General features: G+C 54.2%; 1 protein-coding gene and 1 pseudogene across 1 annotated transcript; one reads left to right on the top strand and one right to left on the bottom strand.

Annotated features, from left to right (window-relative positions):
* Nucleotides 1-5,980: 5,980 nt before the first annotated feature.
* LOC119105915 (putative aarF domain-containing protein kinase 5) lies at nt 5,981-26,637 on the bottom strand (annotated as a pseudogene).
* Nucleotides 26,638-51,620: 24,983 nt separating this feature from the next.
* On the top strand, nt 51,621-65,000 carry LOC119105266 (cysteine-rich secretory protein 2-like). Its single transcript, XM_037228729.1, has 5 exons — nt 51,621-51,742; nt 59,913-60,049; nt 63,454-63,599; nt 63,969-64,163; nt 64,706-65,000. The coding sequence occupies exons 1-5, from the start codon at nt 51,643-51,645 to the stop codon at nt 64,938-64,940; spliced, it is 813 nt and encodes a 270-aa protein (XP_037084624.1). The 5' UTR covers nt 51,621-51,642; the 3' UTR covers nt 64,941-65,000.
* The last annotated feature ends 801 nt before the right edge of the window (nt 65,001-65,801 follow it).

Below are 65,801 nucleotides of genomic sequence, written 5' to 3'. Positions count from 1 at the left end.
TGCACACTCTCCGCTCGAGGTTGGCTGCGAGCGTGAGCGTGTTGTATGTTATGTGTATGCACACTCTCCGCTCGAGGAAGGCTGCGAGCGTGAGCGTGTGCGTGTGTATGCACACTCTCCGCTCGAGGAAGGCTGCGAGCGTGAGGTGTGTGTATGTGTAGCACACTCTCCGCTCGAGGAGGCTAGCGAGCGTGAGCGTGTGTGTGTGTATGCACACCTCCGCTTCATCCGTGCGGCATCAACACCGCACTACGTAGTTCCGTCGCAATAACCGCGGTGCCACCAGCCCCGCCCCCTAGCATTCCGCACAACCGCACCCTGAGAAATCAACCATCGCGTCATCGCACCCGTCACGTCACGGTGTGGTGCGTCACGCCCACGCCGGCGCCGCAGATGAAGCCTACCCGCGCACCTATCTGCACGCGTCGGCGATGAAGCTGGGTCTGCGCTACCACCTGCGGAAGATGTGCGCCGAGCCGCACTGCGTCGACTGGTGGTGTACCTGAACTCGCCGGCGGCCAACGACGGGTCGGCGCTGCTCTGGGACGCTGACGGCGACGGCATCGTGAGTCGACCCGCGCGTCGGTGACGCTCTGACAGCGAGTCTGACACTGAGGCTGAGTCTGACGCCGACACTGGCTATGGTGCTGATACTGGCTCTGGTTTGACACTGACGCTGACTGATGTTGGCACTGACATGGCTACTGGCACTAACTAAGTAAAAGACACACCGGCGTATTACAAAGAAACGCCAGTGACGCTTACACAGACACGAATGTGAACACCGACAACCATCACAATAACACAAACACAGGTAAAGTGAGACGGACATGTCAGTGGATTACAACAGACACACTCGTAGACGGCTGTTCAGTGTAGCAAAGCGAGTTGTATTACACAAAAACGTGTGTGAGCAACGGATGTCTCGAATTCTAAGCCCCTGATATTTCAGTGCAGAGACGGGACGCGGTCCTGTGCAGATGTAATAGTACTGCCCCACCTCTACCGCTTCCGTGGTCGCCACCCAGCTCAGCCCCCCCCCCCCCCCACAGGCGTCGCACCACGAGCGGTACCGTGTCTCGGAGCTGCTCTCGGACCTGGAGTCGTGCGCCGCGCGCCAGGTGCTCCTGCTCGTCGACCAGAGCTTCTCTGGCCGCGTGGTGCGCGCATAGCCAACTCGCCCACCACGCCAACGTGCAGGTGGCGAGCGCCGGCAGCGCCGACGAGTACAGCTGGGGCGGCGAGTTCACGCGCGTGTGGAGCGCCACCAACCACTCGCGCGCCTGCACCTCACATATCAGCAAGGTGTGTGGCGCTGCTGGACGGGTGGAGGCTGCGCTTCGTGGGCTCTGTGACTTGGGGAGGAGGACGAGAACCTTTGGTTCCGGTGGGAGAGCCTGGCTGATTTGAATTGAATGAGTCAGGTGAATGCTTGGATGGCTGTGTGCTACGTTTGCTCTCGAGCGCACCTTATGACGTGTTTCTCTTGTGACCTGTAAATATGACTCGCTCCAAGCTCAAAGTCTAGTTACTGCTGATGCATTCTTCTATGCAGTTGCCTCTTATAGTTGATTTTAAATCTGCCATTGTTGCGTGTTTGCTGCTCGTTATGCGACAAGCACACCAGTCTAACGGCGCCGGGGGCTGCACCTGGCTTCTTCGGCCGCGACGTGTTGTTCCGCGCGGACGCCGCGTCAGCCCAGCCTCGTCTGACCACGGCGCCCCCGCTCGGCAGTCGCTGCGGTCAGCCGTATTCCGCTCGCACCCGGAGAGCGCCTCCGGCCCGGAGGTGCCGCCGGCGCTGACGCTGTTCGGCGCGCCCTGCGACATCACGCCGGCGCTGACGGCCGCCGAGCTCAACAAGAGCTACCGCGGCTGCCAGAACCTGCCCATTACCGTGTGGTTCCGCGGGCGCGTCGGCCGGCCGGCGGCCGCCTCGCTCGAGCAGCTGGTTCAGGAGGGGCCACCAGGCGGCGCCGTCGCCGACGACGGCCGCGTGGCGGCGCTAGCGTCGCGGCCGCCCGTCCGCTGGCGACACGCCGGCACTCAGATGTTTATTATCCGTGGTGTTCAGGTACCAGAGATCGTGTTGTCGGTGTTGTGGCGTGAGAGGAGGGATGGGTGGCTGTTCCGTGCTGGATGACCTCGCGACGCGGGGTGCCCGGTACGGATCGTGTGATGCCGTGTGAAGGACGGTAGTACTGAAGCTGGAGGTACTCACCGTACGGCTACACGTGTCGTGTATTGTGTATTTAACTCGCTCTGCTGAGCATGTATGCCGTTGGAGCCGGTTCGTCAATGTGTAGCAACGACACTTGCGGTGGATATCGCTAGTTCGTTAGTCCAGCGCGTTACGTGCCCTTGTTCGAGTCTAGCAGATTCGGGCAGACGGCACATCACCACCATTGCGCTGACCGTGACGTCATTCGGATCACGCGCGCCCGATCAGTCATCGGATAACTTCCTAATCACTCTTAGCGTATTGACCTCATTATCATCCATAAGGAATGTGGGAGCACTCACATTGTAACACCGTCCTAACGTTACATGTCGGCTCGCAGCGCATCGCGATCAGACGGATGTTTCCGTTGTCGTGCGCTGCTGGCTTACTTCTGGTGAGGTTCTGGCCAAGGGGCGGCAACCAATTTGAGGGGGGACGAGGGTGGGATGGGGGGAGGGGGTTAGTAGTTAGTGTCATAGTCACGGTTTGGAGCGGAGGGAATAGTGGTGGCCAGCGTTCGGCACGGACTCGCTTGTTCGTGTTATGGTCCCATACATTATAGCCAAAACTCGTGTCGTATCTGAGAATGTTATCTCCAGCGCACGTAGGATGGGCGGCCTCAGTCACTCACGGATGACGCGGCCGGAGGTGCGGTCACTCACGGATGACGCGGCCGGAGGTGTGGTCACCACGGATTCACTCACGGATAACGCGGTCGGAGGTGCGGTCACTCAAGGATGACGTGGCGGAGGAGCGGTCACTCACGGATGACGTGGCCGAGGTGTGGTCACTCACGGATGCCGCGGCCGGAGGTGCGGTCACTCACGGATGACGCGACCGGAGGTGCGGTCACTCACGGATAACGCGGCCGGAGGTGTGGTCACTCACGGATTCACTCACGGATAACGCGGTCGGAGGTGCGGTCACTCAAGGACAACGTGGCCGGAGGAGCGGTCATTCACGGATGACGCGGCCGGAGGTGTGGTCACTCACGGATGCCGCAGCCGGAGGTGTGGTCACTCACGGGCACTCACGGATCGAAGCCGGCCGTAGGTGCGGTCACTCAACGGATGACGAGGGCGGAGGTGCCGGTTCATTCACGGATGCCGTCGGCCGGAGGTGCGGTCACCCATACGGATTGTGACGCGGGCGGGGGTGCGGGTCACTCCACGGACTGGCCCTGCAGCGTCGTAGGTGCGGTCACTCAAGGATGGACGCGGCCGTAGGTGCGGCCACTCACGGATGCCGCGGCCGGAGGTGCGGTCACTCACGGATGAGGTGGGCGGAGGTGCGGTCACTCACGGATGACGCGGGCGGAGGCGGGGCGAACAGAATCCTTTCGGCGAATACAGCGGAGGCACGTTACAGCACATTGGTAGTTGTCTGCCAACTCATGTCTTAATGTCCCTGGCAGGTCGTTAGACGTACGGCCCAAATAATTATCATAACGTACGTTCCAGCATGGGCCTAAGAAAATCTGCTGGGAGACCCACGACCCAACTCTTTATTCATTGGTGTGGTCAACAGAGTTAATGCACCATAAATGCGTGTCCAAGTGTCTGAGATGGCCAGCGCACACTCATGGGGACAAGTTACGTGAGCGATTAAAGCCCACGCATAACTCCGTGACCTCAATACAATGATGCAGCTGAAGACGACGAAAACCGCGAATCAAAAGCTGGTGTATGTATTGTAAGCAAGTGAAGCGCACGGACAGCACCTATTAACTTTCCCTCAGGGATAAGGGAAAACAAATTTAGATACCTAAGCAAATCTGGAGCTTTCCATTCCATCCTCCCACCTAAAAATCTTGAAAAGTTCACGAATTTCTTCCGCTTTTTTCAAAATCGCACATCAGATACATATGGGACCTCTACTCTTTCTAATCGGAAACTTCTCTTGGTCCGGCGAAGACCTCCAATTTTCCATAATTTTATGCACCTGATGGCGCTTCCTCTGAATCATCTAAGGCCTTCTGTCGATAAACTGAGTCTGATGTCGACCTTGTATGGCCTTCCGTGGGGCACCCACTGTTTTCCACGCGCTTTGCATGCCGCCCTCGTGAATTGATGAAAATGTTGTCTTGATCACGTGGGTTTCCTATGTGCAGGACGGGTCCACTGAAATTTAAGGGGGGAAAACGGTATGCTTCGCACTCTTTAGCCAGTGGCGAGCATTGCTATCCTGGCCGCGTGGCAAGTTTTGATGACTTGGAATTCATTGAAGTGCGATGAATTTACAAAATTCCAAGTCTCGCTACGTAGTTTTTCATTCCGTCCTTTTCCTCTCGATTGCCCGATCTCTTTCTGTTGCGCTGAATGTCATCGAATGTGACAAAATTGCAATATGTGTTATGGGTAGGACGGTTACGATACCGGATTATCAACAACAAAGAAACTATCATCTTGCAACGACACAAGCCAGAGCTTAAGCGTCAGCAACGCGCCGATATATGCTTAGCCAGGGCCAAGCGTCACGCAGAAGGCATCACCGCAACTACGCTGATCAGCAGCTGTCGTTTAGCACTCGTATTCCAAAAAGTGGGTCAGTGGAACGCAACGAATTCACAAAACGTCTATTTCGGAGTGCAGAGAACGCCTTTGAACATTTCAAAGGGCAGAAAATATAATGAGGTATACAAATTGATTCCCAAAAAGTAATACCAAAAACGTATCTTCAGCGGTGACATACAGGTTGGCCATCTGCCAACCTTAAAAGGCAGTGCAGGTTTAAAAACCTCGCACGCACACGTTTCTCGGAGCGCTCACAACAAGAAAATTAACAATACTGTTGGGCGACGATCAGCGAGGCACCACGATTCCCGATTGCAAAACTGGCCGACAGCACGCACCCCGCGTCTGGCCTGCCGCCAGACGCAGCCGACCACCGGAGCACCCGTACGTCCGCATCTAACCTCAGAGCAGCCCGTGATTGAGCGGCAAAAATCTGCCTACCTACCTTGGCCCAGCCGCCACGCGAAGGCAGTGGTACAGAGCTGCCAACACGCCAGGCGAGTACCAAACATGGCCGGCAGACCTACTGGCCCGGCAGAGCTCCGCATCCGACAAACCGTGGGTTAAGTACACGCTTGCCCGGAGCGTCACAAGCACCTCGGGCGTCCAGCCTTCCCCACGAAGGGCAGGAGCACCTCGGGCGTCAGTCGTCACCACGAAGGTCAAGAGCAGCTCGGGCGTCAGTCGTCATCACGAAGGTCAAGAGCAGCTCGGGCGTCAGTCGTCATCACGAAGGTCAAGAGCAGCTCGGGCGTCAGTCGTCATCACGAAGGACAGGAGCACCTCGGGCGTCAGTCGTCACCACGAAGGCCAGGAGCACCTCGGGCGTCAGTCGTCATCACGAAGGCCAGGAGCACCTCGGGCGTCAGTCGTCATCACGAAGGTCAAGAGCACCTCGGGCGTCAGTCGTCATTACGAAGGTCAAGAGCAGCTCGGGCGTCAGTCGTCATCACGAAGGCCAGGAGCACCTCGGGCGTCAGTCGTCACCACGAAGGCCAGGAGCACCTCGGGCGTCAGTCGTCATCACGAAGGCCAGGAGCACCTCGGGCGTCAGTCGTCACCACGAAGGCCAGGAGCACCTCGGACGCTAATGGTCATCTATCCCCAAGTACAGGTACAACGCATCCTATTGCCTTCTACACGCGGCATGAGCGGCGGGCCGGCTGATGACGGCGCACCGAAGCCGGCGTCGGCCATCCGCCATCTGTTGCCCTCTCCAGACAAGACAGGCGGCCGGTTTGTCGCAGGGCGTGAGTGGCGAACATCTACCGGAGCTTCACGTGGTTCTGTCCGTCTCGCCGAGCAGCCGTCACGTGACGCAGGGAGGGGCGGCGGCGGCGCGCTGCCGCCGTGGACGGGGACGGGGACGCGGATGGCCGACGGCTACAGCTGGTCCACCATGCGACTCATCTCCGGCGGGGCCTTGCCCAGCAGCGCCAGCAGGCGGAAGGTGTGACGGAACGGCCCATAGCTTCACTGAGTCCACGCTGTGACAGACGAGACGACGGTCAGTGTACCTGTGTAACAGGGCTGACGTGCAGGGAACCGCCGCTCCACACTGTGCACGGCATCTACTTTATCGTCATATTGACGATTAGACTGGGAAGAAATACCGCAATGTGATAAATGACTAAAATAAGTTTTTTTCCAAATCCGCGTCGAGCATTCCGTGAACGGCATACTCGCGATGCCCGTACAGAAACGAAGACCGCCAGGTGCGGGGGGGGGGGGAGGGGCGCCTACGGGAGGTGCTGCTGGGGCCGGCCGGCCGGCCGCGCCACTCACAACAGTCGCCAGTCGAAGACGAGTCGCTGCCAGTAGCCAGCCAGCTGGGAGCGCAGGCCACCGCCCTCCACGCGGAAGGCGCCCTGCGTGGCGCTGCGAGCCATCAGCCGGTACCGGTCCACCTGGCTGCCATGCTCGGCCGTGATGGCGCGGATCAGGTTCATGTTCCTGCCGGCGCCGGGAGGGCAGGGGTCACGCGGCGGCGACAGCCGGCCGCTGCCCGCACGGCACGCTATGGCCACGGGCTGCCCCACAGCGCGCGCGGATCGGTTCGGTTACGTTCATAGTCCACAGTCCAGGATTTTCCATACCCTCAAGTTAAAAGTTGCCAGGACCTGGAAGCGTAGGACCCGCAGGCGCGCTACAGGCGACAGGCATATACAGGTGTGTATGGGTGCAAAAGCCGAGTACTGCTCGCGTAGTAATGCACCTCTCTGCAAAGCAAACTGAAGCCATTTCGGGACGGTTGTTTTACAGAGCTTAAGCTGTCACGGCAAAGCGCCTAAGTACAGTGTAGTTGTTACTTCATGCAGCGCTATCTACCCACCCCCGGCTAGAGGCCCTCTCTCTATTACCGGCTCCCACCCACTGACTAGGAAACACCGGTCACCTCCCAGGTGCAGTTCTGTCGTGTCCTCTTTGCCCCCCCCCCCCCCCTGTTAACTATGCCCGCTGAAGCGACTCCAACTACCGGCCTCGCTGGACGGACGCGGGGTAACCCTGTCCACTGGATGAGTGTGCAGAAACATGTGTCAGGACGGTCATGAGTGGGACCGGTGAGAGGACAGCGCTCAAGGACCTGTGGAAAGGAGGAAGGCATGGATTTGAGGGGGCCGTCAGTGCAAAGGCCATTCCACAACAGCCAGACTGAATGCTTGCATTAACTGACGCAAGGAGCAGAAGATCCGGGCAGTTACAAGCAGCGGCTGCTTAATGTGCAGAGTCGATCACTCGTGATAAGTGTGGTTGACGCGGTGGAGGCTCTCCGCCCACAGCGCGGGATGCAGGGGTGCGCGGCTACGACGCGCGGCTCTGGGTCTCTCCAGCCACCGGGCATAACTCCGGTCTCAGCAGCCAGCGTGTGTGGGGCGAGGGGTGGGGTGGGGTTGGGGTGGAGGGGGGAGGGGGAGCGCAGCACAAAGCAGCAGCGTCAGGGACGGTGAGCCAGCGGAGGCGGGCCGGGGGACACGCCGCGACAGCCCCTCCTCGAAGCAGCAAACCACTAAGGTAGAATCTCGACAAGCGAGCATGCACCATGCGCGTGACAGCAATAGCGACAATATGCAGGACACGGCTTCTACGGCTACTCGAATGCCAGGGCAAGTCTAAGTGAAAAGTAGCAGTACACGGGGCTACGTTGTTTGAAGTGTCATCAATGGACGTGGATGACCGTAGAATCTGGGTCCTGGCTCTCAGCGCACACAAGACCAAGCCAATCCCGCACCCACACGCCCATCCATGCAAACATGCTACCGGCATACTAGGACTGGACACATGCGGTTTGCTTAGCCGGGTTTCAGAGGTCAGTGTGGCAAGCAAGCGTAATGAAAAGGCGCTGAGTGCGAGGAAATAGCGATACTTTGCTTTCATTGGCGCTGAGTGCGAGGAGAAACTGAGTCGGACTAGTCCAGTTCACAGAATTACCATACAATTTCCACGTCAGTGGGATATAAGCATTGCAGAGCATGAGGTCAAAGCATAAAGGTGTTGCCAGAACTATAGCCGTAAGTGGGTGTCGTGGGCGAGAGCACAGATGACACAGGGCGTCATTGGAGGACCGTAGGCGGCTTCGGCCAAGCAGCCGGCGCGTGCGCGACGGCGGGCAGACGGACAGGCGGCGCCAGGCGGCAGGCGGACAGGCGGCGACAGGCGGCAGACAACGGCGCCGGGCGGCGAACAGCTGGCAGACAGCTGACGGCACACAGACAGGCGGCGCCAGCGGCGGACAGGCGACGCCAGACGGCAGATGGCTGGCGGACAGCTGGCGACGGACGGCTGGCAGGCAGCTGTCGGCAGTCCGACGGCGACCGGCCGGCAGGTTGTCCGACGGACGGAAGGCAGACGGCGGCGGACGGACAGCCGGCGGACGCCGGCGGACGCCAGCGGACGGACAGGTGGCGCCGGGCCGTCACGCGGCTCCAAACGAGCAGACGGCTTCAGAACAACAGACGGGCGGAAAGCTAGCTCCAGACGGACGGCAAGCGTCAAGCGGACAGACGGCGGAGGGCTAGCTCCACGTGGATAGGGGGCTCCAGCTGGACGGACGGCGGCACACGGGCGGGAAGCGGACCGCTATTATCAGACCGGCAGACCGCGCCGGGCGGGAGCGGAGAGCTCAGACGACAGGCCAATTTTCGAGAGCTTACGGGCACCGAGTGCTTGATTAAAAGGCACTAGTCCAGCCGGATAGCTGTCGGGTTCGGCCAGCTGAGCACAGCCCCGGCATGCTGTACCAAATGGAGGTGGGTCACGAGAGGCTCCAGCGGCGCCCATGCCAGACGGCGAGCCCGCGTGCGCCGGCCTGATTTTCTGCACAGCCGGCGCCAGCTGCGCAGGGGTGAGCCGCAGCCGACAGCCTGCTCTCACCGGCTGGCTGGAGCGCATCGTGCTGTTGTTAGCAGGGGCATTCGTGGAAGCAACGAAGCGATCGCCGACAAGCCAACGGATTCAGCCGATGGGAGGTGACGTCGGGTGACGAGCATGACACCACTCACTCTCGTCTCTCCTAGCTATCGTGCATCAGAATGTGCAGTGTAAGCCGAAGAAGCACAGTCCATCGAGAGAAGAGAAGCCGGTGGCCGCCCGGCTCCCTGGCCCGTACATAGTACAGTGACCCGTCGCAGAGCCCCGTACGCTGCACTGGGTCGCCAATCCGTCTCCGTGGCCTGTACACTGCCGGGCGCCGCCCAGCGCCCGCCGCCTGACGTGCGGCGCTCTAGCCGCCGTCCTGTACACCACACGCGGTCAGTGGTCCGCCGGAGCATCCGCATTCACCAGCGTTCACCGGAGGCCTAGCGAGACCCCGACCCGGCACCGCCTCCGCCGGTAACGCCGCTGTTGCCGCCGCCGGTGACGCCGCCCGGCGGCGGCCGGCGGCAGCGGCCGGCTCCGGCCGCCGCGCGCGCCACCCACCTGATGACCAGCAGGACGGAGCGCGGCAGGCGGCGCAGCGCGGCCGAGATCTGATCGAACCGCTCGGCCGCCTGGCGCCGCATGTACTCGAGATCGCCGGCGGCGGCGTGGCGCAGCGCGTGCAGCGCCGCGCCCGCCGCCCGCCGCGGCAGCGGCCGCTGCAGCAGCATTTCACACAGCAGACAGTAGTCTGCAAGAGACGGACCGCAGCGTCACCGATTCTCGCGCACGACTCTCACGCGGCGGACCGCAGTCTCTCGGCGAGACTGCAGTCCGCGGGACAGACCGCGGCCTGTGCGACAGACTGCAGACTGCAGCGTGCGAGGACGGCCGCCGGCTCCACTGACCGCATGATCAGCGCCAGCGAGGGCGGCAGCGCGCGGACCGTGTCCCAGACGCGGAAGTGCAGGTCGGTGACCCACGCCGTCAGCTCGGGGGTGAGCGGGCTGGGCGGCAGGCGCGGGCCGCGTGCGTCCCAGAACAGCGCGAAGAAGTCGCCGCTGGCCGTCGCGCCCGGCGGCGCCGGCACCAGCCGCTGGGTCAGTGCGATCGCCAGCAGGCGGTAGTCTGGGGGCAGGCGCGGGCGCTGCCGGGTCAAAGGTAGGGAGGGAGAGTGGGCCCGCCCCACCGGGCGCGCGCTGCGCAGGCGCGGGACGCCTATGCTCCGTCTGTGGTGTGCCGGGCCTACCTGTAACCTGGTACCGAGTCAGGGGCTTCCCCATGGGCAATATGTCCCAGGTCTGTCCACGAACGGACGCCTTGCACGGGACTTTCCTCCCTGTGAACAATTACCTACCCCCCCCCCCCCCCCCGGAGACTAGGTATGTGCCCAGCGTACCTCAACAACCAAAAATATCTCATTGGGGATGTTGTTGAAGGCTTCGCGCATGCGTTCGCGGGCGTTCTCCCAGCGCTTCTGCATGGCGGCCCGGTCTTCTTTGGACATGGTCTTCCAGGCGTTGCGGTCAAAAGCCTTCGGGCCGCGCTTGCCGAGGAACTCATTCTCCTGTTTGGAGCCGGCCGGCGGCGCGACGTACTTCTGCGCCACGAACATGCAGAGAAGCGGTACTCGTCTGCAGACAGGGGCACACTCACCGGTCCAGCTGCCGCCCCGGCGGTGCGGGCGGCCGGTCTGGACTCCGCCCGGCCTGGTCCAGTCCGAGCCGCCCCGTCACGGCGTCACGTCACGGTCACGGCCCAGCAGGCGTCTCACTCGCACGGGATGTCACGTGATCGCCCCTGATCACCATCCAACGGACACCACGTGACTAATGATCGTGGTGGATCGTGATTAGCGACCTCACACGGTCGGTGTGACCACGCTCAGGCTGATGTTATGATATCAAAGTGACGTAATCGGCATGATCTTCTTGCACGATCCGTCCGCTCATATTCGATATAACCACCGGTCGTGAATGATCTCAGACACAACGGAACCCAGTCTCTACCCTGCGGCAGACGCCATCACATGCATACTGCTGTTTGGAGGTGAGGTCTCCGTCTGCTCCTGTCCCCTGTTTGGAGGTGAGGTCTCCGTCTGCCCCTGTCCCCTGTTTGGAGGTGAGGTCTCTCTGCTTGCCCCTGTCCCCTGTTTGGAGGTGGGGTCTCCGTCTGTTCCTGTCCCTTGTTTGGAGGTGAGGTCTCCGTCTGCCTTGTACCCAGTTTGGAGGTGAGGTCTCCGTCTGCCCCTATCCTCTGTTTGGAGGTGAGGTCTCCGTCTGCCCCTGTACCCAGTTTGGAGGTGAGGTCTCCGTCTGACACTGTCCCTTGTTTGGAGGTGAGGTCTCCGTCAGCTCCTGTCCTCTGTTTGGCGGTGAGGTCTCCGTCTGCCCCTGTCCTCTGTTTGGAGATGAGGTCTCCGTCTACCACTGGCCCCCGTTTGGAGGTGAGCTCTCCGTCTGTTCCTGTCCCCTGTTTGGAGGTGAGGTCTCCGTCTACCCCTGTGCCCTGTTTGGAGGTGAGATCTCCGTCTGTTCCTGTCCCTTGTTCGGAGGTGAGGTCTCCGTCTGCCCCTGTACCCTGTTTGGAGGTGAGATCTCCGTCTGTTCCTGTCCCTTGTTCGGAGGTGAGGTCTCCGTCTGCCCCTGTACCCTGTTTGGAGGTGAGATCTCCGTCTGTTCCTGTCCCTTGTTCGGAGGTGAGGTCTCCGTCTGCCCCTGTACCCTGTTTGGAGGTGAGATCTCCGTCTGCCCCTGTAGCCAGTTTGGAGGTGAGGTCTCCGTCTGCCCCTGTACCCAGTTTGGAGGTGAGATCTCCGTCTGCCCCTGTACCCAGTTTGGAGGTGAGGTCTCCGTCTGCCCCTGTACCCAGTTTGGAGGTGAGATCTCCGTCTGCCCCTGTACCCTGTTTGGAGGTGAGGTCTCCGTCTACCCCTGTACCCTGTTTGGAGGTGAGGTCTCCGTCTGCTCCTGTCCCCTGTTTGGAGGTGAGGTCTCCGTCTGCCCCTGTACCCAGTTTGGAGGTGAGATCTCCGTCTACCCCTGTCCTCTCGATGCAGACGCACGCCCGTCCAGTTTCTTACTCCGAAAACGACAGGAGTGGCATGCCATAAGCAGCAAAATGTCTTGAGATGACCTATGTCCGGCGCAGGCATCTTCCTCCTTGTAATCCCGCCGACCTCCCATGATTGACGCACCATAAACCGAGCGGTCATAACAAAGTGACCACCGCCCAGTCATTGCAGACTACAGTGCACATACTGAGTCCCTCATTCAGCCCCTCCTCACCGAGCTGCACGCGTTTGGTGTCCCCAGTTGCCCAGATCTTACGCGGAGCCTGCTAGCCCAAGGACACGCGACATCGCTCCTCTCCGTACCATACTCAGACAGAGCCCAGTCTACTGCGGTCCAGGCCACCGGCTCCGGCAACATGGCCAGGGCAGCGACCCTTCACTCCAACGACGGAGTCTCTCTCACATACAGCGGCTTCTAGCTACAGAAGGCCCTCCACCCTCACGCAGTCGACAGGCTACCCGCGGTCAGACATAGGTCTAAATGACCGTCATTACAACACGACAGTGAATCCCTAGTTTGCGAACAATGAGTTAATATGCTGTCATTCCAGGTGGAAAAGTGGCTAAGCATACATAACACTCATTATCTGCGAGAAAAGCCAATGGCATGACTGCATTCAGCACCCGAATACTTTAATGAGAGATACAACATGATCGCTGACATGCTTACGATCATTTAAAACGCAAACCATCACATCCACGCGTAAAAAACCGGCAAATATACGCCAAAAGAATGCAAAGCAAATTTGGAATATGATGTCCTTATACAAAGTTAACCCCCACCTCACCGTGAACGGGCGTCGCCGTTTCGGTTAGTTTAGAGACACTGCTTCGCGGCTGCGTCCCACTGACGTCACAGCGGGAGTCTCCTTCTGCAACGCCAAAGTCTCGTGTTGGTACCGCGAGCCGCGCGGCCGGCCGCTCACCTGACACGCCCAGCTGTTTAGCGAAGCGCGCCATGTTCGGGTGGTCGTTGAGCACGATGGCCTTCCACAGGTTGGCGAGCGATGTGCGCACGTTGTCGGAGAGCCGCTGGTAGAGGCCGTGGTCCAGCAGCACCAGTTCCGCCCGGCCGTCCCGGTCGCGCCGCACCAGAACTGGAGGCGGCGGAGGCGGGGTCAAACACCGGTCGGTCGGCCGTCGGCGGTCGGAGCCGTCCCGGTCGCACCGCGACAGGACTGGACGCGGCGGAGGCGGGGTCAAACATCGGTCGGTCGGCCGTCGGCGGTCGGATGCACGGCATGTGTCACATAACTGAGGGTACCAACCAAAACAGACGCAATAGACAATGCAACAGAAGGCATACATCACGCAGTGAAACATGTTGAGTCGCACAGTTGGACGTGACCTGTATGTGGCGCACCGGGATTATTTGCGCAGAGCGCAGAAGCCCTTCGCCCCGCGGCGCATGTCATCAGTCACATGGCGAGCATCATCAGTCAAAAGGTTGGAGGAGATGGTCGGCCATATGACATACCACAAGGTTGGAGGAGACGGTCGGCCACATGACACCACACGATTGGAGGAGACGGTCGGCCATATGGCATACCACAAGGTTGGAGGAGACGGTCGGCCACCATGACACGCCACAAGGTTGGAGGAGACGGTGGCTACATGACACACCACACGGTTGGAGGAGACGGTCGGCCACCATTGGCATACAACACGGTTGGAGGAGACGGTGCGGCCACATGGCATACAACACGGTTGGAGGAGGGAAGCGGTCGGCCACATGGCATACCACAAGGTTGGAGGAGACGGTCGGCCACATGACATGCCACAAGGTTGGAGGAGACGGTCGGCCACATGACGCACCACACGGTTTTTTTTTGGGGAAGGAGACGGTCGGCCACATGGCATAAAACACGGTTGGAGGAGACCGGTCAGCCACATGGCATACAACACGGTTGGAGGAGACGGTCGGCCACATGACACACCACAAGTCGGGAGGAGACGGTCGGCCACATGGCATACCACCAGTCACACATCCGACAGTGAGAGCAACACACTGCGAGAGCGACGACCGGCGTGTTTCAGCGTGACATGGCTCGTTCCGCCACAGCGCACCACCGTCGCATCAATACGACTGTCCCACATCAGACCCACCCACTGGAACGAAGCATCCAGCCAAACAGTCCAAGCCCGCGAGCGTGACTGCGCACGCTGACGAGTGAGGGGCACACGACACCAGCGCCGCGCGCCCGCCCGAGAGCGCGCGCGAGCGCGGGCCCCCACTCACTGTTGCCCGGGTGGGGGTCGGCGTGCACGAAGCCCGAGTGGAAGATCTGCTCGGCGAACGAGCGAATCAGCTTCGTGTCGACGTCGGCGATGTCCAGGCCCAGCGCCTCGATGCCCTCGCGGTCACTGATTTTGACGCCGTCGATGTACTCGGCCGTCAGCACCCTCTGGCGGACGCACAGCGGAGAGTCAACAACAGCGGAGAGTCAACGGTCAGTGGGCGAAACACAGCGGACAGCCGCTGATGAGTGCAGAAGGAGAGTCAAGAGGAGTCACCGGGAGGAAACAGGGTGCTCAGCTTGACACCCGCTGATGAGCGCAAAGTGACGAGTCGAGTAAAAATTCAAGAGCGTCAAGAGCAGTCTTAAGGGGGGGGGGGGGGGAAACAAAACGGACGGCCGACATTAGCTGCATTAGCATTAGCATTAGCAAAAGTAGACTGTCAGAGTCGCTGGTGGAAAAGAGCGGCCAGCCAATATCCGTTGATGAGCACAGAGGACAGAGTCAAGGAATCACGGGGGAGGGGGAGAGCGGCCAGCCACGCCAGGTGATGAGCACAGAGGGAAGGGCCCAGTCAAGACCCACCGCCGAAGGCCGAATGGCCAGCCAGCACCTGCTGCCGGACAGAGAGCTGGGAGTTCGAGTCCCCTCCAACCATGTAAGTGTCCGCTGTCCGACGGAGACTGCACAGGCGTTTGGCGCCCGCAACGCTGCGTGATCCGCCCTCCGAAACAGACTGCACAGGCGTCTGGCGCCCGCACCGCTGCGTGATCCGCCCGACAGAACAGCCCGTTCGCGACCGCACCATAAATCATGGCAACATTGTAGCAGTGATGTGACAGCGTCGCGTGCCCCATGCCCAGTGCCAATCAAAACATCGCTATCAAACTGGCGTCCTGTCAACAGCATGCATGCCAGTCGGTAAAGGCTAAAAACCTGCGCGCACGCGAGGACGCAGCCTTAAAAAAGGCGACTGCCGGTAACATTCATAGCACAATGCATGTCAACATTATGAATGAAGGTTCGCGCCACTGCAGCATGCAAAGAACATAGCTTCAATTATCCTGCCTCAGACGCCCCCCCCCCCCCCCGCAGAGCAGCGGAGCCGCGAACCGCACCCCTCGCGCCCCTGCCGCCGGGGACTGACCAGCGACGTCTTCTCCCAGTGGACCGTGGGCACGTGCACGAAGCTGAAGTGGGCCAGGTCCTTGGCGCAGCGCTCAGCGTTCCTCGCTTCGTTCACGAAATCCAGCTCTTCGGCGAGCGTCTTCTTCAGGTCCTTCATCACCCATTTGAGCGTGAACTTGGGGTGCATCCAGGAGATGAGCTCCAGCAGCAGCTCGATGGTGCTGATGTCGCCGTGGAAGCGGTCCTGCAGGTCGATGTTACTGCACCTTCACCGCCACCTGCCGGCGGGACGGGGCGGAGCCTGTCGTGACCGGATCGGTCACCTCCTGAGCCAACATTCGCTGATTGCGTCACACGCCTACACCATGGTCACCCAGTGCTTGCTGGCCTTATGCCAGCTCTACAGACGCGTGACAGCGCAGCGAACGCCACGGACCACTGCCGGCGGCATTGGGTTAGCATGCCGTTCAATGCAGTACGTTGTGCAAAAGGCCATTGCGCAGGGATAGGCATCGTGGAAGCGAGGGAGAGGACAGGGAGGTCAGTCAGGCAGTCATCTCCGGAAAAAAAACATTGAGGCTTGATGTGCGTGCGCGCGTACGTGCGTGGCAAGAGATGAGGAAAAAGACTGCTAAAGGACACGGAGGATTAACAAGCAAGATGTGATCAAATACGCAAACCATGAAACCTCGTGGACGACTGTCGACTATCCAACCGTCACACAACAATACCTTCGTGTGACACTGTCGACTATCCCAACCGTCACACAACAGTACCTGCGTGTGGACACTGTCGACTGTCCCAACCGTCACACAACGTACCTGCGTGTGTCACTGTCGACTGTCCCAACCGCCATACAACAGTACCTGCGTGTGACACTGTCGACTATCCCAACCGTCACACAACACAGTACCTGCGTGCGAAACTGTCGACTATCCAACCATCAACACAACAGTACCTGCGTGTGACACTGTCGACTGTCCCAACCGTCACACAACGGGTACCTGCGTGTGTCACTGCCGACTGTCCCAACCGCCATACAACAGTACCTGCGTGTGACACTGTCGACTATCCCAACCGTCACACAAACGGTACCTACGGGAGACACTGTCGACTGTCCCAACCGTCACACAACAGTACCTACGTGTGACACTGTCGACTGTCCCAACCGCCATACAACAGTACCTGCGTGTGACACTGTCGACTATCCCAACCGTCACACAATGGTACCTGCGTTGTGTCACTGTCGACTGTCCCAACCGCCATACAACAGTACCTGCGTGTGACACTGTCGACTATCCCAACCGTCACACAACAGTACCTGCGTGTGACACTGTCGACTGACTGTCCCAACCGTCACACAACGGTACCTGCGTGTGTCACTGTCGACTATCCCAACCGTCACACAACAGTACCTGCGTGTGACACTGTCGACTGTCCCAACCGTCACACAACAGTACCTGCGTGTGGTCACTGTCGACTGCCCCAACCGTCCACAACAGTACCCGTGTGACACTGTCGACTGTCCCAACCGTCATACAACAGCTGTCAGAGGGCGCGGGAGGCGACAGCACGACCCCACCTCCCAGATGATCGCCTCAGGGCAGAGATTGGACGAGGGTAACGTGCCGACAGTGCGGACGATATCGTGTTCGCCACGTGCAGCGAATACCGTGTGTTGTCCGCTGCCCATACTGGACGCCACCCTCTCACAAACCGGTAAGCATGTCACACGTGCCGTCGTTTGTCCGCCATCGTTCACCAGGTCTTCCAAACTGCGGCAAGTTCTCGTCCGGCTGTTGGCTGGACGAGCATCATGCAGCATCTGTGGCTGTTCGCCGGCGGCCGCCGCCCACTCTCACCTGCTCGCCACTGTGAGTCTTGGCCTTGAACACCTGCGCCAGGCTGGCGGCCGCCACGGGCTCCGGGTCGAACTCAGCGAACAGGTCCAGGTGCGAGCGGCCGAAGTCCTCCATGAACAGCTGGCCCACCTCATCGGCCCGTCGGTTCAGGCACTTGTCCTGCAGCACCTGCAGCACGGCCAGGACACGGGCTCTTGGCTGACTCCCTGGGACCACGCCGTCCCGCAGACCTTGGTCAGCACGCGGACACGCGGATGGCGCGTACAACGCCCCCTGGCGCCGCTACGCACGTCCACCTTTGCACGGAAGGCGCGCGGCTGGATAATCGGAAAAGGTTCCATTACAAAGTGTACTGCTTGAGCACAAAACACATGGCAGTGTTTCAAGTAGACTACAAGCCGCTCGCTATCCACCTACTTCCCTTCGCATGAATATGACATGGTCGGCGGACGGTGGCAGCTGGTCCGGGCCCGCTCCACGGAGCCCCGCCACCCACCTTAAGCGTGTTGAGGTACTCCTTGGGCAGGATGTGGTTCATGGACACCAGACCTTGGCCAAGCTTGACGTAGAGGCCGCCGTTCTTGAGGCAGCCGACGAGAATGCGCTGGGCCGACCGCTGGTGGCAGCCCGACATGGCTTTCTCGTACTCCTCGCACGTGTCGTCCATGCCGCGAGTCGACCACCAGTAGTCGAGCGAGATGGTGGCGCCCGTCACCACCGACCTGCCGTCACGTGTGACGTCACCATCTGACGTTACGATCATCGCGTGTGACGTTACGATCTTCACGTGTGACGTTATGATCACCGCGTTAGACGTTATGATCATCGCGTGAGACGCAGCGATCATCACGTGTGGCGTTATGATCATCGCGTGAGACGCCACGATCATCACGTGCTGACGCCACGATCATCACGTGCAACGCCACGAACGACGGGCGAGTACGCGGTGGCAGCACCAGGAAAGCACGTGACGCGATCGCGAGGGGCGTCATATGCACTGTAAATGGAGCATGAGGTCACGAGATTAATCACCCGCTACTGACGTAACGGCTTCTGATACAACCATGGCCGGGGAATATTGCCTTGCACCAAGAGCCAAGCGCGGGGGTCTGCGCACTCCCACAGGTTTAACCCGAGGCGGAAGGCGGCTCCGTGTCTGCGAGACAGCACGGCGTACTCACGAGGTGACTCACATGGCGGAATCACATGCACGCACAACACCCGCACTGCCGTCTTTTCGCCTCGATGCTGTGAAACACTGAATAAAAAACCGGCCCGCAGCTTCGAAAACGAACAGCCGTGGGGCCAGTTTCCATAACCATTCATCCCCGCCCGTATTTTTGGTAAACGCCGTGTACTGCGTAGGGAAAGAGCCAGGCGAACTCGCGTCGGCAGCCGATCCTTACCGAACGAAGCGCCCGATGCCCTCGTACGTGACTCTGAACTGGCGGCGCCCGATGTCGTCCAGGGTGGCGTAGTAGACGCCCGGTACTACCACGCCACCTACCGCCGCTCCAGCCAAGCTGTACTTGAGGAGTCTGCCGACAGAGCGCCGCGCCGGGGCGCCGGCCGCCGTGCTCATCTGTCGACATGACAGCGGCAAACTTGCCAGCTGAGCCCACCGACGGAGCGCCATGGCCGTTCTGCCACGCTGGTAACAGATTCTAGCAGGCAGTGTTCTGAAATGACACAGGCGTCGTCTTATAGGCAAACGCATTTTAGACAGGCTTTATCGCTCTCCTCCCCTCCCCTCCCTATCCAGCACCAGAGCAAATGGTGTCGAGTCACTCACGTTCCAACAGGCCAGTAACGCACCGCAAGCAAAACCCCCGGCATTAAGGTCGTATTTCCCACCCAGCTAGCGTTACAAGCGATGCAGGCGGAAGCCTCCGGTGACGGCCTGCACGCTCCCAGCTCTGCAGACGAGCGAGCTGCAAAGCCCAGCCAGCAGTTTCGCCGGCCGGGTGTAAGACAGACGGCCCATCGGGCGGCACTCCGGGAGGTGCGTGCCCAGCTCCGTGGCCGGCTCAGCCAACCGCCGCGGACGTGATGGCGTTGGTGGGGCTGACGCGGCGGGCAGTGAAGCCGGCGCTCGTCTTGAAAGGGTGACTCTCACTCGGGTAATACTTGCAAATGTCAAACAAACCACGAAGTTGGAATGGGTCTGTTCCAATCAGCATTCGTATGCGGGCACGTGCGCGATAACTTTCGCCAACACACCCGTACATATAACACACAAAATAAACTGGCGACAGTGATACATGGCGCAGATGTGCGTCACGTGGCCCACGTATCACCGACCGGCCACCACGACGTGCGTCAAACGGCCCTCTGTGCGAGCGACTCACAGCCGTGTTCCCACGCGCTTCACGCTGCTCACGTGCCGCACCTCGTCACTTCGCTTCGCCCTCGGCGGGTCCGTCAGCCCGGCCGCCCTCTCGCCGGGCTCCACAGCACCGTCCTGCCGTACCCTCGCACTCGGCGGCGGCAGCCGACTGGCGCCGCCGGCGGGCGTGCCCGCTGCCAGCGGCGGCGGCGTCATGCTGTGCGAGCTGGCAGCCCCGCGCCGCCGGGCGTCATTCAAGGTCACGGCAGGCCGCCACCGGCGCAAGGACAGTCTATGGTAGGGGGGACGCAGATGCCCCCCCCCCCCCTCTAAAAAAAATCGCCAACGATTGGCTTTGATATTCCGGAAGCCTAGCGCGCAATAGATGAATTCACCATATAGCGTAGCATGGGCAGTGACGAGATAAAAATTCGTTGCACTACTACCTAGCCTCTTACTTCACCTAACGCTAGCACGTCTCGTCGACCTACCGCTTCGTACGCACTACATACCCTGCCCCATCCCCTGCCTGCAGCGGTTGCACTGCCGCTGCTCCAGCCCCATCCGCAGCCGCCGGCGCCACTCCACAGTACTCCCCGGCCCTCGAGCCACGGCGCGGGGACGGGGAGGGGAGGGGCGGGGCGGCGGCGTACCCGTCGCACCTGCACGCTCACCATGACCGGCCGGTGTGGGTCCGGTGGTATCGGCCCCGCGCCAGGCCTATCTCGCCGCTGATAAAGGCTGACCGGTGGTCACGCGGCGCGGCGGCGACTGGATTGTGATGAGGCAGCGGACGGTCTCTCCTCATGAATGTGAGTCAATCTGCCAGCTTGCAAGTGATCCTGGACGAGTCTGGCTGCTTGAAGGAGTGTCCCACATTTGAAGCACATTTCATAAATATCATCTCGTGAAGCCTCAGGACCAACGTCTAAGTAAAATTACTGGGTAGTGTGGCTGCAGCACCGTCAAGACATGATATGCATACCAACTTCAATTATGATCGAGTCCAAATTACGCTGCCAACGCTTTGTAGCAGCACTATGCTTTTTCTCTGCAGTTGTCGAAGTCGCCGTCGCCATGACAACCGCCGGGTGCAACTTAAAGAACGCTTGTGATTGGCCCAGCAGGCGGCAAGGGTCTGTCACCGAGAAGTGCATTGCTTTAAGTTTAAACCAGCGCGCCACAACAGACCATGTGGTACTCCCTCTCCCAAAACCAAGTGCGCCTAAAAAAAACTAAAAAAAGAGTAACTGAGGTAAACGCCATAAGGGAGAGAGAAAACCCAGAGCATAGCGTTTCGTTAAATTCGCCGGAAAAATATCCATGCCCGCGCATCTTTTTGCCTAAACAGTGTGGTTAAAGTCCTCGTAGCATTTACTACATAACATTTTTAACAAATTAGCGTGTTGCAGACATAACAGAAGACATACATCGGAAAAAGCACGGCAAACGAAATGTATTACTTTCATTGTGGTGGGTAGGGCGTACAATAAGATTTATCCAGCAGGAGCGGCTACTTCAAATCGAAACTCTGAGCTATTCAGCCGTGACCGCTGGCCGGATGTTACGTTTTTCGGCCGGATCGGACCAGACAGCAGTCGGCGGGCGCTCCAGCTGACGCAGCCGGAGCGGCCTGCTTACCGCGGACCGCGGGCTCGGAGGGGCGCCGACACAGTGCCGGCCACGCGAAGCTCTCGACACTACCGGCACCACCGACGCCACCTGACACCGCCTCATACCGTCTGACACCGCCTTACACCGTCCTAGCACCGCCTGACACCGCTATGACAACACTTGCTACCGCCTGACAGCGGGGTTCCGCCGTCGAGCAGGCACGGTCAACACGCAAGCCAGGAGCGAACACAGGCCACACAACGTGATCATCCGTCTTTGAGGTACATATTAAAAACATTGGCACCGTGATGACCACGGCCGGCACTTATCAGTACCGGGGTGGCGCCGGAACAGCACCGCCAGCACCACCGAATCTGAACCGGCCTTGAAGTCAGCCGTTTCGGGTTTCGAAAACACGAACCTAAGTTGAACCCATCAACTCAAAATCACGCGGCCCAAGGCCAAGCTAGTGTACACCGTTGTTTTGCGAAACCAAAACCCTTTTCGCGTGTGCTTAAACTATAATTGGATCAGATAATAGCATCGGGGTTTCGCGCAGTACGTGAAACGACATGCTATCATGGACCACGTTTCGGACAGTTAAGTTCTCCGGCCGGTGTCCGGTGTAAACTGGTTTCAACAATAGCCGACTGTTTCTGGCATGCATGAGTCGCAACCTGGAAAGTTGTGTGGCATATTAGTGTGCCAGGATAGAAAAGACCGCTTTGTGCATTAAATTCACGAGTGCAATGATAAAATCACTATGACAAAGACCAATCCAGCAATTCAAGATCGCCTGAAGCCGACGCCAGAGGCACAGTAATTAACACATTATCCAAAGCCCAGATAGAATAAAGTTGTCAAAAATGACACAAGGACAAAGCCAAAGCCGAAGCCTGCCAGTACGATTAGCACAAAGACGAAGCCAAAGCCAGCCGTGGAAAGGTGCGCAAATCGAAGCCAAACCTGAAACCATAGAACCATGGGCGTAGGAACGTCTCAAACAATGGGGGGGGGGGGGGCAGGCAGCCTCAGGGTATACTTCAGTAACTTTTTTGGGGGGGAAGTAAGCCCGCTGACCGAGGGGGGCAGAGATGGAGGTTATTGTCCGCTCTCAATTCACACAATATTTTGCAAATAATTAAATGCCATTGTTGCTATGCTACATATACACATACAGCTGTCTCGCACTGGGCACGATCTTGCCTTTCGACTCATCCATGTCAAATAAGGGCATTCAGCTTCCTATGATCATTCATCCACTTCAACACTGTTTTTCCTGGGGACGCGAAAGGGCACGGGTGGGTACACATTTTGGACCATTGAGGAGGCGTCTACCTCCGCAGGATAGATGCCAAAATATGACATCGACAAAATACGACATATCTAAATTTTCATGAGCCTAGGTATCGTGGGCTACTTTTCTAGAGATAAGATTTGTCGCAGTATTTCAAGCGGAAACAAATTCGAAAGCTTTAAATACAAACTGCCAAAAACAATGTGACAAAACCAGTAAACTTGAGTTTTTTCTGTAAAAGACCACGCCATAGAATGAGGCTCTTCTAACATATATATTCCTTATCTGAGCTCTGCTCTCGTCCGCCATCGGCAGACACTGCCCTGGCCCGGCTGTTCCCCTCTGGACTGACTGCGAACTGACCGTATGGCAGCTTTGCTGCATAGTTATGGATCAGCATTACTACTTATCGGTGTGTAAAACATATATTCGACACCTGCAGCAGTACGGGACTCCGGATAACCTTCCCTTACACCACATCACCAAAGAAAACTTTCGGAAAGCTACCTGTCTTAGGAATGAATTGGTCCAACGGACATTCAATGGCACCTTATTTAACGTAGCCGGCTCGATCTACTTTTGTATGTAGGCACGAACGTAGCCAGAGCCTTACCAAGGGGATTAACAAAACCCCCCGATCATGACCCCCAAAAAGAGATCGCCAGGTATAGCTTAGCTGTCAACAAGGACAAGGTCAGCTTCGTTTTATTATTACTTTTACCTTGAAACTCGAACAGAAACCAGAAGCCGCCGCGACACCTATTCTGTTTGTATTTTGAGGTCCATGGGCCATGGAAATCAGACGTTAAACGACTGCGTGGAATAAATCACCGGCGCTCTTAATTTACAATGGTTCAGTGGACTCTTTTCAAACTGATAAAATTCAGAAGTTTTGTCAGATTGCCAGATCTTATAGGGATACATCATAATTCAGAAGTTTTGTCAGATTGGCAGATCTGAGAGATACATCATATCACATTGTTCTCCTCCTTGACCTTCTGACCTGCGCAGTTGGCCCCGGATCAAGATATGAACACTTATTGACTTGTCTTGTACTATGTCTTGCATTCAGTCAGGATAAATTACTGAGAAAAATTTTGTAACATGGGTTCGAATATGCGCACTCGTAAATCTTGGCAACGACAGCCTCAACGTCCGGCGTTGCAGTCTACATAGACCGCGCGGCGTTGGCCCCACGGCTGTGACACTAAGCAATGGCCCATGGGCGAACGAAAAACATGACGAATCTTCAGGAAGATGGCTGGTGAACTACGTAAATCGGCATGCATGTTTACGGTGGCACAAGAGTAGGCTAAACGCAACTTAAATTTGAAAAAAGCGGGGGAGGGGGCAGTTAACATTACTGGCCCCCTCACCTTGAAAAGGTGGGGGGGGGGGGGGGGCATTGACCCCCAGCCCCCTTCCATGTTCCCACACCCATACATAGGACCAAACCTTTGCCTTCGCAAATCTGCAGCCAAAACAGAAGCTGGCTTCGTATCCATGATTGACAGGAGCCACTGAAGGCCGATACAAGCACCGGCATCCGCCTCAACATTCCCGTCTCTAAGGTCCTGTCTGTCTGCACGGAGGCCGGCGCAGGTGTCACATATCTAGTCTAAACCCAGACCGAAGACGAGACGTGCTTCGGCCAGACGTGCCCGGGGTAGGGGAGGGGAGGGCGACGGCGCGTCGGCTGCAGGCAGCCGCTGCGCGCAACTCTGCAGCCCCAACCGGAGCCCGCGGCGAGGTCAAAGCAAATGGCCCGGCGTTATGCTAGACTGCCGACCATCCATCAGCGAGGGCGGCCCGTCTCTCGGAGCTGCTGTGGGGCCGCTGGTGACGCCACCACCAGCCCCGCTGTGCTAGCGTCTCCCGCACCAGTCGCTGGGGGAGACTCGGGCCGGAGCGCTGAGTTCGTCGAAAGCGGCGCAGTCCTCGGCACGTGGGGCTCTGCAGTTTGCGCATCGTATTACTGTTCCACCCGCCATACCGCGATGAATCTCGTGAAGGATAGCGAAGGTCAGCATCCGGCTACTGTGATAAAGATGATAAGGGTTTTAGGGCGCGCCGACTCTTGAGGTCATTTTGCGCCTATACCAGCTACAGTCATACACAGGCAAAACATAGGTATCATAGTAGGTTCGAGCCGAGAGCGTGCCATCTTCGGCACGGCACTACGCATCCCAGGCTGACGGCCTGCAATAAATCACCGCACCATGAGTTACAGCCACCGCAGGCTGGCGCAGAACAGGTTTAGAGCGTTGCCATACCTCTACCTCTACCTCTACCTCTACCTCTACCTCTACCCCTACCTCTCCCTCTCCCTCTCCCTGGCATTTGGCATGGCAATTGGCATTGAGAGGAAAGGCTTTGACAAGCCGGAATGCTTTAAGGTGTTTGCATATGATGTCAAAAAATTTCTTTGTGTCAAAACAGTGACAAAACAGCTCATCGCTAATGACTTAATCAAAGAAAAAAATGGAAAAGTAGCTGGGAACATGTTTGAATGTTTTAAGCACCAATAAATATAACATTCTGCTATTGCACCTGTTGATTATCATGCATGAAACAGCAAAGTTCCAAGGTAGGTGGATAAAGTTGCATCTACTACACCAGCCTTCAAAAAAATCCTGATGGCAAAATGTTGTTCAAACATGCTTGAGATGTCTGAAACACATGCATACAAATGTGGTCAATGACTCAGTAAATGCAGCTATTTTCTCAGCTCAACAAGCTTCACCAACAGCTTTTCTGGCTGATGAAACCATGTCATGCCCTGGAAGACAATTTCAAAACAGCTTTGTCAGTATAGCATATGTAGGAAGAAGTACCACAGCACGTGATTTGAATTTAGAGCCCATAGTAGGTTTTTCACTATGACCAATAGCAACTGAAATAATTTCATAAGCCAGGATGCATCTGAACTCCTCCGGAATAATACAAACGAGACTATCAAGAGAAAGAATGTAAAAGCTGTGCATGGTAGATCCATTACCTTTGCCTATTTAAAGTTGCAGGGAATATGGGTGCCATGCTTACTCTGATGCTTTAATATTGCTGTATTTAATATTTTGAAGTGGTATCATTTGCCTGAGGCTGGTTTTCCAACATAGAACATTTCCCTAGTGCTGCCACCATGGCCAGCATTTTGGACTCATGATTTTAACTAATGCAGCTGTATATCTGAGTGCACCACATTACTGTACACCTGTTAACTTGTTGCTCTCAATGGTGGGTGATGTAAGCTGGGTAGTCACTCCAACTAATTATAAATGTGTGGTTAATATGACTTGCTGCATGAGCAAGTTCTGCTTTCAACATCAGTCTATGAGGAGTTGAAAGGTCTTGGTAGCTGTTGATGAAACTTGCCCTAATCCGAATCATATTTCTTATTGGAGAGCATCAGGGACCAAGTTGTTGTGGTACTCAGTATGCCACATGCTGCATGTGTTACACAAATATGCATAAGCCAAGTTTGTATGATGGTAACTTTACTGTAAATTACATAATGCCACATGCATGCTGTAACACTTTGCGAAAGGGGGATTACAAATTAAAATCAATTTGATACTTTTGTTGATGCCGTAAGCATAACATTTTTCATAAATCACGTAGGAATTAGGTTGGTTCTATCCACAAAAGCAATGCAAAATAACTAGTGCACATACCCAATTATACTCCAGTTACAACATACCAGTATTCATCAACCACATGAGACTTGACCTACATGCAGGGGCATAGTTTATTATTCAGTTGGAGGTGGCTTCAGCCTGTTCCTTCCAACTTGGGCTCCAGCCCCAAAATCTGGGCAAGAAAGTTCGTCAAAACCAGGGAAGAACCTGCTTATTGGCATATTCAGGAGACGGGTTTGCTCATTTTTGACTGTTCAGCATACCAACTGATTTGGTGAAACTATAAGTCTGCCTAGATGGCTGAGTTGTTATATCTCATGTGCTTACCTTCCAGTTATTTTCACATGCCCCTGCCAATCCTGGCTACCAGGAATGCGTTCTCAGCGTAGAGTAATACGAACTTTCTAACAAGCCGAGGATGTGCGGATTTGTCACGCCTGCGCTGTCTTGAACTTGATATGGTAACATGTTTCCTGGGATATGGTTGCAGCACTCGCTACCTCGGAAAGTACTTTTAGTGATGTTGCTGACCCTTGTTATCGGGTGTTCAGCCAGGGTGTCACTGTATACTTTCGAGGGAAGGGTGACCTGAGGTCCTCCATACTAACTTAAGCCCTTGCCATATTCTTCTGAGCCCCCCAATGGATATAAAGAAAAATAACGTTGAACCGCTGGAATGCAGCGTCTGCCGAACTGATCATTAACTACCTAAGCACATCGATATCAACATTGTCATCACCACATGTCATAATTATCATTATCATATTGGCTTCATGTTGGAAGTCATTCCACAGCCTGAAACCAATATTGAAACCTAACAAATGTGTCTTTACAATTTTGACATTGGGGACGCAAATCAAACTGACCAAAATCCGGAGAGTAATCGGCTTTGGGGTTAGGTTGGATTAACTTTATAGGCTTAGCCCACCAAACGATATTACACAGTGACATCCCTGACAGCAGCACCGGGTGCCAAGCAGCACTCATCGTCACGGGGTTTAAGATAAGCCAGTTGAAGTTGGAAGCTGGGGCACCAGTCGCCCTTTGTAAGACCACCATCAGGGTTGCAGCCCAACAGCTGGACTGACCTCTGAGGACGTCAACTGTATTTGCCAGTGGAGACCATACCAGAGCAGACAGACCACGACCGCGACAGCCGGATCCCGACCCCGCCGTGAGCAGTGGACCCGGACGACATGCGACCACCCCGCCACCCAGGGCCGGTTAGGTCAACCATGTTTGGCCCCAGCCAGTCAGTCACCAGCCGACAACAGGTCAAGATTTGAAAGTCCTGAAACTTGTAAAACAGCGTCAACAGCCTGGCTGGCCCTACCCGGCCAGGTTTGCTTTCGGCGGGGCTTTATCTTCGCAAACACAGTTCTTAACGTCACGCAGCCTTTCCAGCAAAAATTGGCACAGCGACTTGTTGTGTTAAAATATGTTCACGGTGGTTGTATGCAAGCTACTTGATCAGACAAAGTTTTCCTGCAACAATTTCCTGCACAAGATCAACTGAAAATTAAATCTGCCTCACTCGATTACAATATGAAGCGAAAAATTTGCAAATTGCCAAGGAGCCGAAGGTCGCGTGTCGAAATCGGGTCTTGATCTCGTCGAAGTAGGCCACCATGACACTGGGTCAACACCATTCGACAAAGACAATAACTTAACGCGAACTGGCAAACGTGGTGCCGGTCAGGTGCGCTCTAACGCAAAGTATGAATCCGCTGGTTCGCGCGTGTTACATCTCGGTCAGATTTTGTGGAGTTAAGTTGCGTGGTAAGCCTCGGCTGCCGGAGCAAGCAAAGACGGAAGAACCCTACTGCACATTAGAAGTTAGTGCACCGGCTACAATGCTCTGAGTGAGCTTAACATCGTCCGACCCATAGGACGGCAATGATCGGCCTAAAAACGCCCAATGTCGTCTTGTTGAACCAAGCTTTGCGTGTCACAAGCTGGGGCGAAATCCGAGAGAGTGTGGATCGTAACAACTACACAGACGTTTAGCCCAGTTCACCGCGACCAATATCAGCTTTAAAAACGTGTCTGCGCAATAATTTGGCTAAGGTCACCATAAGATAGGCATCATAATGATCTATCACAACACCTACTGGTTGGTGTCAGCAGGAGTTATCTGGCACCAACCCCACGAGTGCTCACTCCTTGTGCCGCACATGTAAGAGCTCACTCTTGGTGCCAATGGCGACGTATCGGAGGGAGGAGGGAAACACAGGGAAACTGCCCCCCTATCTTTTGAGGCGGGGCGAAAGCATCTTTCTGCTTCCCCTCACAATTTCAAGTGACCCAGAAAGAACCCCCGGGTATGTGATATTACTTGCTTCTGTGGTACCAAAGCAAGTGAAGGGGCTCATGTCTAGTCCGGAGAGGGCCCATTTGAAACTTAGGAGGGATCGTTTCGTGTACGCGGAGGTCCATCTGGAAATGGCCATTTCAAGACGGGAAGACACTCGTGCCACTTCCAGACACGGTATGAGCCCTTTCTTGATCTGGAAAGGGGTCACCGTAGACTCAAAAAGGTACCGCTCATCGTAGACCCAGGGAGGGCCCTCTCAAGTCTGGAAAGGGTCCATTATAAGTTCAGAAACGGCTCATCTCAAGTCAGGTGGAGACCCAGTATAGGCTGAGAAACGGAGAACTTTAGGATCGGAAAGGCCTATCTCACTTTCTAGGCCTGAGAAGGGCCCATCTCTGGTCTGGAGTGGGCCCATCGCGGGCCCAGAAAGCCAGTGACGGCATATCCATGAGGAAAACTCTCCTATGTATGAGATAAGGGAGAAAACTATCTTTCCCCATGTTTCAGGTGACCAAAATGGGAACCCTGACGGGTTTGTAGGAGGGATTCGTTTAGTGTGTGCCATCCAAGCAAGCGTAGAGAGCCTTTCAGCTCCGGAAAGGATCAATTTTAAGGCAGGAAAACCCTATAACAGTGTCAGGCACGGGAGGGACCCTTTCCAGTCTGAAAAGGGCCCATTGTGTACCCAAAAGGGCCTATCTCTGATCAGTACAGGGCCATCACAAACTCAGAGGGGATACGTCTCAGGTCAAGATGGGGCCCATCGTGGGCACAGAAAAGGCCCTCTCACGTCTGGCAAAGGCACATCGTAGTCTCAAGTAGGGCCTGTCTTAAATAAATTACACGTTTCGGGCTAAGCAAGTGAGCATCTCAGGTCCGGAAAGGGCCCACCTGAACACTTAAGTCCGAAAAGACTCTATCGCAGATCACAAAAGCCCTATCTTGTACCAGGGGAGAAACCAAAATTTTGGTGAGAAGGGGGGGGGGGGCGGCACACGGCTTGATAACAGGCTCCTGGTGAAAAGACACTACGAAAAACTACCAGATTGTGCCCCTTTATTTTCAGGGGTCCCATTTTTCTTCCTTTGTCGTTACCATGCCAACGAATACGTTCGTTGAGGGGCCTAGTGAGTTAAACTCTAAGGAGACCCCTTACCTTTCGCGGACAGGGAGCTCCATAAGAACACTACGGAGGCCCCGTCGCCTCTCCCAGTCACGGATTGAAGGGGATTTCCGTTCCAACCGGTCACGAGCAGACGGCCGGAACAAAGTCAGGGACGGCGAACAGGGTCCAGCCCTGGAGTACCCTGACGTAGTATGCCAAGATTAGGGTTGACCGCTATTATTCGCGGAACAAAGACTGACACTTACAGCCGTTCCTCCATTGAGTTGCAGGAGAGTTCAACAGGGATGGGGGCGGGGCCCCGAATGGTAGAGGCCCCTGGCATTGGTTGGGCCCGCTGACAATACAGAGAGCATGATAGCTCATGATGGTTGCTTGCATTGAGGCAATGGAAAGGTCCTGTGCCAGTCAGAAAACCCAATACCGAGCCGTGGGCCCTCATCTCAATTCAAGCATGAGCCCGTTAAGTCGAAGTGGGTGATATGTGCCAGTTATTGGATCACGTGCGGCGATCAGGAATGTTGTTGCGTCAATGAGGGTTCCTACGTGGAACCGGGTTCAGCTGCGGTCGGCGCGTGTCAGAAGGCCTCCCGCGTTAGCGAGGGGACCACTGTGATATGATGTATGCCTCTAAGGGCCTCCGGATCGGCCAGGGATCCTGCCCTCTGCTCGTGTCGCAAGGATGACTGCCGGAGGACGCACCGCAGTGAGACGGAATGGCCTTGACCGGTAACAATAATCGGCCCCCTAGTGTTGTACTCAAGAGGTCCATCCTCAGAAAGAAACAAGTGGTCTTATTGATTGGTGTTGAAAAGAGTGGGTCGAAATGAGTTGCGGAAGTGAAACGAACGAGGCCATCCCATGTTTGCGTGAGAGGTCATCCCATTCTGCATTTTTTTTTTGCAGGATCGACCACTTGAACAAGTTATCTTGGGAGCAAGGGCAGCGACAGCCTGGGTTGCAGCTTCCGTAAAACCGCACGGGAGCGACCGTCGTGTACTAATACTTCCGGCTGTCATCATTTCTCACTGAATGTTAAACAGTTCCAGAAAAAAAACGTGGCATGGCTGTGTCAGTGCAAACTGTTGACCCATTTCTATCTAAATTCGTGCGGTCCTTAATATTTCTGTACAACCCAAATGAAACTCTGATCAAACTTCTGAACCCTGTTGGCTTAAGACGAGTCCACCAGACCATTGTAAGACGAAGAGTGTCAGTGATTTAAATCATGCAGCCGTTTAACGCATGGTGTCTTTATTTGATTGACTACAAATTTAGCCAGCATTGATTTTGCGGTGACTTTTGGCTTCTTTTCTAGTTGAAGAAGGCAAAAAATGAAAAAACTTGCTCACATTGCAAATGGGTCATGTTCAGATATTTTTGTTTGGGGGGGGGGGGTTACTATTCGGGGCCCTTTGTAAACTCTGTGCCCCTCCCTTGCCAAGGCTCTGGCTGCGCGCCTGTACTGAAGTATGGAGGCCCATCGGTGTGAGGGGCCCTTCGTAAAGTTTTTGCTTCACATCCCAAATTCGGGCACACCGCCCCTGCTTCGTGCCGCCCATGCAAGGTCACCCCCCCCCCCCCCCCGTTGGGCTCCGAGTTATGTAACGCAATGGCGCTAATATCGGTCACAACCTCGATTGTCCTCAATTGTTATTTTTAAAGTGTTCCTGTTCTGAAGAAAGCACGTATAAGATCCACGCCATTTCCAGAGCGCAAAAAAGTTATATTTTGCTACCTTTGCACGCATTGTTCACGTGTAGATTACCTCATATATATATATATATATATATATATATATATATATATATATATATATATATATATACATATATATACATATCTCTCTCTCTCTATCTCTCTCTCTCTCTCTCTCTCTCTCTCTCTCTCTCTCTCTCTCTCTCTCTCTCTCTCTCTCTCTCTCTCTCTCTCTCTCTCTCTCTCTCTCTCTCTCTCTCTCTCTCTCTCTCTCTCTCTCTCTCTCTCTCTCTCTCTCTCTCTCTCTCTCTGTGTGGGTGCGCGTGCGAGCGCGCGCACGTTTCTGTGTATGTAAGAACTATCACCGGTGGCAAAACCAACGTATTTGTGCACAGTTCATCAAAATAACCACACAAATTTGGGTATGGCGACGTTTAATCCATAGTAGTAACGTCTAGGGTGTCGCGAGCACGGTTATAACATTGTAGGTCAGCAATGAGCTTGAATTCATGCAACGCGCTGAAGCCTGTTTGTTACGGAATGCAGCATCTAACCGTAGAAGAAGGAGATACATATTTATAGAACCGAAATGGAAAGCCGCCAAATTGAAAGGTGTGCGGACATGAGGCGGCAAACGTGTCCGGCAGCGCCTGTGAAGACACTGAGCGGCCAATTAGAAAGCCGGCTAATCCTTCCAGTACTGGTCACTGATGTTCACCTGTACCGTAGCTGGTGAGATTAGAGCGTGGCAAACGGGTCTTATCACACGAAATCCCCATTCTTTATCTCGTGTTTGGTCATCGGATCGGAACACACCGCTGATGTCGACTTGTCATAACTTGGTCTGCGTTTGGCCGCGCAGTGTACTGCGAATATGCCTGCCAGCCGAGCACAGCTTTCATCTACCCACATACCGATCCTGGCAATGATGGGATTGGTTCAGGCGCGGTTTCCTGCCGTGGAATGAAAAGGAGTAAAAAATAATTGTGATTCTAGAAAGTCTGGGTGCTGCGAGCAAATTATCGTGCCAGAAGATCTTCAGTACTGGACCAAAGGTAGTTTTGAAATTTGCCGATGTGCCTGTTTATGCCCATCTGGAATTGCTTAGCTTTCGCTGTTTTTTTCGACTGACTACCGCCTCTGGGCGCGCGCACCGAATTTGTCGATGGTGTGCTATAATCAACATTGACCGCCACTGGATTTCGTACTCGATGTGATGAATGTCGTTGAAGGTATGTGGGAAAGTAACAGCATTCATGTAAAACATTCTTTTTTAATTAAAAAGGTGTCCAGAGCGTCGGGGCTCAAGGAAATAATTGCTTAACACTCTCTGCTAAACTTAATGCATACTTAGCTTCTTTCGAAGATGTAGGGGCAAGCTTGGGGCTATGGCGTCATGCCGCCACCCCCTCCCCCTTCTCCCTACGTGATCTCGTTCCTTTGGTTATAAATGCGGGCATTGGGTTCTGTAAAGAGTTGAAAACTTACGGAAATATGATCTCTGTCTCCTGATGCATGTATCCAGATCTTATTCAAGCAATATTTCGTATTCATGTCTCATCCCAACCATATTGTGAATCCAACGGGACACTGGTGGTAATTTCTAATGACTTCCTCTCAGCGAGGAATACATCCTTAGCCTTGTACCAATAATAATTTATTCGATAACCAACAACAACAAATTTTATAAAGGTACTGTTCTGATGCCTACTTTGAGTTAAGCAGTTGTTCTACATTTGGACAAAATTTTCAATAATTTGGCGATCAACGGGGTAAGCTGGTGAGGAACTGTGCACGAAATGATCTGAATTCTAGTCTTTCAACAGTGCGTATCATTTCACACTCAGTCAATTATGTACGCCGGTTTTTGTAACAGTATGGATCATCCTCTGCCAACCACTGAGATAACGCTTTCGGAACTTCAGCTGCACACCTGATTCCCGTTTGACGTATCGTTGGCGAGGGCTTATCCATGGTTTCGTCACGTCGGACACGTCTGTTGGTCTGTTAGCTCCTCGCTCCGCGTATACACACACAACACACACACACACACACACACACACACACACACACACAACACACACACACACACACACACACCACACACACACACACACACACACACACACACACACACACACACACACACACACACACACACACACACACACACACACACACACACACACACCACACACACACACACACACACACACACACCACACACACACACACACACACACACACACACACACACACACATATATATATATATATATATATATATATATATATATATATATTCTCACTTTTCTGCTTCTCCCTCGTAATCAGTGTTAAAAACGGTTTCAACAACTTTCCCTCACGTGTTGAAGGGATTACAACTTTTGCAGCAAGATAAATAGGATGCCTTGAGTTATTCGCTGCTTGAAGAGCTTGAATGTGGTGTTGATCATTATTGAGTTGCATCCGCGCTGGTTAGCACGTTGTTGCATATATCCCCGATTCTCTTGTGTATACTTTCACTAACTGCCTGTAAATTTGTTTTTTTGGCGATGCAAATTGTCTATGGATGGTTTCAACACGGCGCGGAGAACAGTTTAGTACACCCGTGCACGGCACTGCTTAGTAACCCACTAATGTTGTTTTATGTGTGGGCACGATATTGTAGACGATTTGCAGGAGGAGTAATTCACTAATCGCATGGGTGTAACTACTGACAAGGGACGGGGGTAGGCTGGAGAGGACATGTGTGAAGATTTCTTCAAGGTAAGATTTCGTTTGCTCTAATTTTGCCGCAGAATGCATGTCCTCACTTTTCCCATTTAGCAGGGCATTTCCAGGTCAGTTCGACTCCAAGATTCGAGTTTGACCCCTCAAACCCTGACTGGCCCTATCAAACTTATGGGAGGCGTGTTTACACCCACAACCAGGAACTGGTAAAAAAAGGAAGGTACCTCAGTAATAAAGACGATTGTACGCCAGCTCCCCACGCGCGGGTATACATCTTAATCTTATGGGTGGATGTACTCCCTTTGAAGTACAGCCCGGTCACATTTATGAACTGGTAATGGATCCTGATGATGGGAGACCTGATAGACCCCTTGAGGCTCTGTTTCGCTGGAATCTTTTTTTGAGCCACTTAAGTATGGTGCTGAAATTTTATTTAGCCAAGAGTGCAGCTTCTTTTACATTTTGTTGCTCAAAAAGGAAAATCTTGCCTCTGACATGTGAGCAGTGACCTTTTCAACCATCTCAACCGCATTTGTCGTTCAGGCGTGCGATAACATAGGTTTATGGTAAGACATGCATTGGAATTTGTAAATTCATGCCCTCTCGTCCGACAAGGGTTGAAAAAAAAAACACCATTTATCGGAGAACAAGAACTAGTACGAAAATTCGCTAGCATTTCTGTCTCCATCACACAGGTTCAAGGTCACTCGCCTCCATTTCAGAGCAACTTCATCGGACCCATCAAGACTCAACTTTACAGGCACGGTGACTTGAACTTTCGGACATCATACAATTCTATAAAGTTTAACTGGGGAGCTGAGCAGTGCATCTGTTTCGAGGTGTCCATGCTTTTGTCTTGAGTCGATCGGGTCCAAACATTTGACGACGTGCTGTTGTGAATGTGCGTGGTATATGAATATGAATGGAATATGAATGGCGTGGCGAATAATCATGACAGACGGTGTGCACAATATCATGGTAAGAATCGACGCACGCCTCGTTAAATCTTGTAGTTTACAGACCCTGAACATCCGAACATGTATCTATTTTGTATTAACTGAACCATTGTGGTCACTTCACTGACGCTACGCCATCGGATAGCCAGATGGCGTCGGACCGATTACTTTGTTGTGCCTCTCGTGGCCGGAAACAGCGGCCATTCGCTGTGAGAGTGCGTCCGCCCAAGCTAACCGACCAGTCTGTGTGTGATCAGAGCTTCAGAAGCGTGCGACACTGGGCGATTAGACGGCATTCGACGCAGCACGGCATCACCGCTGGTGATGCTGGCTCACGGCTAGTCCAGCGATCCAACGCGAGCGCGGCCAAATTCACGGCTATTCCACAATGGCCGCGGGTACCGGATAGTCGCCAGTGTCAGTCGCTCACGCCCGACCCACCATCGCCGAAACCTGAATCAAGGTCGCGACACGCGCACAGTCGCTCGTGGGGCCGCCACGGAAGATGGTCCGCTGGGCTCCGGCCGCCGTGACCTACATTGACCTGGCAAGACTCTGGGAGCTGGTGCCCGGACCGGCCGGACCAGACCGGACCGGACCGGACCGGACCGGACCCCTCTCTCTCTCCGCGGTGCAAGCTGGGCGCCGCTGGTGGACGACGATCCCCCCCCCCCCCCCACCCGTGCCGCCGGCCAAACGGGATCCAGAGAGCCCATCCGCCAGGGAAAGCGGGCGAAGTGGGCAGCACGGCACCCTTGCATCCCGCCTACGTGAGAAGGTACAGTCGGCGGCGACTGTGGGTCAGTCGTGCGGGTGCTGTGGTGAGCGATGAAGGTAGGTAACTGGTGATGGTTCCGTGACGGCTCGTGACGGTGATGAGACTCCACTGGCGCCCTGTTGTTGGTGTCTCGTAGACGTGACTTGCGTTAGCTCCTTCTACCACGTGTCTGTGCTTTGTTATTGTCAGGTGACATAGGCAACATTCCACTAGAGGCAGAATTGATTGAAATGGTAGGCTGGTACCAGAACTGTGGGACAAGAGGTGGGCTGATTGTTACCGGTATAGGTGTTGCCTCTTTGCAGGAGCGTTAAATTGGCCCATAGAGTGTCTAACTCATGCAGATGTATCGTACGGACGTTATTCGTCGATACACATATCACATACCTGTAAGCATCGTTGAATAGTGCTTCAGTATTGCGTTTTGTGCGTAGCTGAGGCCTCGGAACTTTCACTGATACAGGGGCATGTAGACCTTCTTGAGGCGGTTCACGAGCACTGACCTGGGACACCCTGGGGAATCCAATACTAGTGACTCGACTATTGTTCGAACTCGGAACCGCCTGGTCATCTCGGTGATCCGAAGCCGTGTTAGCACATTTAAAATCGCTATGTCGCAGACCACAAACCTCATAGCAGCTCCTTGCCCTTCTGGAAGTGTCCGCTTATCCCGAGCCTTATGACAATATCGGCACCTCCGTAACTCTGTTAGTTTCCTTCTTGAGCTGCCCCAGTAGCCTCTTGTCAATTTCGCTGTCGACATATGTCACGGTACGCGTCACCGTCGCGGTGCTCATCTCTGCTGGGTCACGTCGGCTGCATTTGTATCACTCCGTTCTCCTGTTTCTGAATTCTGAGCCGTATGGGGTCATAGAACCAAACCAAATCAAAGCCGCTGTTTCAGTACAATGTCATTTATCAGTGCAATGCACTGCAATGACGTTTTGGTGCATATAAGTGCAAGCAGCTTCGTGTTTGGGCTGTTTGAGTTTGAGCTGTGGCTGGACATGGAAAAACAGCCGTGCAGCCGTCCACTAATGACGCTATATATGCACAACCTGTCAGCTGACGCATCAAAGAGCATGCATATTCCTGCCGCATCACGTGAAGCTGACCACATGACAGGTACACCAAGTTGGGGTATGACCGCATTCATTGTTCAGCAGTTAGTGATGACAGTTCAAGAGTAAGGCCTCGCGCCAGGCGGGCGCCGGCTCGCAGACACAAAACCGCAACCAGGGGTCAGGGGAAGCAATGCAAAACTCCACAGGTGCTTCTGCAAAGGCATTACTCAATGCAAAGCACAAAGCGGCCAGAATCATCGGGCGGGTCTGAGTTCTATGTTTGTAATTGTCAGCAAACACTGCATACACGCTTAAACACGTGCGGTGAAAAACGTTCACAGAACTGACCAAATTCATATTGATGTAGAATCAACGCCAGTAAACCACTTACAGTGCGCTTTCGCGCGACGCATTCCTACACACGCACGCTTCGGTAGATTAGCGGATTATCGGAAGACCGGCATTGCCAGTTTCGTTGCCCGCTGTATTTTTTTAGACTTAAACTCCCAGTGAAAACACTGCACGACCAGCAGCTTTCCCAGCGGGCGTGAGGATAACCCGACCAGCCGAAGTGGCACGAGCCTCCCACTGAGCCGACCGCTTCCGGGTCTCGTCGCCCTGGCCGTGCGCAGCTGCTTCACCCTGCAGCAAATTGGCGCTCCGTCTCAACGACTCGTTATCCGTACGTTAACCGATGCGGCTGTTACCCCCAGCGTTCCCTCTGTTCCAGCTTCTCGCCCTAGCTGCCCTAGTGGCGGCTGCCGCCGCAGACGCTGGGGGTGGCGGCGGCGGGCCGCTCGCCCGCGAAGGCTACGGCGGCTACGGTGGCGGCCGCCCGTCAGGGGGCTACGACGGTGGGCCGCAGGGCTACCCAGCTAGCTATGGTGGTTACGAAGAGCAGGGCTACGGTGGCCATGGAGGCTACGGTGGGGGTGGTCATGAAGGGTCACACGACCTTCAGGACTACAAGTATGAATTCGGGGTCGATATCCCTCCTCTCAAGGCTCTCAAGAAGGGGCTTAAGCATGGTCTGAAAGACGGTATCGTGCTATGGAAACAAGGGAAGGGGTCTTACGCTGGACCTTATGGCTCTGAAAGTTATTATAACACGGGTGGAAAAGGAAAAGGGCTTTTCAGTTCCAATGACTACGAGGGAGATCACTATGGGGGTAACGACCATGACCATTATAACTACGGCTCTCATGGTGATCAGTACGGAAGAAGTGCGGGAGCTCGGACACTGAAAGGTGGTAAGGGCTTCCAAGATCACCACTCCTATGGAGATGATTTTGGCTATGGAAACTACGGTGGCTATGGTGATTACGCGGGCTATAATGGGCCCAAGGGCTTTGGTCACCACAAGGGGTTTGGTGGCTATGAGGGCTTTGGTGACCAAGGCGGCTATGGTGAACATCATGGCTATGGCAGTTATGACGAATATTACGGAGAGGTTGACCCGCACTTCTATAACTTCAACAAGGGCAAGGGACACAAGGGAAAGGGCCACGGGGGCAAGGGCAAGGGCTTTATGGAAGGGCTCATGGACATGTTCTCGTACAAGCCCGATGTGAGCTACTTCCCTATTTGGCTTCCAAAATTCAAGTTCTTTGTTAAGGAGGGTACCGATTCCCATTCCGAAGCCGTATCACGTCAAAGTGCCCGTCAAGGTGGCCAAGCCGATCCCGTACCCCAAACCATACCCGGTGGCCAAACCCATCCATATCCCCGTACCTGTCCGCTATGAGGTGCCCATCTTTAAGGTCAAAGGCCACGGACATGGCAAGGGCTACGGACATAACAAGGGGCACAGCGTAGGGTATGGCGGCTATGGCTTCGGGCGCCATGGGGTCTTCAGCAAGGGGCGCCATAAGGGACACCACAAGGGGCACGGCTACCAAGGCCCTGTGTTCGGGTTCGGACCTCCCCGGCCGCTGGAAACTTCGAGCGGGTACGGACCGCCGAAGCCGTTCTCTGGCTACACTGGCGGGTGAGTGTTGCATTGTGTTGTGATGAATGCATTGTGCTAAGCTCTCGGGACAAGGGACAGCCCATCTCTTGTTCGGAGACTCAGTCTCGCCTCCTGACCGTAATTCAGAGCCTTAAGAGCTCTTTAGAGGTATTCGCTTCTACCCAAAAACTGCTTGACGATGATAAGTCGGTGTGAGCAGTTGGTGCCATGTGCCTTTCTTTACGTCTACTTTTGGTGCATGCTGATCAGGCGAAGTCAGTAAGTGTGCTCACATTCACCAGGAAGCGGTGGTGCGTATCCCTAATGCTACATGACATAGAGGTGCAGCCAAATGCACGTCACGAGCACGGCTGCGTGGTTGTTGCGTGGATGCAACGGAATTTTGCTCAAAATTTGCTTGTGTCCCTCACGTGATAGTTCCATTCGACAATGAGCCTTACGTGCTATTGATGTTTCCAGATTTGAAGGACACCAACTAAACATCAGCGACGCGCCAGCTGCTAGCCCCGCGCCAGCTGGTGACCCGGCGCCACCGGCGCCAGCTGACGACCCGGCGCCAGCTGCTGACCCAGCGCCAGCTGCTCACCCGACGCCAGCTGCTGGTTACACGTGACCTCCGCCAGGGTGATGACTGCATCAGGCGGCAGCGAGCACTGATGATTCCGGAATAGCGTTGAGCACCTCACTGCCCCCAGCCCCGCCGAAGACATGACTGGTGCGTCTCGGCTGCGTGCCGGCGCTGGTGGCGCCACCTGCCACCAGCTCCGCCGAATACGGGACAGATGCATCTCCGCTGTGCGCGCTGGCGCTGGTGGCGCCACCTGCCACCAGCTCCGCCGAATACGAGACAGATGCATCTCCGCTGTGCGCGCTGGCGCTGGTGGCGCCACCTGCCCACAGTCAGCTGCAGGTCTCAGCCAGGTGGCGCCAGGTCCGGCCTGCTCCGCGACATGAGCCAGGAAACCGTGACAAGCAGGCTGGCGACGTCACTGGTATCAAGCGGCTGCGACTAGTGGAGGTGCTGGTATCGGAACGTTTTTCTGGAGAGTCACAGTCATGAGTCATGAGGCAGATCGATGAAGTCACGGCAATCCGCCGTTGACGAGCTACCGCCGGTGCCTTTTTTTTTTTTTTGCTCCTTGCCTCTGCTGCAGCGGACGCGGTCTGGTTTCTAGAGCCGCCAGACATTTCTTTGGCTGATGAACGAGGCCACTAAATGTGCTGCCCGGGAAAGGTGGGATACGGTGCCGTTCACGTTGAATTTGGAAGCGTTGAAATGAGGAGCACGTTGCAGCGTTCGAAATAAACCGGTGTAAGTGCGCCTTATCGTACACCTCTCCAGCATTGTCTGCCGCCACAGATGTGTACAGTTTCATCACAGTTTGCTTACAGTTCCGTCACAGTTGTGTACAGCTCCGTCACGTCACAGCTCACAGTACGTATTCTAGACTTCATTTGTATTTCCTGGCTTGCTTTTTCTGCATTGATGTCTGTTACCTTGGTTGTGATCGTTATCGGTAACAGTACAATTGCCGTTTGTTGTGTGGTTGTCTTTGATGTGCACAGAAGGCGAAGCTAATGTCCCATGAATATGATTTAGCTGGTGTGAATGTTGCGAGTGTAATGTGTGGATGTTAATTCAGCAAATAACAATACACGAATTCGTGCTATGCGAGGCTCCTACAGTCGTTCATTTTTCGTAAATTTACAGAACATTACCAGCGGGACAGAATGTTTTGGCATAATGGGCTATGCCACGCAATACACATTCACGTCCACTTTTACCCACATATGTGTGGCCCCAAACAGAGGGCAATAGATTGTGCCAGCATTGGCCTCAAGTTATGTTTTTAAGGTGGAGCTCGACCACATGTGCTAAAGCTTGAAAATGTTTGGCAGTAATTTGCAGCCTTCGTGTAAGGCTGCATTGTGATATGCATTCATATCAACACCTTTCTCACAAACCAAACGATATCAAATTTTACCGCGTGGCTATCCCATCTAAATGACATATCACGTACTCATTTTGGTGTATAAAATACTTACCATACCGTATGGGAATGAACTAAATAACGTAAAAATATTGACAAACGTTAAAGCTCCCTCGTTAAGGTTTATGCAGCAGTGCTAGCATTAAGAAGCTTTTCTTCTTAAACAGCTGAACACCTACAGTCTCACCATACCCTTGAGGTTATTGGTTAGTTTATCTACCACGCACAATCAGTCGTACACCAGTCATTCGTTCCATAGCAAACGCGGGTTTCCAGACATACCAGAACATACCAACAACAAACGTAACAGAAGGATCAGCATTAACAGAGTACTGGGCGCCACCGTATGCTCTGCCACCCAGTACGGATAAGCTGCACAGATCAGCTGAAAAACCTGGGCAGTTGCAAATCCAACGCCATCCGGCGTGGACGGCGCCAACTCCAGCGACGCCACCCACGCCAGAGAGCTGTGCATGTGTTGGAGCTTTAAGGTCTGGATCTTTGTGCCCCTGGTCGGATCACACCGGAGCGTGCACGCACACTCATAATGCATGCATAACATGCAATCGTCGATCGTATGTTGTGCAAGCACAATCAGAAATGTTTCTTGTTGACGTCAGTTATGGTAGTGAGGCCACGCCCTCAGTTCGCGGGTGCCAGCCTGATTCATTTCGTTAAAATAGCAATTTTGAACCGCAGCATTTAAAGCGTATCGCTAAAAGGGCTGATCTACACATCCCGTGAGATCTTTGGACTTGTATTAGATGACTGGAGCGCGGGGCCGACGAGAAGGAAGACGTTTACGCCAGTGGCTAACGTATCTGATAAGATAGCGCACATCTGCAGTAATCTGTGTTGGGCATGATCGTGCATTCTTGTGGATGCAATCTTGACTGTCGTCGGTTTTAGGGAAATAAAAAATGGCAGCATCTGAAGCTCTAAAGAGGCATTCAGATACATTTTCAAACCTCTGTGAATCATTATCAAGAGAATTGACACTGAAATCGTACGTCGAAGACGTGCTAATCGATCGTGGACCGATCTCCGAGCGATCTCGACTCAAGCCCGGCCCCATACATTTACTGATATTTTGTCCGATTGTACTGCATGTGAGCTCGGGGTGTGTACGGACTTCCGTCGATGCGATCATCGATCGACGAATCGCGTGCAAAAATGTGCCCTGCGTGCGCTCGGCAGACAGGCGGTGCCCGCCGCGGCCAGCTCGGAGACAGGAGTGTCTCACACCTGGACAACCATCATACCTATGGCTGAAGTCAGACACTCCAGGCTCACTCTAACATGGGCCTTTTCCCTGAATCGCGACTCATCCCGCATTCTCGCAGCGCCCGGCTTCTCCAGGGCAGACCGCATGTGTCAGCCGGGAGTGCCCCCGTCAGCCGGGAGTGCCCTGTCCGAGCCACCGTACGTATACCCCGAAGTGGGTTTCCTGTGTCGGCTAAGTCTCGGTACCGCAAAGTTCTCAGATGAATGAAGTCTTATCCCACAACATTGTTTTCATCCAATAAACCTAAGATTCACACTCTATTAGAAAACAGATGTGAGAGTTCATGTGCAAGTCAGCAGAGCATGTTTGACATTTTTCTTTGTCTTTGCGCATTTCTTAGCCGGGTGCAATGCGCATTTACGACGAAATGCGGCACCAAACACGACGGGCATAATGGACACCTCAGTTACGGCTAGCACTAAACAGCGAACATAACAGGCACAAGTGACAGAGCAGACGCAGCAGACACGGCAGACACATCACGCACGGCGGACAGGAGACACTGCAGGCGGCAGTGTCTTCTTCCGTTAAATGCGTGTCGCTGTGCCACGCGCGGGCGGCCAGCGATGCGCACTTAGCAACCCGGTCACCGTGAGGTCCGGCAATCATCCGCGGCCCGCCTTTCGGCAGACCCTTCCGCTCCCAAGCCGGCGTCGGTCCTAGTCAGCACAAGCCGGCCTTTTCCAGCGCCGCCCGCCTCTCCGCCGGGCCGACCCGGCGACCGGCGCCAAGGCTTGACCCCGACCCTGCCGCCGTCCGGCGACGTATAAGGCACGCCGAGGACCGCCGCCGCCGCCGACCGCAGCTGGGCCGGCTCGCGGGCGGGGAGCGCAGGGTAGAGCTGGGCACGGCGCAGCTGCGGGCGGACCAGCCGGCCCATGACCGGCTGTGTGGGGACGGGCTGGCGAAACTGACGCGCGGCCAAGCTAGACTTGCTGGCAGCAGTTCAGTCATGTGCTATGCTCTCTGGCTGCCGGAATGCCAAACATCCAATCCACTTCGATGACGAAGCTCAAAAAACACTCGGCGCACGAGGCGCAACAAGCGAGATAGTTAGCTTCTGAGTTGTTCATTTTCAGGGAATTATGATGGCTCTCGAAAATTTTCAATTTTTAGTTCGTTTAGGAGATTATTTAACGGTGAAACAACCTACCGTGTGGTAGCGGCGTTTCAGCAGTGTTTAACATTTTGACCAGACTCGAGCTCGGTGACTTGTGACATTAATTTTGAAAGAAATTGAGAAAACTGTGCGGATGACATAAGCATTTCAACACCTTTAAAGCGCTTGAAGCCCCTCTCATCACCTCCAAATCTGGGATAATCCTGCCCATCACCAACTTCGCCCCGCACTTTTTCCCGTATCGTTGCAGCCGTGAGCAAAGCTTGCATCATTGCCGCTTCGGTCGTGTTTCGAAGTGATGTGCAGTGCAGATCCCTTCCTTCCCCTCACGACCTCCGGTGACGTGCGTCTACGTGACGTCAGGGTGTGATACTGGGATAAGAATAGCACGGGTGCCGGTCATGTCAGGGAGCAATGCTCCGACTCAGTGAGTTCAGCCAGGCGCTTGAGCACCGCAAAATGACGTGCCCCCGCCACTGCAGCCCCGTGACGTCGCTGCGGATTACGCGCGAGTTGCAAACCAGAGGCAGACCCGAAGGAGTGCTGAAGTATCGGTCCATTGTGAACGAGGAGGTCCATGGCTGATTACTTCTAAACAGGGGCGTTACTTTATACACTTTTGGGGGTGCCCTCCTCCCAATGCTGACTTAAGCCCCCCCCCCCTCCCCCCCCCCTCCAATGCACCTCTGAGTCCCACAAATGCATATCGGAAGAAAGAACTCTGGGATTAAGAACAAGCATGAAATTTCCTTCGCCTGTTGGTACACAAGTACCTGAACACATTACTATAAGTTTAACGTTCGTTTTAAACCACACAGTATCCTGTAGGAACCTGATAGTCCTTTCCATTTCAGCATCAGCTGGACACCGCCTAAGGTTCATGTCCAATTGACACGGACCCTGCTGGATATCGCATATGAAATATACGAAAACTGAGATAAACGAGGGTGACAGTCATTGTTGTCAGATTCGACAAAATATCCGGTAAATTCTGCTTAGCAAGCGGGTTTTGTCATGATGCACCTATTTTCTATTTTGCAGTCAATTTTGCTATTTTCTATTATGTGGTTATATGGGACCGAGTTATAACGTACCGCAAAGGTGAAATGGCCAATAAGTACATGATGGTGAAACAAACGCATTTTCGCACTTGTGGAATAAAATTTACCGGCTATTTTGAAAGACGCGTCGACCATTCATGTGTATCCCTGCTGTCCGTCCCAGTTCTCGTGCATTCACATTTGACATTGAATTAGATCGCCGGTGGGTCCCGTCTGATAATGTTGGCATGACGAGCGCTGTCATGTTTTGTCAAGCCAACTCCTTGATATGTTAGGGCAGTCTGCACGTGTTGGCTACTTTTTACGAGATAAAACATGGATCGGGTGCAAACAAGCTGCAGTATGCGGCAGCTTTTCAAACAGAAGGTTGACGGTTTCAGGCTCCTCATGGCTACGGGTTTTTACGAGGCGCCGGAGTGAAGGTGGAATAGCTGCACGCTTCAAGAACGTTGTAATCATGCAGGCCCACAGGTCCTGATACCCAGTACACGGTGTCGTGCTAAAGACTGCCCAAAACACAGGCGAGCCGAAAATTTTTGACGAGCTGTAGCGAGCACACGAAGAAAAACTTGTTTGCGGCGATAGTGTTGATCACAACGACTGAAAAAGAGCTTTTTCTAAGCCTACATAACGTAAGCAACGTTCTTCAAAACAAGTTTCGACATCATGACTGAGCGTTCAGAATGGGACGAAGATTACGGATGTGAAAAATGATAATATCCTGAGATTCACATTGCACATAATTTCTCCTGGAGGACACGACAACGCAAAGAAGATGCGGAAACAAAGAAGGTACGGTGACACAGGACAGGTACGGTGACACAAGACCGGTACGGTGACACAGGACAGGTACGGTGCGGTGACTGACGCAATAGTCATGCCATCGCATTCGCATAACTGGGTGACACGCCGCGTAACCACGGGATTGCTTGTAGTCAGAGGCGTTCAGGAATGACCTGACCCAACACTGCTATCAAATTCAGTGTTTGTGGTCATGGAATTCTTAACTATTCACACATGTCAGCTTTATTTCTAAACATCTTCACAGAGGCTACTATTTTGGTAAAATTCGTCATAATTACTAATAATAGCTCACTGGAAAATTAGGTGCGGTTTGAAAAGGTCCATGAACATTAGTTTCCACCGTACACTTGTTTTTTAGCTGGTTATGAAAGCAAGTGATTTAGTTGGAGAGGACAAGCACCTGGAGCATGGAATCTCGTCTACGCACAGCCCGATCTGAGGGTTGAGTTTGCGTTCTGTTCAGAGTGCGGGTCTTCGCGGTGTTCCGAGCGCAGGTGTTCTCTGTGCCCCGAGACACCCCTCCGGCCGCCGCCTTGACCGCATTGCCCCCGTCTCGCCGTCTGCGCCCCCCGTCGCTCCCAAATGGAGACCTCCAACTGGTGCACGGCGGCCGTCGCTGCCGGAAATGCCCGGCGGTCATGTCGGGACGGTACTCTCAACCCGCTGGAGCCCCTCTCTGCTGGTGCTGGCGACTGCCTGGCTGCCAGCCGGCGCGGAGCACGCCCCGCTGGGCACTGGCCGATCCAGACCTTCAGGTGCGTCTCGGGGACAAGCCCAGTCCAGTGTTTGTCTTGCTCGCTCCTCAAAGGGAGATTTATGCAAGAATCCATAGCTAGAGCTTTGAATGGTAAACGAAATATATTTTAAGTGGAAGGAAGAGGGGCAGTCGGCGCCCTAGGCATTTGAGAAAGAGCAAATATAATTTTGTCCATCGAAATTTCCGGAAGCCCATTTGACGGAAAGAACATCCCACCAAATCAAAAGAAGGGCCCTCAGGGCAGGCAGGAGAAGCATTTGCCCAGGAGGAGGCCCTAGATGCCCAACGCCGGCACTATTGTTTGACAGAAGGCCCCAGAAATCCAAATGAGATCCAATCACATGCGAAGGAACCATAAGAAATGCAGATGAAGCCGCCCCAGCTCAAAGGGATGCCCGATTAAAGCAACGAAAAACTAAGTCAAGATGAGGATTTCCTCAGCTACATTTACCTAAGGGGTTCTTTCAGAGAAGTAGACGACAATCAAGCAGAATAGGTAACAGGGAGTTTGACAGGGGACCCCAGATCTGCTTAGGAGGCCCCTAGATCTGCTTTCCCTTCCCCTTGAGAAAGTCGGTACCGCCGGCCCTGGTCAGGAATATCCGCCCCGAGACCAGGTCGTTATAAATGTATATTTCACCATCCCTTCAGTGCTGTTCACAGTGCACGGTCCTACAATGCGGTCATCACACGGTGGTGCAATGGTCATGCAGTGCGTGCCAAGAGTACGGTAGTGCAGTGGTCATGCAGTGCGCGCCAAGAGTACGATAGTGCGGTGGTCATGCAGTGCGTGCCAAGAGTACGGTAGTGCAGCGGTCATGCAGTGCGCGTCAAGAGTGCGGTAGTGCAGCGGTCATGTAGTGCGTGCCAAGAGTACGGTAGTGCAGTGGTCGTGCAGTGCGCGCCAAGAGTACGGTAAAGAGTACGGTAGTGCAGTGGTCATGCAGTGAGTGCCAAGAGCACGGTAGTGCAGTGGTCATGCAGTGCGCGCCAAGAGTACGGTAGTGCAGTGGTCATGCAGTGAGTGCCAAGAGCACGGTAGTGCAGTGGTCATGCAGTGCGCGCCAAGAGTACGATAGTGCGGTGGTCATGCAGTGCGTGCCAAGAGTACGGTAAAGAGTACGGTAGTGCAGTGGTCATGCAGTGCGTGCCAAGAGTACGGTAGTGCAGTGGTCATGCAGTGAGCGCCAAGAGCACGGTAGTGCAGTGGTCATGCAGTGCGCGCCAAGAGTACGATAGTGCAGTGGTCATGCGGTGCGTGCCAAGAGTACGGTAGTGCAGCGGTCATGCAGTGCGCGTCAAGAGTGCGGTAGTGCAGCGGTCATGTAGTGCGTGCCAAGAGCACGGTAGTGCAGCGGTCATGTAGTGCGTGCCAAGAGTACGGTAGTGCAGTGGTCGTGCAGCGCGCGCCAAGAGTACGGTAAAGAGTACGGTAGTGCAGTGGTCATGCAGTGAGTGCCAAGAGTACGGTAGTGCAGTGGTCATGCAGTGCGCGCCAAGAATACGGCAGTGCAGTGGTCATGCAGTGCGTGCCAAGAGTACTGTAGTGCGGCGGTCATGCAGTGCGCGCCAGGAGTCTCCCAGCTTGTTGAAGGATCTATTAGCAGACTTGCTCCAATTACCAGAGTAGCATCCGACGCGGCCGTTTTGGGGTGAACGTCGCTGAACTGCCCACTTCAAACGCCGTCACTACGGGGCAGGATGTCCCGTAGTCACGGCAGGATGGGGGGGGGGGGGGGATGCGTGCCAAAGGGAAGCTGCTGTACCGATCCGGGTAGGAATTGTTTCCGTATTCATTCATCTATTTTAAAATAAATAGGCCTATCTTATTTCTTTCCATCAGCACTTAATACAGTGGTTCCTTTCAAGACGCACAGCAGTGATCAAAATGGTGACCCCGAAAATCTGACCGGGCCCCAGTGACCTGACCCAGAGCATGTGACCGGTCACCGGTGACTTGACCCAGACCATGTGACCGGTCACCGGTGACTTGACCCAGACCATGTGACCGGTCGCCGGTGACCTGACCCAGAACATGTGGCCGGTCACCGGTGACCTGACCCAGAACATGTAACCGGTCACCGGTGACTTGACCCAGACCATGTGACCGGTCACCGGTGACCTGACCTAGAACATGACTGGCTGGTCTACAACGCGACTGAAGGCTGCAGCTCATTCATAAGCACCCTACACCTCGTCTGCGGCTGATGAGCGTCTAAAGCCACTGACGGTCACACGCCTACGCCTCGCCGTGTCGTGTGAGCCCGCTGCACCAGCGCCGCTTGTCGCGACTCGGTCCAGTAAGGGCCGCGACGACGTTCACACGTGAGTCGCATCTGATGGGGAGGTGGGGTTACCTGGCCATGAATCGCCGCACGGGGACCCGGGCGAGGCAGGGCAGGGTCTGAGAAAATCCCGGCTATGACTGTACGAGGAACGGCTATTAATCTCCTGTCATGGCATCGCGTCAAAAGGGTATGGACCGCGCCGCTTTGGATGTCCAGGTATTAGCGTCTGAGATTGCATTTGTGTGCTGAATGGGTCACGCACCATAAAAGAAATGTTTCGAAACTTCGCCTTGCAACGCGTGATTACTTTATTTGATCGGTTTATTGAGCACACCCTTTTCAGTCACGTGCCACCAGGTGTGGTTCTGGCGACCCAAATAACATGATAAGTTCAGTCTATGAATCAAGTTCTGTTGTAAAACATGAATTATGGCCGGCCCTAGAACACGTAAATGGAGGTGACAAGGACATCAACCGTGTCTGGCCTCATCTTGAACGGCCGGATGTGAGGCTCTTTCTCGCCCCTTCGAAGCTGATAAACAGATTTGCTCAAATATATCAGCGAACATTTCCTTGCCGCCCATTACGCTTACTAAAAGCCTACTAATCACAATCACGAAATTTCGAAACCGCAAGATAACCTTGCCACAAACATGGCCGCCGTTGCGCCATAATCCTCAACGCTCGACCTGCAACACATCTCCAGCGGTCACCTGCTGGTCTCCTGACACAGATCAACAGCTGGACCTGACATCAGATCCTCGACACAGGATCAGCACCAGGGCCTGGATCTGCTGTCAGCAGCCCGGACATGGGAGACCTCCGGCTGGGGCCCGGCCCGGGGTGACTGAAGCCGGGTTACAGCCCACACCGACCAGCGCCTGTGGTGTCTGGGCGCCAGGCACACCCGTCCCCAGCCGCCTGGCTGCCCGCGACCCCCTGACCTGACCCGACCTCTCGGTCGTCGGCTGTTAAAGGGAGTGTTTCACATTTGTATGAGGTTCTGAACTGAAATAGCCGTTTTGAAGATGATTCGTTGCAGTTCATGGCCCTGCCCTTTTAATACCTAAACCTTTTAGTTTCTGAGCAACATGCCTGCAAATATGTGCAGACTATATATATATATATATATATATATATATATATATATATATATATATATATATATATATATATATATATCCTGCAGACTGCCTCGATGTCATCCAGACATCTATGACGTCATGATAACCTCATACAATGTGTGCGGAATATTTCGTGCAGATAATGCTTCGTTTCGATATTATTTCGTTTATTTCGTGCAAAATATGTGCAGACTACTTCATGCATACTATTTCAAGGTCATGCAGTAATCTATGACGTCATGATAGCCTCACACAAATCATGTAATACACCGACCATGCGGCAATCAAGATAGAGAAAAGTATGATCGTCGAGCCGTTCGCATCCGGTGTTCGTAAGTGCCATTTTCAGATATAACGGCTGCCCATTGTGTCTCAATCATTGTTGTGCAGGACACGGTGATGCAATCAAACAAGGACGTATTGGGCACCATTTTTCCCAATAAAGAGATCGCGGTATCTAGAATAGTCTGTTCCAGATAAAAAGTATTCCAATAATTGCGTGAGCTTATTTCACCATATCTGATGCTTGCTTCAACATCTTCAAATATGGAGGAGCTCTTTTAAGTTAATGATTGTCGTGTTTTTGTTTGGGTATTTGATCTACATCTTGTGGTAACTTTCTTAGCAACACCAATCTTAATATTAGTTCTGCCGCACTATAAAATGACTTACTCTTTTAAAATGATGAACACAAAGCTTAGCAATGGAAGGGGGGGGGGGTGCAGCTAAAACAATGTCACCAAAAAACAACTTAAGTGTGCCTCAGATGTGCAAAATTCCGTGTCAGACGTATGCCATCGAATATTTTTCATTTGCTCCTCTGTACATGCCGGAAACGTTTAACTGTCAACATCTAGTCATTCGTATAATAATACATTTAATGGATTGGGTAAAAGGAGAGGCACGAGCCTTCTGGGCCGCTATATGAATATGGCCCTGCTTGGCTCTACGGATGATCCTCAGTTTCACTCATCTCCAGTGCCATCTCGCTCCCTGACTCTATGTACTGTGATAGTTTCCTTTTCAGTCGCTCTTTTCGTAAAATAATCTTGTTTCGATAGTCACCAATGAAATCAGTCATCATTGGGTAGGTGGGTAAAGAACAAAATGTCATCGATGCTATCTAGTATTTTATTTTCACATGAATCACCGCATTGTAAACCAACTGCAGTGTTGAAATTCCCTGAAATGATATTAAATCTCCATCGAAATCCAGTTTCTGTCGCATAAATTTGCTTTGCTGGCTGCCGGTATTAACATGTGAGCATAAATCAAAGGGGAAAATGTTGACTGTACTTCGGTATGTCAAACTTCGACGCAGTTACGGAGAAGCATGCCCGGACGACAGCTCACGAACATCAAGGCCAAGAACACATTATCCTGCACTGCGAGCATCGCCATAATCACTGACAGACAAAGCCCGCACACCAGGCAGGTTCCAGGCTTCCATGGGTGGCCGGCGGTCGCGCCAGATATCAACCGAAATGCAACGTACCAAAAAAGCAATTGAGTCAGCTCCAGAATGACGGATTTCAACAAATGCAAAGTTTATGAGGTAAAGCGCTGACGAGTGACTTCTGGTCTGGTCATTTCAGGCGCAATAGTGCATCTGTGTGAGCCCCGAGATTAGACTTCCGTTCGGGGCTGTTTGTATGACAAGAGTCTACTTCCTCATATCATAAGCAGCTGATCGAAAATGCCTATCAAATGACCATATTCGTAAGCTGAGAACGTCCCGTAGTCCCGCAAAGTGCTTTGGTTATATAACAATGTATTCACGGCAGATGCCTAGGTCAGAGGTCACCATGTCCATGCCCCTTGAACGCTGATGGTAGGAACATGGCAAGTGACAGGCGAACATGCCTGGACCCCCTGAACGGGCATCCAGATTTCACCCGACAGATCAATTTGCAACTAGCAAATTAAGCAGTCTAGCTTCGTTCGCATTGGCACGGGGCCGCGTGGTGAAAAAAAAAAACAGCACGGAGAGATCCCTCCAAACTGTTGTTGTCTGACTTCTGTTGACGTTCGCTTTCGAGCTAGCCTGACGACTGCATGTTAGCCGTCCACGCCTTGCACATGTCTGAGACGTGCCAGTGTACACCGGCCAGACTTCGCGCAGCATGACGTGGGCTGCCGGCGGCGCCCAGACAGCGGTCTCGACGTCCCAGCTGGGGGAGCGGGGCAGGGGAGGGGAGGGGGGGGGGACGCCGTCGGCTGGCCCAGTCCGGGTCTGGGCCGGTGCCCCGGCAGCCCGGTGCTCAGTGCGCCGCCAGCCCCGACGGCGTCCGTGCCAGCGCCAGAGCCGCCCCCGATGGAGGTCCGGTGCCTGCTCGCGTGCGTCCTGCTGGCGGTGCTGCTCCGGCCCGCCGGCGCCGCCGAGCGCGTCATGAGAGAGTGGCGCCGCGACAGAGGTGAGGGGTGGAGATGGGGCAGGTGAGGGGTGCTGATGGGGAAGGTGAGCGGTGTTGATGGGGAAGGTGAGGGGTGCTGATGGGGAAGGTGTGGGGTGTTGATGGGGAAGGTGAGGGGTGCTGATGGGGAAGGTGTGGGGTGCTGATGGGGAGGGTGAGGGGTGATGATGGGCCAGGTGAGCGGCGCTGATGAGGCAGGGTGAGGAATGCTGGTGGGCCAGGTGAGGGGTGCTGATGGGCCAGGTGAGGGGTGCTTGTGGGCCAGGTGTGGGGAGCTGATGGGGCAGGTAAGGGGTGCTGATGGGGAAGGTGAGGGGTGCTGATGGGCCAGGTGAGCGGTGCTGATGGGGCAGGGTGAGGAATGCTGGTGGGCCAGGTGAGGGGTACTGATGGGACAGGGGAGGACTGCTGGTGGGCCAGGCGAGGGGTGCTGATGGGACAGGTGAAAGGCTCTGACGGGCCAGGTGAGGGGTGCTGGTGGGCCAGGTGAGGATGCTGAGGGCCCAGATGAGGGGTGCTGATAGGATCAGGGGTGAGATGGGGTGGTACGGGAGGGTGAGGGATTCCAATGGGGGGGGGGAGAAGGGGGGGAATGAAATGGGATGGCGGGACAGGGCCGAGCGGTCGTGATGGTACTGGAGTGAGCAGTGCAAACGTGCATGGGTGAGTGTGCAGTGTGAGACAAAGGTGGTACGCGATGGCGGACGGAGGAGATATTGGTGACATATCACCGGCGAAAGGTAGTGATAGGACAATGGTAAGGTATGACGCTGGGACCGAGCACAGAATGGCGTTAACCCTGGTGCAGGTAACAAGATGATATGTGATGCAGGGCAGGGGTGCGAATGGAGGCGGGATTCGGTGCAATATAGGGATGAGATGTGGTGCTGGACAGAGGTGAGATGTGTTGAACAGAGGTGGGATGTGTTGAAAAACGTGAGAAGTGTTGAACAGAGGTGAGGTATTTTGCGTAGAGGTGAGATGTATACAGAAAATGGCTGATTGGGTGGTAGTAAAAGACAACTTTGTGATAGCTGGACGAAAACGGGAAAAACTGTGAGACATAATTGAAACGGAAATGAGACGGTTTGAAATGAATTAGACAACTCCACCAGCAAGGGTGGACCTTTTCATTTTCTTTATCTCCACGCCTATGGACAGTTATATGAGAAGCTGGTTGACATGCTACATTGAATGTGTTTGCAATATATATATATATATATATATATATATATATATATATATATATATGTGTGTGTGTGTATATATATACATGACGCGCTAGATTTTACTGATGAGACAATCATACAACCATGGCAAAAATCTTGGACATTTTTTAAGCCAATTGATACCGGAAAGCCATTTACCTGATCCGGCGGACCGGGTACGAAAAGCAAATGGTATGCCAACAGTGACTGCCTGCTTTAATCGTATTCACAATTACTTGACATAAATAAGACACGTACAATGACGCGGGAACGGGGGAGGGGGCAGTGGAGGCAACTCGCCCCTCCCTGACTTAAATGCTGGAGGGAGTCCCCCACACTTAGTGGACCTGACCTGAAAAAGACTGTGGATTGTTGGATTGACTGTGGATCAACTGTGCATTGTTGGACTGAGTGTGGATCAGCTGTGGATTATTGGACTGACTGTGGATCAGCTGTGGATTGTTGGATTGACTGTCGATCAGCTGTGGAGTATTGGACTGACTGTGGATCAGCTGTGGATTGTTGGATTGACTGTCGATCAGCTGTGGATTGTTGGATTGACTGTGGATCAGCTGTGGATTATTGGACTGACTGTGGATCAGCTGTGGATTGTTGGATTGACTGTCGATCAGCTGTGGATTGTTGGATTGACTGTGGATCAGCTGTGGATTATTGGACTGACTGTGGATCAGCTGTGGATTGTTGGATTGACTGTCGATCAGCTGTGGATTGTTGGATTGACTGTCGATCAGCTGTGGATTGTTGGATTGACTGTCGATCAGCTGTGGATTGTTGGATTGACTGTGGATCAGCTGTGGATTATTGGACTGACTGTGGATCAGCTGTGGATTGTTGGATTGACTGTCGATCAGCTGTGGATTGTTGGATTGACTGTCGATCAGCTGTGGATTGTTGGATTGACTGTCGATCAGCTGTGGATTGTTGGATTGACTGTGGATCAGCTGTGGATTATTGGACTGACTGTGGATCAGCTGTGGATTGTTGGATTGACTGTCGATCAGCTGTGGATTGTTGGATTGACTGTCGATCAGCTGTGGATTGTTGGATTGACTGTCGATCAGCTGTGGATTGTTGGATTGACTGTGGATCAACTGTGCATTGTTGGACTGACTATGGATCAGCTGTGGATTATTGTACTGACTGTGGATCAGCTGTGGATTGTTGGATTGACTGTCGATCAGCTGTGGATTGTTGGATTGACTGTCGATCAGCTGTGGATTGTTGGATTGACTGTGGATCAACTGTGCATTGTTGGACTGACTATGGATCAGCTGTGGATTATTGTACTGACTGTGGATCAGCTGTGGATTGTTGGATTGACTGTCGATCAGCTGTGGATTGTTGGATTGACTGTCGATCAGCTGTGGATTGTTGGATTGACTGTCGATCAGCTGTGGATTGTTGGATTGACTGTGGATCAGCTGTGGATTATTGGACTGACTGTGGATCAGCTGTGGATTGTTGGATTGACTGTCGATCGGCTGTGGATTGTTGGATTGACTGTCGATCAGCTGTGGATTGTTGGATTGACTGTCGATCAGCTGTGGATTGTTGGATTGACTGTGGATCAACTGTGCATTGTTGGACTGACTATGGATCAGCTGTGGATTATTGTACTGACTGTGGATCAGCTGTGGATTGTTGGATTGACTGTCGATCAGCTGTGGAGTATTGGATCGACGGTGCATCAGCTGTGGATTGTTGGATTGACTGTCGATCAGCTGTGGAGTATTGGATCGACGGTGCATCAGCTGTGGATTGCCCATTACTCATGGTACATCAAAGGCTCCTTCCGGTCTTAAGAAGGTTCATGACGGCCTGTGGAGCACCATTATGACCTAAAGAGGGCTCATTATGACCTGTGGATGATCCAGTATTAACTGTAAAGGGCCAATTTTGGTCTGTGGAGGGCCCATTCTCGCCTGCTAAGGGCCCATTCTGACCTGCAGAAGGCCTATTGCCGACTGCAAGCTCCCTTCTGAGGGGATTCTGACCAGAAGAGAGCCCATCATTGAACTGTGGCGAGTTCATTTTGGTCCGTAGAGGGGCCTATTCCGATCTGTAATGAGCCCATTCTGACCCGAAGAGAGCTCATTTTGGTCTGTAGATGGCTCACTTCGATGTGTAGAGGACATATCATCGACTATGGAGGGCTCATTCTAGTTTGGAGAGGGGCTCATTCAAGCCTGATGAGGGCCATTCTATCCTGTGAAAAACTCATTCCGACTTAATGAGAGCTATTCTGACAACGTACAAGTCCCATTCTGAGCTTAATTGCCAAGTGGGTCTTTCTGACCCGTAGAGGGCCCATTATGGATTGTGGAGGACATATTTTGTCCCGCGGAGTGTCCATCCTTACTCTATCGGATACATTCTGACCTGAAGAGTGTCCATTATTGACTGGAAAGGACCCATTTTGGTATGTAGAGGGCGAATTCTGGTCTGTAAAGGGTCCATTCTGACCTGCATGGGAGTGTTCTGCTTGTAAAAGGCCCGCTTTTTAATCTATCGCGGTCTTTTGTAGCATTTTGGAATTGCCCCCCCCCCAACTTGATCATAGCCCCCGCGTCCTTGTGCGCACGCCGAGTTAAGAGAAAAAAAAAACAAGCGTGTTCAAAGCAAAACCGGACACGTTTGACACTCTTGCCTGCGCTTAGATATCACACGTCAAAAACTGAGTGAATTAAACCAAGTAAATTTGGCGTCAACTAAGCCTTGATATGAATGTCAAGTATAACCGTGTGATTCCTTTCCAAAGACATCTTTATTTTAAATGTGGTGCTTTTTGTGGGCTGCGTTTTTGGTCACTTCCTATTTTTACTTATTATTTTGGACTATGTTTTTGTTTCTGGTTTTGAACATGTTTTTTGGATGGTGATGGAACAATTTCATCCTTAAAAGCCCAAAAGCTCTCGTTGTGCTATTTATGTTCTTCCGACGATGAGATATGGTCAAAAAACGTAAGAATTTACAGCTAGGGGTGAGTCCTACAAGTGGTTTTGTACCAATCATCTTTCATCTTCATACTGTTAGGTCAAAAGCTCTGAATCTGAGCCCAGTGCAGCTGCGAGAACATTACAAATACATAACACGATTATAATGACATTATCTCTCGTTGAATGCCCTGCGGAAAAAGAGAGATGTATCGATATTTCGACTACAAGCCTCTGTCAAAGTAATTATACGCGATAACGTCAAATTTCAAAACCTCGATTCAAAAAACAATGTCCAAACTTTTGAATTTTGAATTTGCTGCCCATTTATTGTGTTTACAAGGTTTTGTTGCAGAAATATCAATACATTTTCTTTTTCAACCAGTTTTTCAATGTGCAGCGAGGCCACCACACTTATTTAGTTATGAAGTAATCGTTTTAGATGCCGGCTTCGTCATTTTTTCATGTAGCCAGCTTTCTCACCCATCTATCTCCGTCGTTTACTGTAACTGGCTACATGGCCAGGTACTGCTGATTCGAGCCTCTTCTGGTGTCATAATGCTCTGCGAAGTCTCCCGGACCTGCATAAGTTACCTTTTCATGCTGCCACGTTCTTGTTTATTTTTTCGAGGATACCCGGTATTTAACTACGTCATAATAGTCTGACTCTTGTTTGGTTACACCTTTAGCAAGATAAGTTTTCTTCCCCTCAATCTTTCGAAGGACAGGCCAAAAGGAGTCAGTTTCAGCAATGCTGCACGATTTCTAATAAAGCAAGGCACTCCCAACGGATGTAATGCGGGACGTGATATGTCATATGGTTCTCGGCGAGATGCTTAGATAATCACGACTCGATCCGAGACATCCGTAACAAATTGCCCAAACACGAAAAAGCTGGGGCTAAGGGACGTGATTTCCCACGTGTTATGAATTTATTCATGAGTCGTATGATGTTGCATAGAAAAATTGCTTAAACGGGTGTCTGAAGTCCACCTTCGTGACGCTTTCACGCCGAAGAAAATATATTTCATCGATCTTTATGCTCCTTTTCAGGCTTTGTTGATCAATCAAATAGTACAAGCGGGTCCAAAATGATAGTTGGATTATCCAGTTAAAAGTTTTTTGATACGCAAGGCTAAAAACAATATTAATATCAGTCAAAGGCAGGACATAATTGACGCAAGCACCCTCACCGCGGAAGAGCTCCATATTGTGGTTAGCCTGGTTGTGTCCAGGTCGTTTGTCCATGCTTACACCCAGTGGGTGATAAAGGGGGCATTTCATCACCCCGGCAGCAGCGACCATGGCTTCCTGGTTGGTTAACATTTCAGTTTTGCAGTCATTGTTTGCTGTTTTGGCTGCTGTAACCGTGACCATCTTTGTTTTGAAAAGCCCACCGGACCACGCCTGAATGGATGGGGTCGAATTATCGCTGTTTCCCTTGCGCGTCAGAGTCTCTTCTGACTAACAGCGCGATTGCTCACGCTATGAGCGAGCCGTCTCGGCGCCTGCCATTCGCATCACCGTGCTCATCTGGCATCGGAGGCGCAGCGCTGAGAGCCATCGCAACTGGGCGGCACTGTAGGCCGCATCACGAACGGGCGCGGTCGTCTGGGGGCTGGACCTCTCGCCGCCGGCCTGCGCCGGCTTCGTCGTCGCATCGCTCAGCTGGCGCTGGCGGCGTCTGCCAGACAGCGTGGCAGCCGCACGGCAGGTGACGACGGCTCGGCCCCGCTGGCACCGACCGGCCTGTCATGCACGGTGTACACCGGCCCGGCTGTCGACGTCGGCGCCGGTGCAACCGACGCCGCAGACGTAAACACTGCCCCCGTCGGGTGCTCCAGGAATCCCGCACCTCAACGAGGCGATTGCGAGCGACGGGCCGGAGCTGCGGCTTTGGTGCGGCGGCTCTTCCAACTTCCCGTTATCAACCGGGGTGGAAATGACCTCGGTGCTTTTCCGTGCACATCTTACCTCAGCACACAAGTGTTCCAAGAAAACATGCCGCAGTCCAAAGTAGCTGGTTACGGGCTGCGATTCTGGAGTCCTGATGTGCCCTCTGCACCGACCGCATTGTCAGCTACAGCGACGCTCCACGTCAAAACGATGACAGTGTTTATTAAACTGCAACTTGTATTTACCCTGTGTCTATGTTAGTCCGTCTGGGAATGTGTAGCTAACAACACCGGGCTCATGATCCCTCGCCACAATGGTCCGCAGGCTATTTCAGCTCGCCTGTGTTCAAACCAGCCGTGGACGGGGAACGGCGGCCGGAGATGCGCGGCTCTCGTCGCAGCAGACCGCAAATATTTTGATAGCGTGGCTACTGGCGATCCGTTTGTTGACGGGTCTGGCTGGCCAGGAGAGCCGGGCCCGTCAATGGCGGCATCATCTCAATGTGTGCCGCCGTCCCAGCATTGCGCCATTGATCAGTGCATGGCTGGTGTCTAGGCGGCAGGCTGCTGGCTGTTGGTTCCATCACCCCAGCTTCAATCACCCCACCCCACCCCATCTGAGAGCGTCTGTAATGTCCGGCAATGCTGCTGACATCAGCTGCTGGGTCGTGCTGGATCTCTCAGCCGCCGGAGGGTCGGGTAGAGATAAAGCTCTATGCGCGTGATCAAGGCAGGTAGACGACTAGGCTTCATATCACATCAAATGTGCCCCCATTTATTTGAACCGAAAACTGTGAAAGTCTGTTTTTGTGTTTCTTAAGTCTCAGTTGATATATTAAATTTGAATATTCTGCCGCTTCCTTTCATCACCGCGTTGTCAAACAACATGATTCATGGAAAGTCATGCATTTCTTAAGCAGTGCACACTTCACACTGATGTCCATTACACGTTGCCCTCTGTCGTCACCCAGCCTGCTTAGTCAGGTCTTGCAATCTTGGACAGATCTGCGAAAGAACCCATCAGCGGTGACAGCGTCACAGAAGCCGTCATGAGCATGAACTCGCCTACACTAGCCGTCTCTTGTACACAAAACACTAGCCTTCTCCTGGCGGCCGCTGCGTCACCCGCAGTCCTCGGTGTCCAGTTGTGTTCGGTTGACTGCCTCCTGGCGACCGCTGCGTCACCCGCAGTCCTCGGTGTTCAGTTGTGTTTGGTTGACTGCCTCCTGGCGACCGCTGCGTTACCCGCAGTCCTCGGTGTTCAGTTGTGTTCGGTTGACTGCCTCCCGTCAGTCGCTGCGTCACCCGCAGTCCTCGGTGTTCAGTTGTGTTCGGTTGACTGCCTCCCGTCAGTCGCTGCGTCACCCGCAGTCCTCGGTGTTCAGTTGTGTTCGGTTGACTGCCTCCTGGCGACCGCTGCGTCACCCGCAGTCCTCGGTGTTCAGTTGTGTTCGGTTGACTGCATCCTGGCGACCGCTGCGTCACCCGCGGTCCTCGGTGTCCAGTTGTGTTCGGTTGACTGCCTCCCGTTAGTCGCTGCGTCGCCCGCAGCCCTCGGTGTTCAGTTGTGTTCGGTTGACTGCCTCCCGTCAGTCGCTGCGTCACCCGCAGTCCTCGGTGTTCAGTTGTGTTCGGTTGACTGCCTCCTGGCGACCGCTGCGTTACCCGCAGTCCTCGGTGTTCAGCTGTATTCGGTTGACGTCACTATAACAGTGTTAGCAACAATAGACAAATGACTGTACTATTGCCCTATTTACCGCTGGCAAAACACATAACATCTAGATATGTTATGTGTTATGTGTTTCTGAAGAGCTTCAGAAGCCAACAGAGTGAAAATTTAATGAGAAGAGCCGCTCACACATTTTTTTCCGACCAGCGCAGTTTAGCTGCATTGAGAGCATTTTTCACATTGATGGTATCCCCGTCACGGTACCCCCGTCTCTCGCGGCGCCTCTCGTTCCGCTGTAAAGACGCTCACCCAGACCCGGTCACCGAAGCCAAGCCGCCCAGCTCCCTCACGCGGCGCCTCCCGTTCCGCTGTGGAGACGCTCACCCAGACCCGGTCACCGAAGCCGAGCCGCGCGGCTCTCTCACGCGATGCCCCCTGTTCCAGCGCCCAAACTCTTTGGTGACAAGGTGGCCGGCTGGCAGCTGGACGCCCGCTCGCCGAAGGTGCAGCGCAAGCTGACACACTTCCACAACCGCTTCAGGAGCCGCGTGAAGCCCCGCGCCGCCAACATGCTCAAGATGGTGAGTGCTGGCCCTCTTGTGCCCTGCTAGCGCCTGGGGATGGACACGGGCAGCGACACATGGAGGTGTACGTGGGTGGAGGTGATGTGGCATCATCGCTCCGGTAGGAGCAGGGACGTGTATAACGTGACGGTAGTACTGGCAGGCGCAGGCTCACCAGTGCTGGTGGGTAAAGGTCTGGTCTTACCACCATTATGCTGGCGCTGGCAGACGTCAGTGCTGGTGGGTGAAGGTCTGGTCTTGCCACCACTATGCTGGCGCTGGCAGACGTCAGTGCCGGTGGGTAAAGGTCTGGTCTTACCACCACTATGCTGGCGCTGGCAGACGTCAGTGCTGGTTGGTAAAGGTCTGGTCTTACCACCACTATGCTGGCGCTGGCAGACGTCAGTGCCGGTGGGTAAAGGTCTGGTCTTACCACCACTATGCTGGCGCTGGCAGACGTCAGTGCTGGTGGGTAAAGGTCTGGTCTTACCACCACTATGCTGGCGCTGGCAGGTGGGATGGCCGGCGCCGTTGTGGTGGGGCTCATAGCGGATGTCCCGGCACTGTCACAGTGGGTGGTCACCAAAATATCGAATACCCTTATGTTACGGTGTATTCAGGACTGCACACGATGTTCAGATGGCCTCTATGGTGCTTGAAGTGCTCTCACTAGGAGCTATCTAGGCCTGGCACAGTCAGACTTGGAGTTTGACGTGATTGTTGGCCCTCGTCCAATGCATTAGATAAGCGGCTTTGTCTCGACCACCTCCGATCGGTCCTGGGGCAAGGACAGGGAGGGGATGGGAGGGAGCAGGGAGGTGGACAGGGGACGGGTTCAGGGAGCGGCGGGGGGGGGGGGGAACGGAGCAAGAAGAAGTGGGAGCAGTGAGGGGCAAGGGGTACGGACCGATAGGGGGTGGGGCCAGGAAGGGACAGGGACAGGGAAAGACAAGGACAGGGGTAGACGCAGGGAGAAGCAGGAGTTAGGTAGGGGGCCGGGATCAAGAGGGGCAGGGGTCGCAGGGTCCAGCACGCCCGGCCGTGTCCACCGGCCGTCTCCGGTCGCGGCCGTGCTGCCGTGCAGGGCAGTGGACGCCACGCTGTTGCAGGCTGCCCGGACGGCGGCCGGGGCGTGTCTAACGCTCGCCTGGCGTCCCTTGCTCAGCAGCGGCGCATGGTCCCAGCAGCTGAACGGGCCGGGACATCCAGACGCGGCTTTTGCCTCGTTTCTGTCCATGGAACACCGTGAGTTTAGTGATGGCCTTCTTCAAAGATGGGGACAGGCAATCCTTGCTGCCCCCTGTTGGCCGCTGCCGCTACACCTGAGCTCCTGCCGATGTGGGGCACTCGACGCCGTCAGTGCGGCGACCGGAGCCCGGTTCGGCCGCTGTTGCATACAATGGCGCCGGTGTTACCCGCTGTCAGCAGCCGACCCCCCCCCCCCCCCCCCGCCCCCGCCCCCTGACCGGCGGTCTGCCGCCAGCTGGTGAAAGAAGCCGCGCGGCTGGCAACAAATGGTGTCGAGACTCCAGGCCGCCGAGTCATTTGTATTGACTGAAGGAGCCGGTCGGGATGATCAGCAGAAGTGTCGGAGCAGCTCACGCTCATGCACGGGCTTCGTTAGAGACAAACTTCCGCCAGCTCGAAATGGGCAGCCCGAGTGGCTCGCAAAGCACGCCTCAATTCAGCGGGGAGATCCGCCCCAGACCTGATGACGGGGAGCTATGTCCGTTGGCAACGGGTCCCCTCCTGGAAATACCATTATAAACCGCGCCTCGGGACTCATTTTTGCGCGAATTCTCGGCATGGCTGTGATGATGAGTATTAGAAATGAAATGAGATGACCCTGAGACGATACAAATATACTGCTGCAGCCTACATTTTGTCACTGCATGCAAATTTACTCTATTCGCACATCGGGGTTTTGTCGGCATGGTGACAAAACAGGCGCCTAACTTTCTGGACATCCGCCAAGCCTGCCACTTGCATTTGGCACCGACACCGCTAAAAGCTCCGCTGTCGGACGTAAACATGGACGCTTGCACTTGTCAGGCCCACAATCAGTCAGACACGCCAAATACAACGACAGAGCAGCGCCACCTCGGCCGCGTCAATGTATCGCGATCACCAGCCCGTGCACGCCACGCTCGACCGACGTGCAAGCTTCTGTGCAAGTGGCCCAATTAACGAGGTGCTACCGACAGCGTCAGCGTTTTTAGAGTCGTCTGTGGTGAATGGAGTTATCAGCGGGCTTAGCGACGGGCCTGCTGCCGACTCTAGCAGTACCTGCTGCTCGAACGGAACAGTACCCGGGAATCCGCCCGGCACGCCTGCTGCCGACTCTAACAGTACCTGCTGCTCGAACGGAACAGTACCCGGGAATCCGCCCGGCACGCCTGCTGCCGATTCTAACAGTACCTGCTGCTCGAACGGAACAGTACCCGGGAATCCGCCCGGCACGCCTGCTGCCGACTCTAGCAGTACCTGCTGCTCGAACGGACCAGTACCCGGGAATACACACGGCACGAGCGATGGCGTCCTTCCTGTCGGGGCCAACACCTTGCACACCTCTGCCCGGGCGCCACGCAGACCTAAAGCCGCAGCAGGCACCAGCTCTGCCGCCGCCACGCCGTCGGATCCAGCGGCCTCGGCGGTGCCGTCGGTGGCCAAGCCGGACCGGTGGAGCTTCGCCGCCGGTGACCTCGCCCGGGGTCAGCACCACGCCGGCGGAGACGGCTCGTCGCCCGTCTGACGCAGCACCGCTGACGCCTTATACGTGGGCGCTGCTGACGCGCGCGCTTCCCGCTGTTGCCCAAGCGGCCGCCGTCGGGGTCACCAGCGCCGCGACCCCGAAGGCTGCCGCTCCCAATACGGGCCGGGGCAACTCTTTGCCGCGAGGCGGCGCGGCGGAAGGCCCCGGGCGGCGCAGGCAGGGAGGTCAGAGTCATTACCGGATACCCATGCGGGCGGGCGGCTCGGTGACGGGACATGGGCTTATTGATGGGGGTTCAGGAAGACATGAGAGGTGGCACAGCACAGCGCACAGCGCAAGCTGACGGGGAACTGAGAATTGATGGCACAGCACAGTCCTTCACCTTACATTTAAAACTATGTCGGGCACAATTTGAGGTGGTCTGGAAGGTCCCTCGAGCCTTGCCTATTGGTCTTGTGTGTTATTACGCCCGTTGGTGCAAAGGAAAAAACATGACAAGCTATGCACAATAATGTCGCCCCTTGACGCTGTTGCGAATAATCTCAGCGGCGGCGAAGCGTCGTGAACACATATTCTACGAACCCTGTTGTATGTAAGAGCACATGGCGCCCTGCGTCTCGCGTCGCCTTTCCAGACAGCTCACGGAGCCCCACGAGTTACCCGCCGGTATGCGTGTGTATAGTGAGCTGGCGCCTTCTGTCACCTCCAGAGCTGGCACAGGGGTGCCGCCAAGGACGCCCAGGTATGGGCTGAGGAATGCCAGCTGTTGGTACACGCCAATGATACGGGCAGGTGGCAACAGAACTTCGGTGCTTGCGGCCAGAACATCTTCGTCTCAACGCACAAAGTGCCGTGGTATGTATTTGCTTTACTTTTGGTCCTTTTCTCCGCTCTTCTTTTTTGTCTTCATGTTCCTCGAAGCAGTGAAAGTGCACATGCTTTATTCATATGGACCTAATCTGACTACAACTAATGGTAACTGCCAGAAGTGAAAACGGATTACGGCTTGACGTCCTGTTGTCCTAGAACGCGACGGCAAATGCCATGGCTGTACAGAACCGCTTGAGACCACACGGGGCCAGACGATTGTTAACAGCTGGACTGGTGATTTTGTAACGAGCTGGATACGATACACTCGGAGCCAACGCACTTGTTTCAATAATTTACGAAGCTCCGGAACACCTAACACACGATTTTCCCAACGCTTTCTGCCTGCAACTACAGGTACTTTGCCATTAAGAGCTGGTTCTTGGAGAAGGACATCTTTCGGTTCGGTTCAAGCAAGAACAACCTTACGGAAGTCGGTCACTACACCCAGATGGTATGGTACTCCACGCATAAGGTGGGGTGCGCATGGACCTTCTGCAAGAACGCCAAGCCCACTCCGTACTACAACTACGTCTGCAACTACTGCCCCACGTGAGTGCAACTCACTGACAGATGTTTCACGCTGTCGCCCATTCATTCGTTATCTACTACGCCACAGCTCACAACTGACGATATCGTCAGGTATCCGGCAACCATATGCGGAACAAAAGGTGATCAGCTGATGTTTTACGGGTGGTGAAGAAACTGCTGCCAGCCTTCAGCCGTGTGCCACGAGGGCATTGGGTTAGAAACTCATAAATGGATGGTATATTTAACCATAACTTAACCTGCAAAATAGCAGATGAAAGCGACCACGGTATTTGCAAATGTTTGCTTTATTCATTCGCCATTCGTTTTCGGTTCAACAACAAACCCTCGTGCGATCCTTAACCAGATCATGCCATCTATCGTGAGACAGCTGACCACTCCACGCGCTGTTGTGACCGCATCGCCCCCATGTAACACCCCGCCCCATGTAGCGCTCCTGACCTGGCGACACCAATCCCAGTTCAGCACCTTTGACCTGATCCCGCTATCCCCATGACAGCCCCCCCCCCACCCCACCCCACGTGACCGGCCCACGTGACCGACAGCGGCAACTACGTGGAGCGTCTGGGTCGGCCGTACCAGCCAGGCCGGCCCTGCAGTCGCTGCCGGCGCTCCTGCAACAGCAAGAAGCGGCTGTGCACCAACTCGTGCCCGTGGTCGGATCGTTGGAGCAACTGTGCCCAGCTGCGCCGGCTGGACAGAAACTGGACGTGCCGGACGCGCGGTAAACCGGCCCGCGCCTGCCGCGCCACCTGCCGCTGCCACAACCGGGTCCACTGACGGGTCACGGCACCTGCGGCCGGGGCGGTGATCCGTTACAGGGCCCGCGGCTGGGGCGGTGCCAGGTCATTACGCCCGCGGCTGGGGCGGTGACCCGTCACCCCGTCCGCGGCTGGGGCGGTGACCCGTCACCACGCCCGTGGCTGGGGCGGTGATCTGTCACCACGCCCGTTGTTGAGGTGGTGACCTGTCACCACGCCCGCGGCTGGGGCGGTGATCTGTCATCACGCCCGTGGCTGGGGGCGGTGACCCATCACCGCGCCGGCGGCTGGGCTAATGATGTGCTATACTAGCGAACGTCACCGCATCCGCGGCTGGACCCAGTGATGGGTCATTCTCACCGGCTGGTCAGTCACTGGTACCGTAGACAACCGTGTCAGACGGCCAAAGACTGGCACGGCATCGATAGCCGTTAGCCTCCTGCATCAGTCCAAAACCGCGGAATGGAAAATCGTTGAGTGTGGATGTCACAACTTATTTGAGGCAAGGAGGTACGTTCCTGTCTCCCAAGTCTTTGCACGATCACGGCCAAAGCAGGAACATTTGGAAGAATGAACAGCTGACAGAAGACATCCGAAAAATAAATATTGGATGGACGGCTATTTTAAAAAAAAATCACTTCACGCATCACGCCATTGATTATGTTCATGAATAGTGCCCGCGGCCTATGTTTGGCACCTTCGATGCTCCAAACAGCCCTCAGTTATCGTCTGGCCTTATGCTCTCATGACAGGCTGACTAGCCGGCCGTTGTCGTACTCGTACAAGTTCTAGGGGTGATTATCCGTCAGAGGTTTTTAAACATCGGACACAGCGCTGCGAACATAAACATGAAACGAGTTCAACATAGTTCCAGTCTGCC

This window comes from Pollicipes pollicipes, unplaced genomic scaffold (assembly GCF_011947565.3).
Source record: "Pollicipes pollicipes isolate AB1234 unplaced genomic scaffold, Ppol_2.1 Scaffold_6138;HRSCAF=7277_pilon_pilon_pilon, whole genome shotgun sequence".
Lineage (NCBI taxonomy): Eukaryota > Metazoa > Arthropoda > Thecostraca > Pollicipedomorpha > Pollicipedidae > Pollicipes > Pollicipes pollicipes.
The sequence above is the reverse complement of the archived record's forward strand: the minus strand, read 5'-3'. Positions and strand labels throughout refer to the sequence as shown.

What these genes read in the sequence shown, in the direction of transcription:
- LOC119105266 (XM_037228729.1), top strand. Translation starts at nt 51,643, where the DNA reads ATGGAGGTCCGGTGCCTGCTCGCGTGCGTCCTGCTGGCGGTGCTGCTC. An exon ending in AGAGTGGCGCCGCGACAGAG is followed by an intron (nt 51,743 to 59,912) that starts GTGAGGGGTGGA and finishes CCCCTGTTCCAG; the next exon opens with CGCCCAAACTCTTTGGTGAC. An exon ending in GTCTGCAACTACTGCCCCAC is followed by an intron (nt 64,164 to 64,705) that starts GTGAGTGCAACT and finishes CGTGACCGACAG; the next exon opens with CGGCAACTACGTGGAGCGTC.